Genomic DNA, 64,025 nt, shown 5'->3' with positions numbered 1-64,025 from the left:
TTTTCTTATACGTTAAATTACTACTTATTTTATTTTGTATTTAGCATGTCAAATGTCTAAATTACCCTTGCAACATCATTAATTATAAACAACAGTTAAGATTTTGGTGAACGGTTGAAACAAATTACAAATGTACGGTAGAAAAATAAACAAATTTAAATTTGGGTAAATGTCCATTTAGTCCCTGTATTTTAAGATTAGTGCCCGTTTAATCCCTCTATTTTTAAAAATACCTCAAAACACCCTCGACGTCACCTCTGTTACTGTTAATTCTAGATTCATGAGGGTAAAAATATATTTTTCTTGTTAAAATTAAAAATTAAAAAAACTATTATGATAACCTATATTCATAATAGTAAAATCATATTTTCACACTTATATTCTTCAAAACCCTAGCTTTAAGAACTTAAACGACTTGCATTTTCAAAGCTCTTAACAATTTTTCTCACTATAAAATTTTTTCTATTGGAAGTGTAGTCTTGCGGTAGATGTCAAAACTGTCAGCGAAGGAAATTGGTTTACTCTAGCACGTGTTATATTGGTCTTGTTTATTTATTTATTTATTAATCTTCCATGTGTATTTTAGTGAAAATAAATCATTATTTGTTTTCACTTGAATGGGAATTTCTTCACAAAACTAAAATTCCATATGCCAAAAGTTTACCGGTTTTTTTATTAATTTTTTTTTTTACCTTTTTCAACCCTTTCATGGCTGTTTCGTGGCTTAAAATTAGTAGTGGAATGGATTTGTAATTGAAAAGAAATTATTTTAACTTCACTTGATTGAGTAGTTTTTGGAAGAAAAAAAATCATAATCATACAAAGTTCTATAATGTCGATTTTGTATTTTATGAATTCATATGTAATAGTTTTAAGTTTCTAATATTTTTTTCTTCATCTTTGTGTTGCCAGATTCAAAATGAGTCAAATCAGCATTTCAGTTCGATTTTTAGGCAAAGATGTGGAGGATGCTTATGATCCTAATTGCTTGAGTCTTGTATCCCTTATCAACAATGTCTTGAATAATGTCTTTGGAAGGCACAAGCATTATGATAAGAGCTTTAAGCTTGCTGGCATTGACCCATGATCCAATGAAGGGATTGAGTTGAACAATGATAAAGACTTCCAGAATTTGAGGCATTCTTAATTTTTTTTAATTTTAAATTTTAACAAGAAAAATATATTTTTACCCTCATGAATCTAGAATTAACAGTAATGGAGGTGACGTCGAGAATGAAATGAGGCATTTTTAAAAATAGAGGGACTAAACGGATATTAATATTAAAATATAGAAACTAAATGAGCTTTTACCCGTAAATTTTTTTAGTTATTTTGATAACATGATAAAGTTAAGTTGGAAGGCTAATAATTTTTCTTTTATTTTTTGTTAAGGATGTTAAATATCTAAATTATCCTTGTGACATCATCACTTTCTAATAAAAGCTAATGATTTGGTGGATAAATGATACAAATTGTAAATTTAGAGTGGATGAATGATACAAGTTCAAAATATTATAGTATTTTTTATAACATGACAAATAATTTAAGAATATATGACTGATAATTTCTCTCATTTATATCAACAGGTCATGAAGAACTGTTATCGTTTTCAAAATGGATTGATTGTCAAACTTTAGATGCTAAGGAATAAGGTGGAAGATTATCCCCTTTAATGGTTTTTAACATGCTTCTCTCTTACATAGATAAACATACACAAGGGTAGAGTCTGTAGGCTATCCCTTGTATTTCTAGACAATGTTTAGTGCTTTTTTGGTTGGGAATTTTTTTTTTCTTTTTTTTTTCCCAAAGCATTCTATACTTCGAGGAATATGCTACAGAACAAAGAAACAGAGTTGCCAGGTCTCTGTAATGCAGACTCAGCATTGAGCATAGATGTCAGGAGATTAGTCAGTGACTCAGTGGAAATCGTGACTCGTTGAGAGGAAATACCAAATGATGGTGCTCGAGAAAACTAATAGTTGTAGCTAGATCAAATACTGAATCTGAATATGAACCTTTAGCTCAAAGAGCTTCTGAGTTGACATGCTCATCCATTGTGCCATGAAAGCAAACCATATTGTAATTGATGTGCAATTTATAATTGAGTGAGAAAGTAGCAAATAGAAAGACTGACACTGGACAATTTCCAAGCCAAGAGAAGTGGGTATGTTGGCAATACTTCTACTAAACTATTGACAGGAGGGAGGCCCAAACATCTTGAAAGCAGGCTCAATGTTGCCAACAGACAAATATTGCTTGATGTGTAATTTTAGATAAAAGACAGAATACGACATGAAGTGATGCTGGTAAGTGGTAACAATCAATAATGGATGATAAAATTGGTGAAAACGTTTAATAATATCCAACCAAACATATAAAATGAGAACCATGAATATTAAAATACACATAAAAAATTAATTAAGTAAAAAATAATTTATTTTATTGTAAGAAAAGTAGAAAGATACAGCTAGACTGAGAACATTAAAACCAGCCGCTGCCTCGAGTTCCTGCGTCTGTCTCTGCCTCTCCGAATGCTTGTAAAAAATAATTTATTTTACATCATTGTAAAATGCCAAGCATTTTACAATGCTTGGCATTGTAAATAAATAATCCAGAAAATGATATGATCTTTAAACCCTCATATTTTGATTTCGAAAATACCCTTTGTGTGCACCCCATCTATTTCTTTCTATTCAGTAGCAACCAATCTCTTTTTAAATCATTCGCTCACCATCATCAATCATTATTTTACTCTTTCTATTTGTCGTTCCAAATTTGAACAAAAATTTCTATATTTTTCTCTTCTCGCTTAGTTACTCTTTATAACAAAAAAAGAAAAAGAAAAATGCATTGGAATCTAGCATTGTTAGTGGCGAAGCTAACATTATTTTTTGGGGTGGGTTGGATTTTTTTTTTTAAATTCAATTACTTCTCAAAAAAATTTATTCTATACAAATGAAATTATTAAAATACATTAGACCAGCAAAAATAATCCAAGATAATTATTTTTTTTTTAAGAAACTAACGCAGGCTACAATTCGAGTTAGCCCCCTCATAGCTTCATCCCTGAGCATTATGATAATAAATTGATGGATATTGTTACAACTTATTGACTATTGAGCACTAGTGTTTTGTTTTTTGGTTAAAAAAAATAATTGGCTAACTCTTTTGAAGTTAAATTATTTTTAAGCCCTAAAAAGAATCAGATATGACCAAAGATCAAACATGACTAAATAAACTTACATTTAATGAGAAGAAAAATGAAAGAAAAAGGCTATAAATATCAAATTATACGTGTGATATAATTGATGATATTTAGAGATATAAGTATTGTAAAATTATGTTGAGAGAGGAATTATGACCAATAATTGTTAAAATAATAGTGAATTGATAGCCATCTTAAAAAAAAAATCATCTAATATACTTGTGATTCGATTAGCGAAGAAGTGATATTTATTTCAAAATATATCAATTATTCTTTTACGTAATTTTAAATAGGAATAAATTATAACCCTAGGAGAGGGGCTTCATAAAGATTTTTTGAGAGGTGCCAATAGCATCACTCGTCATTATCTTGAATTAGTTAAATAACTGCAGTCACAGCACGTCAGCACGGGGCTGATGCCCGTTTTCATTGGGCCTTGCCGGCTGGGTCTAATCTCGGCTCTGACTAATCCCACATGGGCCGAACAATCCGTTAATTAGTCTCGGGTTATTACCTCTTCCGATCATAATTATTTGACGCGTTTATTGTTGTCTGCACAGGTCTCGTCGTCGTCGTAATTGAAATTGGCAGATGGGGTCAAAAGCCCTTGATAATTCTTATGACAAAACTACCTCAAGCCAAGAATCCCAAACTCAGTCTTTATTTTTCATTTTGTATTCCTCGCTCGCAATCGCTTTACTTATCTTGCTTGTTCCTCATCAATACGTCGATGGAAAATTTGTGCCGGGTTTCATATTTGCAGGGCGCCCATTTTTGTTTCACGCCTTCCTGTTCTCGGTCCTGCTCTCCTTCGCCGGCGCATCTAGCTCTTTGTTGATTGGAAACAATTGCCCGCGTGCGACAATTGGTAGATGTTATTACAGAATTTCAATGGTTTCCATGGCATCAGCTTTATTGATACTGGCTTTAGCCTTGTTTCTTGAAATTTTGAAGCTTCTGGGTTCTCCAGATCTTGAGTGGTGGGGGCTTCTATTTCAGGTATTTGGAAGGATCAGTCCTTCTTCTGAAGAAGAAAACACAGAGTTATAGAGTCCGCTGTTGGGTTTTGATTTCTACTCATATAATAAATTAAAAAAAAAAATTGGCAGTCTTATTTTCTTTTTCAATTAAGAAATTTAATGTAGATTTCAAGTGTTGTATGAAGATTATTTGTATTCATTAGCTGTTTGCTGATGAGTTGAGGTTTCAGATTCATGTATGAAATTTCATTGAAGAAAATAAATTAGATACGAAGATTCAAGTGTTGAATTACATAAGCACTAATCATTGGATACTTGTTTTAATCAAACTCAAATCCTTTTTGGCTGGTTGCAAGACCTTGGTGGCAAGGCCACTCTGAAGGGTTTTGGTTTTTGGAGGTGAGAACTTTTGATCAATTTAGCAGCTGCCCAATACCTACTTCACAGGTTCACGAAGGAGGAAATGACACAAATTTCCTACGAACATAAGAGGGAGATCACAAGTTTTCACGAAATATGGTGAGCAAATGTTTAATATAAAATAACTCTCAATCTCGCTTCCCAAACAAAAGCTTAAATACGACAAACTGCAATTGCTCGGAAGAGTATTATAAACTAGAGAACTCCTTGAACCCCGATGTTTTTTTTTTTATACTTCTTCTTCAATACTTCAAACCATGCAAATGCATGGCTATTTATAGCCATACTACCTTAGTGGTTTTCTTTGTTATTAATCAAGTTCACAAATTGCTCAACAAATTGCTCTACAATTTGCTTCGCATGTTTCCCACCAAATCCATTTAGTGAATAAATAGAGCCATATGTCTCTAACAATCTCCATCTTGGCTCCAATTTTTCCATCTCCAAGACAAGATGAGAAATGATGTTTCCAAATGCACCTAATGGTGCCACGCACCCGAAGGTGTTCAAATTAATCAAACTCTTCAAGGGTTCTCAAAACCTTGTTGTAATATGATTTATCTTTTTAGTTAGTATAGATTAGATGATGCTTCTTGTACATATAAGAAATTATATTGATAATATGTATGTAATTTAGATTTATCTTTTTAGCAATGGTTAGAGCCTTACACCTATCGTCTTTGGATCAGTGGCAGAGCATGGCTGTGCTTGGTTTGCTCTTTGAGCATTTATTAACAGAGCAAATGACACAACTGTAATTTTATTCACGACACAATCATAATCTTACATAAAAGTTTTCATAGCTAAAGGCAAAACATAAATGGGATTGCTGGCCTTGCAGCATCAGCAATTGCAGTAAGCAGATTATAACTTTCACATTTCCAGTTCAAGTGACCTTGCCGTTATGTAGTCCTGTGAACCATGATCTTGATTGTAGTCTATTGTTTTTGCAGGCTTTGATTTGCTCGGTTGCAGTCTTGATTTCACTTCTTGCTGTGTTCTTGTAGCAGACTATGCTGTTATCAATTTTTTGGGCACAGAAAGAGTCAGAGGCGCATAGCAGATTGTGTTGTTATGCACGATGCTTTCTGAAATTGTAAATTATTGAAGTGTCATCCTTTTTGTGACTCGCATTCTGCTTTTCCTTTGCGTGTTTGTGTGTACCACAGATATGCAAAGAATAACATACCAATTGTAAGCATATGCATTAACATAACATATTATTACAGATGCAATAGCATAAACTCAACAAATGATCCGTTAATTTCTAGTGTACATACAAACAACTCCAAATCCCTATATTTGCAGACCGATACAGAAGTTCAGTTATGCCGATGATATAATCAGCTTATTGTAGTAGATTAATCAAACTGCACAGGGTTCTCAAAACATTGTTGCAATATGATTTATCTTTTAGTTAGAATAGATTAGATGATGCTTCTTGTACATATAGGAAATTGTACTGATGATATGTATGTAATTTAGGTATACAAGTATTAAGCGATAGTTAGAGCATTACACCAATTGTCTCTGGATAAGTAGCAGAGCATGGCCGTGCTTGTTTGCTCTTTGAGCATTTTTGAACAAAACAAATGACACAACTGTAATTTTTATTCATGACACAATCATAACCTCACATAAAAGTTTAAGGTAAAACAGAAATGGGATTATGGAAGCATGCAAATAGCACAAGTAACGGAAAGACATCCACTCAAACAGATCGCTTAAATGAAAAAGGTATGGCGGAAATAGGCAACACACAAAGAGCACCAATAAGCCATAGCATGAGCTTTTCCGGAAATAGCGTCCCCGAGATGGACAAGAATCCACAAACGGTGGCAGCACATCCCATTGCAGTCATCAGTCGAGAAGCTCTGCGGCTACGCTGCACAATACAAGCACCAAAGCACAAAAGAAATCCAACAAAACCTAAAAGCTTGGCCGCAAACAAGAGAGTTCTGGCATCTTCCGATAAAGACGTGCCAGTGTTATACCGAATTAGTGGCGCGGCTACACAGACTTCAGCACCGAGAAAGAGGCATATCTTGGCCAAACTAGGGAAACAGAGCTGTCCTTCAGGCCGAGAGGATGCCACCCCATACGGTGGTGATCTATTTGGCGGTGGCTGTTTGTCCCCGTCTCCATCTTCAGATGATGCATTGCTGTGAGACGGTGGGGCCAGCCGGACTGAATTAGGAGAAATAACAGAGTAGTCATGGCTCAGATCATCGACTTGGAGTATATGCTTCTCACCACCATTGTCTCCCCAGTGCGGCTGACTTCTAAAAGCAGTTGTTCCAAACATGTTATATGGCTTCAGATCAGGCCAACCATTAACATGTACCAAGAGTTTATCCACTTGAGGCAGCGTATCAGGCCACTTTCTTGAATTCTTGCGTTCGACGGCCAGAAGTTTACCCAACTCTAACTCCAGACGTTCAGTACAGAGATTTACCCGAGGTTCAGTTGGAAGGTTCATTTCAGATAAAGACGGCCTCTTCCAATCGTACCAAACTCGTGAAACATGGGTTTGTCCTAATGACAAAGAAGGTATTTCCACTTGCAGAAACAACAACTCCAAGCGCGGATCAGCTGGGTCTTGGAATTGGAACTCGGGAATGGGATTAATATATGCCATTCTGATTTTTTCATCTTGAGCATGACAGGAATCAGAGACCGTCTCCCTGTCCATAGTCGACAACACAGGCAAATTTTCAAATGAAGATTCCTTACAATTAGCTTTGTGTGAAGACCCGTTTCTTGAATTCTTCAAATTGACGAGATCCGTATGCAATTTCTCTGCCCTAGTTCGACTATCAATCAACTTCGACCATGACAGAAATCCTATACGAACAACTTTGCGTTTGAGGTCGGAAATAGATCCCTTCCTGATTTCATCTTTTTCGGTACAATTGGGATTTCCATCATCTTCAGCGTAATCGGTCGTCGCTCCGATTATTCTTGTCGTCGCCAGCGAAGAATAACGAAAAAGCCAAGATCCTACTTCCTCTCTCGAGATATCTTCAAGCGCCGTTGCCAATTGATCGGAAAGAGCCATTTCAAACTCCGAAAGAGCCATATGGTGTGTTTGGCAAAATCTTTCAGGGCACACGAAGAGGATGAAGGAAAAGCTGTTTGAAAGAAAATATTTGTCTAATTCAACCGTGATTGTGATTTTATTATTTTTGAATTTTTTATTCTTATGCCAAGGGAGAATTTATAGAGATTTTATTATTTATTTAAAGGATTATATTAATATTTATAAAATTTTAAAAAATATTTTAATTAAAATTTTTTAAATAAAAATTAATTCTCTCATTAAATTTGAAAAGTTATTTTTTTTTAATTTATATTTTATTATTTTTTATTAAAAAAAAAGAAAAGTATTTTAATTATTATTAATTTTTTTTAAAAATAATTATTTAATTAAAATAATATTAATTTATTTTTATTTAAAAAATATCATATTTTTTTATTATTTTATTTATCACATAAATAAATAAATAAATATTTAAATAATAAAATTTATGGGGGCTTTTGAAAATGGTCTAAGGTAACCAAAACAACAATGAATGACGTAGGACGTGACGCATGCTCCTTTCAAAAGTTATAGCAAAGGTTATTTTTACATACCTCCCCTGAGGTTTTAAGTAATAACAATTTAATAAAAAATATGACAATATTTTTATATTTCTCCCCGCCATTAGTATTTCTGTCGGTTGACCGTTTGTGGATCGAAAAAATGACAAAAATACATTTTCAAGTTTCAAGGCTGAAAAAGTAATTCCAATTAGAAAAGGGAAAAAAAAAAAAGAGTTGTTCATGTTGGTCATGTGAAGGGAAGAGATTCCCATTCTCTTCTAAATCTCTCGCTCATTGTCTATTGCACATGAGAATGGGAGTGCAGAAGCCATGGAGTAAACGTGTCAGCTGTACCTTGCCTCTTGGACTTTTTTGTTTGGGGAAAATACGAATTACTGTTTGAAAGTGTATTACTTTTACTTTTCATCGATTCTTGTGGGAAATATATTTCTTCCCTTTTTGTCCGGTGATTCCAGTGAAATAAAATTAAATTAATTAATATAAAAATTAATTTTTCTACAAATTCGACATACATCGAAACCCATAATCTTTTACAACAAACATCCACAACATGGCATCACCAATTTTTCCAATCTTTCGGGCATGACTACAAGTGAATTTCAAGTACAAACACCCACACCCTATTTTCTTTGACTTTTGCCCAGCCCTTTATATGGAGAGAAAAAAAAAAGGGAAAAGAGAGAAGCTCAAGGGCAGAGAGAGGAAAAGAGAACCGGATCCAACCTGACCCGCGACCGTGACCCGATCGGATCTCCTGTTTCCGGCCACCGTTTCAGTCGAGCTTGGTACCGATCGGAAGCCCTTGAGCCGCTGGTCATCTCCATGCCATCCTTACCGCCGGAAAGCCACCGATCGAAACCGTGAAAAGCCGCGGAAACGCCGCCTCGATTGGCCACGGTTTCAGCGGTTTAACTAACCTCTTCGCAGCTCCAATGCCAGTAGTGGAACCACGTCGCCGTCTATACTCGCTCGTCGGTAATCTTCTATCACCATCCAAACTTGTCTTGTTCATGGGTAAGCTCCAAATGGTGATGAATCTTGATCCTCAAGCTTGATAATACTTGCTTATTTTCACATTTATGCTACTAAGGGTTGAATTTTGTGTGAGCAAAAAGATTTACACTTTTGTGAAGGGATTTTTTTTTTTCGGATAATGAATTGGAAAACCACTGATTAGAGATAATGAATTTTGTGTGAGCAAAAACCTAAAAACCACTAATTTGGGCATAAGATTTACACTTTTGCAGCAGGTATTTTGCGCATACCAATGCTAGTACAGTTAACTTTTTAAGTTTTTTTTTTTAATTTTAAATGAGCTTTTACGATTTTAGCCTTGTATACTGATACTATACATTATTTTATACTAACAGCAGGGGAGGGATGTAAAAATATTGTCATACTTTTTATTAAACTGTTATTACATAAAACCTCATGAGAGGTATGTAAAAATAACCCTTATAGCAAACCGCATACAAGAAATTCAACCTTATCCCATCACCTAATTATTGATAAATACACACCAATGGGTTCATTGGCACAATCGATGCGCTCAAGGTCTTCGTGTCATAACCATTGATATGATTCAATTTCTCTCTCAATAAAATTAAATAAAAATAAAATTATTTCCCTCTAATTTAAGATAAAATAAATATTTTTCATGTATTATGCTATGGTAAAAGATTCTTCTTATAATTTAGAAAAAACAGAAAATCTTACTTAAACGGAGGCTCTTGGGGATTTTTCCCATTTAGAGAGTAGGATAATAATTTTATACTCTATTTCTTTATTTTAAAAGGGGATGGTGATGAGTATTTATCTAATTTTTTATTCAGGAAAGGACGGGAATGAGACAGAATCATCATCTCCTCTCCATTTTCCCCTTTTAATTTTTAATTTTTTTAGAATCATTAGTGAATAAATAATATTTTAAATTATAAAATATTAAATATTGGTGTAAATAATAAATATTTAAATATTTATACAAATAATATAAATACTAGTTAATATAAAAAGTTTAATGTAGTTTAGACTTAACTATAGCGTAAAGCCCACAATACCACAAGTCCACAATTTATAAATCAAACTCTAAGTCATTTTCTCACTGTTTTTACTCATTCTTTCAAAATTATTCGCGCCATAGCCAACTCCCAACTCGTCCTCAACTCATCATAGCCTAGTAGCACGTCGCGTTGTCGGTGGCCGAACAACTTAGCTCATCGAAATGTCAGCTAGTAGTCCCACACACTACTTTGTTGCACCATCGTTGGTTGGCAAGAGATATCATTGTTATGAACAACATTCACGTCAATATTGTATAAAAATCACATTATGTAAATTTTATTTTGAAAATTATTATTTGAATATTATATATACCAAAAGTTTGATGAAGTAAAATGAAATAAGACCTATTTATGATTATTCTCATTCGATTTATATATTTTAGGTTAATATGACTAAATTAAATTCGAAAACAAAAAAAAAATCAGTATACAGAATATTGGGGATGAGTATGGGGATGTCGGTCCTCTCCTCTCCCCTCCCAATTGCCATCCCTACTATAATTCAAGATAGAATAAGAATCTCTCCGATATTATAGATAGGTAAAAATTCTAAATGAGTCATAATAAAATTATTAAAGATAATCTTTATATATTTTTTATTATAAATACTAATAGAATTAATATATCTGTGTATTATTAATAAATACACAAAACCAAGTGCGGTCACTTGTCAAGCCATTGTTAACTTTCCGCGTGGGGCAGCCATTGAAGACTTTTGAGAAAAGAATACTCGAGAGGAAGAATTAGCATCACTTCAAATTGATCCTCACAAGAAGACGACGACGAAGAAGATGGCGTTCAAAACCCATGAAGATAGCAAAAGAATCATATACTCTCTCATTGATTTTTATTTTGTATTCCTCCCTCTCAATTGCTTGAATTATCTTACTTGTTCCAAATCAGTACCTGGTGGCTTTCATCATTTTTGCAGCACACCCATTTATGTTTCATGCCCTCATGTTCCTCGTCATGCTCTCCTTCGCCGCAACGTCTAGCGCCTTGTTGATCCGAAACAATTCCCCGGATGCACCCATGTGATGTGGAGATGCCATAACTTAATTTCAAGTGTTTCCCTCGCATCAGCTTTATCATCAATACTTGCCTGTGCCTTCTTTCTAGAAATTTTCAGCCTACTTCTGCCATCCCCAGGTTTCAAGTTGTGGCAGCTGAATGAGGGGAAGCTGGCTTCCGCTTCCGATTAACAATAGTAAAAAATTCATCTTCAAAAACAATCATGATTGAAAGTGCATGAAAAAATGGTGGTGATGGAGGCGGGCATAATTATTTATTACAGATGGTGATTAAAGAAATCCATTCCGTTTGCCTCTTTAATTTTATTTTGGAAAAAGTTTAGAATCCATACGAGGTATCGGGCGTATTTCTGAATGCGTTCCGCGAACTGTCATATGAGTGTCTTCGCGTTTTCAATTGACTTCACTATCGGGAAGACTTTAACACTTCTTTTCAAATCACGCAATCAATAAGAATACACTCCACATCTTTGTCGAAGAGTACTTGAGTTCTTCCGACTAATGCCACATTCAATTCATCTTGAGAAGGTCCATTAAGAGTGCCGCCAATCATGTGATAAGTAAATAATATATATAAATGATTATATTAAATTTAATTACACATTTCATATATACATTAATTAATTATATATATATTTTAAAATTCTACTTGTAATTTGCATGCTAACTGATGGGGGAGTTAAAAGAAATATGTCAGATTAAGAAATCAGTTTTAACAAAAACAAATAAATAAATGAATTCCCCATTTTTACTTGTGGCTCTTCTCTCGATGAAACTTAGAAAGAATTTTTTTTTTTTAATTTGTAGCTCCTCTTAACGAAAATTACCCCCAAAAAAAACACCAATATATCTTAATTGAATTTAACAACCATCTAAAAGAAATTAATTAAATTATAAATGTATGGGCCAAAATAAACATGGGTCAGATAACGTAGAGAACAAGCCCAATATAACTAGCCCAAAATCCAGATAATTAGCATGTACAAAATCCATGTGTCATGTAAATGTAGACTATGCAGTGACACCAAAAGTGTAACGTGTCAAACTAAGATCAAATCTCAAAAACTATATGAAGGATACACTCTGGGCGAAGGCAAACTTAAGCAAGCAGTCAGCTTCCGGCAACTTCAAAGCCAGCAGATCTCCAAGTAGCAGTTAAGCAGGTTTTCAGGAAGTCAACTGCAACACAACTTTTGTCCATTATATTGGGTGCTTTCATCGAGAATCAGAAACTTTAGCTCAAGAGAAACCACCTCCTGACGGAAAAATCAAGTCTGCTATGCTGAAAGCCACATCAAACATCTTCTCATCCATCAATTCAATTATAGCCGTGGATGCTTTAATATCAGCTTCTTAAAAATTCAGTTTCAAGGCTGAGAAGATGTAAAACATGCCAATCAGATTCTCTTATCAAGGAAAAAGCCTAGAAGATATCTAAATAATTGTTTCGGAATCAAAGGATTACAAGAAGACCAACATTTTGCTGGAACATACAATTTTTGAAGAAATAAAGACTTGACGGAAGAAAAATCTTAGAAGCCAGAAGCAAAATTGAATTCGCTCAAGGAGCAATGATACATGAAGATATCAGACACTCCAAGGGGAATAGCAGCTTACCATGAAGCTATCGCTATTCAGTTTATTCAAGACAAATTGCCTTCAACAAACTAGCTTCAACAACTTCAACGGATAATGATGATCCAGCTTTTATTGAGATACCAAGAGCATAAAGTGGATCTGTCAAGTTGCTGTGACGCCAAGATCATAAAAGCTTTGTCCTCCATCAACTCTATTATAAGTTTAGAACAGAGGATTCAAGCAAGGAGTTACACCATCAGCATCTACCATCTGAGGTGCATAAGCAACCAAGACAACTTTTAAGAAGAAATAAAGCTCGACACTTTGAAAGCAAAGAAGATAAAGTGTTAAAGGATTGTCATTATCAAAACAGACCAAGATTCCGAATGAAAAAGTACTTCAAGACTAGTTGTTGTTGAAAACCATTGTGCACGTAAATCAAGCAAAGGTAGAAGCAACCACAGTAACCACAAGAGAGAAAGGAAAAATAATATGAGAATAACGAAGAGGAACACAGAAAGCTAGCTGAAGATACATCTTATACAGAGAAAAGAATAACAGCAAGCACAAGATCTTCTTCAAATCCTAAAGCAATCAAGTTAAATTAAACAACCGGCTCATTTAGTGTTCCAACAAACCCAAAGTTATGAGGCTACAACTTTTTATAACCAGAGGCAATAAGCTTTCAACTTCAGAAATATGTTTACACTAAAGAAACAACTCGAGGAAAATCAAAGTACTCCAATAAAATTCTCATCTGAGGAGACAATAAAGATAAAATCTTGAAAAATTGATATTCATGGGAAAGGACAGAGAAGGTGCAAAAACAGTCGAAGAGTTTACAAGTGATCTTCGGAAAAAGAGTATAAATACAAGCTAAAAAGTCGCTCTAAGATTTGAGATGATTGAAGTTTATCTGCATACAAGTTTGAAGAATTGTTTTAAAAAAATAAATAAATAAATAAAGAGACAGATCAGCATTTATTTAGCCAGATGGTGACTCTTAAAACTACTACAAACAAGAAGATCAAGCTCTCAGTCAAGGTCCTACTAGAAGGAAATAATCCATTCAACACAGAAAAAGGGGCAAGGACACTATACAGTCAATATTGCAGGTTGTCAAACGGCTTTCGGTAATATGCTCTTGTTCCGCATAATCAATCTTCATTCGGAGGAAGCAAAGACATTGCATCACCAAATCATTATGCAACTCTGAATTTAAAATGCAATGGGAAAAAATCAAAGACCAACATATGCTATATAAAAATAATATTCCATCAATAGTTTATTCAAACAAGCTGAGTATAATTGAAGACTAGGCCAGAATTCAATTCTTACTGTGACTTGAATAGCAGCATAGGCAGTGGGTTCTTATAAAAAAGACAAGATATCAACTACAAAGCTTCATCAGCAAAAGTAACTTCCATCTTTGACAAATAACAGAACTTTGATGAGCGAATTTCAACCTGAAGCAAATTGGCCACAGAGAATTTTCAAATTCAAAAATAGTGTTATGCATAACATGAATTGGCATCATTTCAAAGCAATTACAGACCAAAATCCTTTCAAATTTTAGCTTCAATGGAAACAGGAGGATAGGAAAAAAAAAAAAAACAATTATCAGCAATAAAACTGAGTAAAAACACATCAAGTCGACATGAGCATAGCTGAAGATACAGTGGAAGCAGAACTATTTTGCCCTTTTAACAAACTAGCATGAAAATAATCCATCCAGGCTAAAAGTTGTTGAGTATGAGAAGAATAACGAGAGGAACAACATCCAGGGAATATCAATTCGGACATACATATCTAATGAGAGACTACCGCCTAATGCTTTTCCCCTCAATTCAGAATTTTTACAAACGATTTTTTCAGGCATGGAACGGCAAATACTATTCAACAGTTAACACACTATTGACAGGTTATCACTTCTTACACAAGCAAGAAGGGGCCTTGCTAAATAATTTCAGCTTCCAGTATGCAAGTTACAGCTTGGAATTAAGTTCCAATTAACCATATCCTCACTGGAAATCATGATATCAAACTCATAGGATTGAAAATACAAACTAAGCAGTTTCAGAAATGAGGATAATTTTTAGCACAATAGTCAGTTCATCCAAAAAAGCAACATGACTACAAGTGTGGGCGAATCAAGTTTGCAGGACAAGTGTTTAAGAAAACAAAGAGAAGAAAAAAGCTTCGTATAATGCTTTAAAGAAAATTTGGAGAATAACATCAGCTGCTACAAAGTTTTGCAGATGTCTCTAAAGTGTGAATCCACTGCTATGAAGTCACAGCTAGCATGGGACAAAGAATCAACACTTGCCATTCTATTTGTGCACAAAAAGAAATCAGGTAAGTAAATCTATCATATGAAGATTGTTAATACATTTATTCCCAGACCAAAATATTTCATTTTGCCATACATTTACGCATCACAAAAGAATTGCAGCTTATCTTGAAAGAACATAACTATTCAGTCATTCAATGAAAAATCTTCTGTGCCCGATATCCTATACTAGGAGACACATGAAAAAAATGATATCAATTTGATTCAACAATTGTAGTTTGAATCAACTTATAAAGCTCCAGCTCAACTCAAATAAACAACATTGATCTATGATCAACTTGTGGCGTAGGCCCCGAAATGCTAACAATCTGGTTTCAAATCATATTTTGAATCAAATTTCATGGCTCCGATCTCAAATAAAATTAAAGATTGATCTGCGACGAAATCCTAAAAATTGTGCCTATTATTATTGGGCAAAAGGCTATTATAACCTGTTATTGTTAGACAAAAAATATTTGCTTCCTGAAATAGGAAAGAAAGCTCTATACGAGCAAATCAAATGAATTCGCTCTCTAAAAGTTTCAAATAAAAATGATGAATGAAATAAAAGTTGGGAAAGCTTCTTGAGCTACTAAAATTCATCGATCAATGCTCAAATTTTGGAACAAAGATTGATCAATGAATCAAAATACAAAATCAAATTAGTTATCCTCGTTAGAGGATAGACTTTGATAATCTGAGTCTGCTTTATATTACATTCTAATGTTCTATATCTTATCAGGCTCAGCTAAACTATTGCATCAAAGATCCAATAACGGTAGCATGGTCGCTCATCATACCTTAGTCCAAAAGCCAGGAAAAAGAATAACGGAGAACAAGGCATTGTTCGTATTCAATAACAGCAGAGTAAGTTGCAAACAGCAACTTTGGTCTTGCAACTGTTGCAACCTGCAACGTAGCTGAATCCTTCCTTTTATATTCGGAAACAAAATGAAAAAAATAATGGGGGTAATTGTATGGGCCAAAATAAACATAGGTCAGGTTACAAAAGGCGGTGCTATTGGCACCTCCCTTGAACTCATTTAAGACCCCATTTTCATGTTTATATCTTCAATCGGGGTTAAAATTACATAAAAGGACGAAATAAATTTATTAAAATCAAATTTTAATTTCTTTTTGTTAGTAATTCTTCAAACCTAATCAAATACTTTATCGGAATTTTTTTTATTTTACCTTTAATTTCTTATTATATTTTTTTTTTGTAAATAAAATAATTGCCCACTTGGTGTAGAAAGTTTAGTAGATTTGATAAATTTATTGTTTTTGTTTATTATTGTTTTTATAAAGATTTGATAAACTACTTGCACATTTTCTCCTAATTACTTCAAAATCATTTTGGAATTGTAAAAATAAAAATAAAAATGAATCCACTATATATTAAATACTGAAAATAAAGAGTTTACGATGTGTGGGTGTGAATTATATGAAAAAGAAAATATATGGATTTGGGTTTAATTAATTTTGTATTTGTAGTTTTATGTAATTTCATCTTATAAAAATGCTGTTAATGTGAAAAATGGGGTTGTATAAGGATCTTAAGGGGGTGCTAATAGTATTACTCGAATATAAAAATGTAGAGAACAAGCCCAAAATCCAAATAATTAACATGTGAAAAAGTGACACGTGGTGTCAAACTAAGATCAAAGCTCAAAAACTATATAAACGGGTTAATAGGGGTGGGCAAAAAAACCGTAGTCTTAAAAAAACCGAACCGAACCGACGGTTTTTTCTAATTCGGTACGGTTTTTTTTTTTTACAAAAAACCGAACGGTACAATTTATAAAAAAACCGAAATGTCGGTTCGGTATTCGGTTCATTTAACTGAACCGAAAAATCGAACCGAAAAACCGAATTATTTTTAAATTTTATTAAATTAAATATGTGTTAATTTTTAACTGATTGTGTAAGATAGCTAACATAAACTTGCATACACACAATCAGAGTATATATATATGTTAGTGTTACAATTTCGTAAATTTTTATTTCCCAAAATAAACCCTAAAATCAAATATAAAAAAATTTCGTAAATTTCGTAAATTTCAATTTCTTGAAGAATTTTTTAGGCTAATGCAATCTTAAAAACAACAGCAAGTAGCTGAGGAGTAAATGATAGTTGATTGATGTTGCTTACCAGTAAGTTTTCTTTATTTTTTTTTAAACTAGCATCTTATTATATAGATTTTTTATTTAATTATTTATTAATAGTTAGTAAGATATTATTGATAAAATGTGTTTTGAATACTTTGTATTTATTGTTAATATTTGTAATGAAATTAGGATGAACTTGTTGAAAAAAATTATTACATTTATGAAGCCCAATGGGCTAAAAATTTGAAAATTCAAAATAGGCCAAGAACCGAAAAAACCGAACCGAACCGAACCGAACCGAAAAGAACCGTTTGAATTCGGTTCTTTTTTAGTTCGGTTCTTATTCGGTTCTTTTTATAAAATAACCGATTTAAATCGGTTCTACTTAATTTCGAACCGAACCGAACCGAACCGAACCGTGCCCACCCCTAAACGGGTACATTCTTCTTAAAGAGGAGAGGCGAAGGCGAACTGAAGTAAACAATGAGCTTCCAGCAGCTAAAGCCAGCAGATCTTCGAGTAACAGTTACGCAAGTCTTCAGCAAGTCAACTCAACCAAGTTATACTTAAGTAGCCAGCACAATGATTGTCCATTACAATAAAGGCCAAAGTTATGTTGCAACAGTAGTACGGTACCACTGTTACTTTTAGTCATTGAATTTATAATTGTACAGTTGTATTAACAAGATTCAATGGCTGAAAGCAACAGTGGTACCGTACCACTGTTGAAACATAGCTGGACCCTACAATAAATATATTTTTTGTAATTAAATTATAATCATAATCTGTTTTTGCCATTGTTTTAAAAAATTTCAAGTTATATAGGCACATGACTAATCCAATTTGAAGTATCTCAGCCTGAAATACGATAAAATCTCCATAGGTTAAAATCTTATTTAATAATAATTTTTTTTTAAATCCCCACTTGAGTTGAGGTCAATAATGTTAAATTATAATTCGATTAATTATCATTGTCTTTGTTAATAAGCATTTCTTGAACCGAATACTATTAATTTATCGAGATTTTACTTTTAACATAGAACAAAAGTCTTATCCCTATTAATTTCTTCAATACTTTAAACCACGAAAACTCTATAAAACATCATGAAATTACTTTAAGTCATGAAAACTATTTATTTATTATTTTGTTAACTCTCACTTTTTTTTTTTTATAATCACAACCCAATTTTTTCTCACCTACATGCGTGGAATTCAAACCTCAAATATCGTGTTTTCAACCTAAAAAATTTTCCCAAATCAACTAGTAATTTACTAAATTCATTTTATAAGGTAGGTTGTTGTATCAACCTGTTTCTTTTTTTTTTTACCTTTTAAGAAATTAAAAAATTTTGAAAAATCCAGGCCGCCCAAGTTGGTCCTGGGCTTCTCATATAGGCCGGAGCTCCAGCTGGGCCGAGTGGATCCTGACCCATTTACCTGTCCTGTGTCACTAAGGTTCAATCACCTACACTGTTGTTTTTATTGAATGTTACATTCAAATGATCGCTAACCGTTTGACAAAGACAAATAGCAGCAATTCGCAGGTGAGGTCTTCATAAATAAACCAATCATTGCTGATTGCTGCCTGCTGGCATCCTGCAACGAGCTCATAGTTCACCAGGAGGAGGTAGATGAAAATTATCCATGGTTGAACATGCCTTAAATTTCAACAGTCAATCCACCGAAAAACTTTACCATTAATTAATTAACTGATGAAATAAACAAAAAAATTAAGAGTTCGAAAATTTTTTCTCCCTTGCGACTGGAATTTGATTCTTTTTCGTCATTGTAATTTTTCCTGTTTTGTTCCTGCAATTTTTCTTTTGACCTGTTGTCCTTCTCCTCGCCTCTACATGTTTTGCTTCTTAAATCTGATCTTCAAAGCTCAGATGTTGCATCTCTTACTCAACTTGGGCGGATGGGATATGTGCTTCGTGTATATCACATGCATCAAACTCGTCCGAACGATATTTCTCATATTGACCGGTTCTATTTCGCAGAAGCAATAATTAAGTGCACTACATATTCTAAATTAAATCCATCAGGCAAAGAAATTTAATCAAAGACCATTTTGGTCTTGGGCATGTGAGCTACCACAATCCTCCTTAAATTGCTGCATTTTTCTGTTCTCCACAAACACTCATGCTATTGGTTCGTTTCCTAAGAGTATGGTCTATAGCTCTAATTTGCTAACCCACAATTCGTAAAACGTCTTGTCCATTTTTTCTTCCTAATTTTCCATAATAATTAACATGAAAGCATGCATGGTAAAACTACAGTACTCAAGAGTCAAGATATCACAAAGGTATAGTATAGACAACTAAGCATACCGTATAAGCAAGCAGGACAATTTTGTGCTGCAACAATTAGTGCTTCAGCGAGAGAAGAACCTGGATAAATTTGATAAAGAGGATTTTTGAAGCATAAATGCAATAGGGAAAAAAATAAAAGGTTAAATTAATTTCCATCTTCTGCAATGATGGTTCCAAGATGACATGAATTAGAGAAGTTGGATGTTCGATCAGCTATCCACCCTGTTAGAGCAGGCAATACTTCTTGAAAGTGTGAATTCATGGTTGTAGAATACTTATGGTAAATCATTAGCTAGTGTCACCAACAGTTTCATCTTTCATCTACCTTAACAAAATCTAATGCTTATATAGATAACGAGATTAAAATATCTAACTATATATTCAACTGAGAAGATAGGATTGAAAAAACAAAAATGTGATTGGGAAAGGATATTTAGGGATCACATTTAGCAATTTCTGTCATTTGTCAACTTCAACCACCAAGGAGGAACAAATGGTTCCAAGACATTCAATGCTGCTCAGGAGGGCTTGGCACATTAAAAATGAACAGAGTAAAGGAACACCTTTTCAATTCTATACTTTCGGAGGTAGAGCGATGGTGATATAACATGATATATCAAAATCAGGTTATATATAGTTTCTATCACATCAATAAATTATACTTTCTATCACAGTAGATTATACTTCCATGTCACCAAATTCAAAAGGCGGTCAAGCAAATAATATGAGACCAAAGGATAAAAATGATTCACATACTGTTTTCCTAATGTTTGTGCAAATGTGCCGGGTTGGTTGATAAGAAACTAGAGACTATTGGATGTATATTAGTTGAGAAGGGGCAACTTAATTAAAACACACCTTCTGGTTCCTATATGGCTCTCCTCCCATGTTAGATGATCGAGTTTTCACTTGTCAACAGTCAATGCACCTTGCAAGCAAGCAGTAAGCACTAAAGCAGCACCCTAGATCTTGAGACCAGCATCTCAAGAAGCAAGCTTCCTGACACTAATTAGGCCGTGACAGAAAAATTGTTTTTGAATATGTTATAAGATATTACACAAATAGTAAATGAGAAAAGCTCCAAAATCTCAACTTTGGTAACCTGATCAGCAAACAGTCATTATATTATATAACAGCGTAAGCCTACATAATTCAACAAACCTTGCAAGCAACCAGTAAGCAGCACTCCAGAGATTGACCACAGCATCTCAAGAAGTCCTGACACTATATTTATCTTCCAAGAGCGACAACTAACAACAATCCAAAAATGTCAGCAACAACTCCAAATGCTGTCAGCAGTTTAGCAGCTATGTTGGCTTGTCCTATCATATAAGCAAGCAAGCAAAAAATAAATCCCACCAAACCAAATAGCTTGGTGCCAAACAAGAGCGTTTTGTCATTGTCCGATAAAGAGTTGCCTCCGCTCTGAACGATTTGTGGCGGAGCAATGACTAATGTTGCGCTGATAGCGAGGAATATCTTGGCCAAATCAGTGACATTGAAATTGAACCATCCAGTGAAATTGAAAGTGAACCATCCAGCAAAATTGAAATTGAACCACCCTCTTGGCGGTGGGGGTGGGGGTGGTGCTGGTGCTGGTGTTGATGTTGGTGATGGTGATGGAGGTTGAACTTGAGGTGTTGACGTTGGTGGTTGATATTGAGGTGCTGGTGTTGGTGGTTGAACTTGAGGTGTTGCTCTCAGTGTTGATGATGGAGGTGTTTGTGGTGGTGGTGGTGTTGGCGGTGGCTGTGTTTGTGGTGTTGTTTTTCGTGGTGGTGAAGTCATCTGAACGGAACTATTAACAGTAGTGTCAGGGCTCCCCCAACAATCTTGGATTGTCCACTCCTCACCACTGCCGTCTCCGCCCTGCGCCCAGATGCTAAAATCAGTTGATCCAACATTATGACCGTATTTACCCTGATGTGTTGTTCTTGACTTCTTATATGCCTTCAGTTCAGTCCCTCCGTTACCAATATGCGCCTGCGCCCAACGTTTAGCGAAAAATTTAACGATTTCTAACTTTTGAGGCAAATTGCTTATTGAATTCCCAGGCCTGCTTCTTGAATAATTATTCCTTTCGACGGAACCCTTAAACAAAACGCGGGGTGCTAATGATGACAAATAATATTTTACCCCCTTCTCTGCGAAAACACATCCAGATCCACCATCAGTCCAGATCAAACCTTTCTTTCTGAGACAGAAGCGCAAACTTGGTAGCGCTTCTTCACGCAGTAGACATCCACCATCAGTCCAGATCAAACCTTTCTTTCTGAGACAGAAGCGCAAACTTGGTAGCGCTTCTTCACGCAGTAGACACGGCTCAACCCATTGATACCGCTTTTGTCTCCCTAGACCTGCGAAGTCTATTATTCTTCCTGAAAAGTGGATGAGGAAGGCATTCAAGATCTGGAAAATACAGAAAAGGGACACAAGAACTAGAGCTTCATATAGTATATTTGAAGAAGTTATCTCTTTGATTATCAAAAGCGTGGGGATCGGGAGGGGGACCCCCGTGGCCCGTGAGGTGGTTGCCATTCACCGATCGTAAAGAGCCAAGGCCTGTTGTGGACAGATTAATGAATCTTACTCGGAGAAGAAGCTGAGGGAAAAATATTGAGAGAAAATATTTGTGAAATTAAAAGTCATAGAGACACTTGTTTTTTACTCTGTGTAAAATGATGAACAAGACAACAACAACGGATGACGTAGGGCATGACCGATGCCCTTTGAAATTTGAGCGCTGATGTTTTGCCCCGGGTCAAACCCTGGGTCAAACTCCGAACTTGAGAAAACGACGCCGTTTTAAGGATTAATTTTTGCTAAGATAGACAAGCTACTTTCTCTGAATCGGAAAATTGAAGATAAGCCTTTCTGGATTTAATGTTATTGGAGATTCCATCTTCTCTCAGATTGGAATTTTGGAGTTTAACGTTAAAAAGGTTCAGATTTTTTTGTCTGTTTGGGTCAGCCCAGCGTTTTGAGGAAGATGAAGGTTTAAAAGAAACGGATTCTTGCTCTTGAGGCCTAGGATTAGAGAGAATAGAAATGGACTTTAAAAAATTTTTGATAACTAACCTTGTTAGGCCCACTTTGTATTCTCTTAGGTTGATTGCAATAATATGGGTTTTGGACTCAACACCCAACTCAAACCCATGCCCTTTATTTTTTTCAATCACCTATGAGCATTTTAAAATTTGAAAATTCTGACATAGATCAGAACCAGTGGATTTTCCAGCTTCATCCACTTTATCAGAGGATAATTGTACAAAAGGAGCTTCATACTCATCTCTAATTTCACCCACACTATATGCACTCTGCTGTTTCTTGCTGCCACGTGTAGGAATCGACCTTTTCTTGCCTTCTTCAACCTTGCAATCACTAGAGGACAGATATGAATTGTTTTTTCTTTTTCTGATTACTCTTAGCTTGACTTTCCACTTGGACCCATTTTCTTCAACATAAAAAAATGCTGGAATAAAACCATGCTCACCCTTCTTAACTTTGATCCTTAGCCTCTCTAAGATAAGCAAGTCTTTTTGTTTCTCTATCAACCATAACCAGCCCTCCACATTGCTGACCAATTTTCTCAAACACTTCATGTTTCCATAAATGAAAAGGAAGTCCTTCAATGCCCAACCATCCTCCCCAGAATAACAATCTATCTTCTCTTGGATTAATAGACGTGCTCCATTTTTCCAGCTTTATTCTGATGTGCCCCTCCAGCGTTAGCCTACCAATTCTCCCCAAGTCTTCTGCTTCCTTCACAGACTGACAAAAGAAGATGGCTTTATCAGACTGATAAGGTTTAAGAACAATCTTTAAATTCACCATCATGCTCAAACTCTTTTGGATCTTCCACCACGGGTCCCAACCCTGCTCCCTAAAGCACACGACAGCATGACTCCATAGTCCATACTCCATGTACAAGCTGTTCTGAATATTTGTTGCCTTCACCAAAAGCAAAAGCCTTCCTTTCTTCTGGTTTGATAAGCCTATTTGACCATGCTTCTGGATTATCTCTTCTATGCCCTGCACTTTTGTTAACAGATCTGCCAGAATCACCCCCACTCAGCTTATCTACTGCCTCTGCCAAAATCTTCCAGCCTTCTACTTTTCTTCCTTGAGGAACTAAAATGGACCTTACAAACCCAGACTCATTATGAGAAATCCGTAGGAAACTTCCAAAGGAATTGCTAAATTTCTCGACCCAAACTTGATAGAAGCTCCCTCTGAACATTCTGAAAAACTTGTTAACATGGCTATCATAATGAGCCTCATATAAACACCTACTCAGCCACAATGCACAGCCAATCTCAAACTTCAGCACAAACTTCCTTTGTCTATTGCACTCCGTAATCTTCAGGACATCTAAATTTGGATTATCTAAGGTTTCCAGCAAGAAGTATTTATGATCAATCCTGACCTCTAAAGAGAAATGAGACCAGGATGACAGACATTTGAAAGACTCTCTCACATTCTCTCTCATGACTTGGCACATTTCTAACACAAAATATCATCTGAACTACTGAGCGTCGAAGTTATTTGTGCTCGGAATTCATAGCAAATAAACTAAGAGATTGAGGTGGTGGAAAGAGAGAGATGTAAGTGTACAGTGAATACTTGTTAACAGGAATATAGAAATATTATATGTTCTTTCTGCAACTCGGCTACAGTTTGATTGCTTGCCAGGTCTTATCACAAGGCTGCAAGGCTGTGCTCAGTGGGTTATAAAAGTGAGGCATTCAACATCAGCCCATCCACGCACGAAAACAATGTTGCTCATCAGAATTCTGTCTCAAAGGTGCACCTGGCAATCCCTTTTCTAAAATTAATTACAGAATGTAAAATTAACAACCCTCCCAGGCTCCCACAGCCCTTAAAAAAAAAAAAAAGAATGGATAAAGAAGAAGAAAATATGTGAGGTGAAATATACTCGTAACATGAAAACTGCAGAAATTTGCATTTCTAGATCAAGAAATATTTTTTCCCCCCAAGTTAATAGCAACAGGAAGAGAATCTAACCTGATTGTTGGATAAATTCTGAACAGCAACCACTCAAATCTGACGAGGGGCGAGACAACCCCAGAAAGTGGCAAGGCAATGCATATGTTGTGGAGTGTACTGCAGCATGCAGTACCACACATTACAGTCTTCTTATGGCATAAACAGGCATAGTTTGGAAAAGCCTCCATCCCATAGAAACAATAGTGGCATCTCTAGTCTTGAGAATGTCATGCCATCTGTGTCACTTTAACCTAAACTGGAAGAAGCAATGAAATTGAAACATCTTATGACCTAGAGATATTGTTAAACTAGATAATAACGTTAACTATCAAAATTACAATGAAACAGTGAATCTGGTTATTCTACCCAAGTTAAACCAACATATTTAGCTGTGAACTTGTAAGCCATCATTTTTAATATGATAAAAGGATAAAATCTTATTAACAAGAGAAGAACCATGAAAAGTTCTGTAGTGCAGCAGCAGTCCACTCATTACATCATACTGAAATCGAAAGCAAAACTATAAGACCATAAAAATGAAACTATAACAACTTCAAATCTCTAAGAATGAAGAACAAAGATATATACTGAAATTGTTTAGTGAAAGAAACCCAAAAAGATGCCAAAAAAAAACTTTGTCCCATCATCTGGATATGGTTTCAGGCATCAAGGAAACTAAACTAAACAACAGAAAAAAGCATTATTTAATAATTCAAGAGGCAGTTTTCTTTTCCAAGATGACTGAGTCTGATGTTTGACTTCAGCAGTTAGTAATTACCAATACCTAAATATATTTAATCCAAAAAAATCCATATAGTTTTGAGTGGTAACTTAGAAAAGACAAAATGAAATGACAACCCAAGTGAAGGGAAAGTGGGGGAAAAAGAAAAAAAAATTCACCACTGCACATCAAAATGTTATTTGAGTATTCTTACCTGTATGTATCCAAATTTTCCTCACCAAGACTAATTCCTCCAGCCAAAACATAATGGCAGGGGTAAAAATGTTCGACCATCTCAAAAGGAAGATCATGTATCCCCAATCTTAGATACATCCCCATTCAAAAGCTCTCATATCTCTAATTGAGTGACCTCATCAAAATCATTGAGCTCACCTATATTCATTTTTTTGCCAGCCCTCTGTAATGCAGACTCAGCATCAGGCATAGATGTCAGGAGATTAGTCAGAGGAAATCTTGACTTGTTGAGAGGAAATACCAAATGATGGTGCTCGAGCAAACAGAGAGTTGTAGCTACATCAAATACTGAATCTGAGTATGAAGCTTTAGCTCAGGGAGCTTCTGAGTTGAAATGCTCAACCAATGTGCCATGAAAGCAAACCATATTGTAATTGATGTGCAATTTATAAATTCAGTGAGAAAGTAGCAAATAAAGAGACTGATGTTGGGTTTTTTCCAAGCCAAAAGAAATGGGTCTGTTGTTGATACTTCCATTAAACCATTGAGAGGAGGGAGGTCCAACCATCTTGAAAGCAGGCTCAATGTTGGCAACAGACAATATTGCTTGATGTGAAATTTTAGACAAAAGACAGAATACAACATGAACGAAGCTGGTAACACCCTATATTTGCAGACCGATACAGAAGTTCAGTTATGCCGATGATATAATCAGCTTATTGTAGTAGATTAATCAAACTGCACAGGGTTCTCAAAACATTGTTGCAATATGATTTATCTTTTAGTTAGAATAGATTAGATGATGCTTCTTGTACATATAGGAAATTGTACTGATGATATGTATGTAATTTAGGTATACAAGTATTAAGCGATAGTTAGAGCATTACACCAATTGTCTCTGGATAAGTAGCAGAGCATGGCCGTGCTTGTTTGCTCTTTGAGCATTTTTGAACAAAACAAATGACACAACTGTAATTTTTATTCATGACACAATCATAACCTCACATAAAAGTTTAAGGTAAAACAGAAATGGGATTATGGAAGCATGCAAATAGCACAAGTAACGGAAAGACATCCACTCAAACAGATCGCTTAAATGAAAAAGGTATGGCGGAAATAGGCAACACACAAAGAGCACCAATAAGCCATAGCATGAGCTTTTCCGGAAATAGCGTCCCCGAGATGGACAAGAATCCACAAACGGTGGCAGCACATCCCATTGCAGTCATCAGTCGAGAAGCTCTGCGGCTACGCTGCACAATACAAGCACCAAAGCACAAAAGAAATCCAACAAAACCTAAAAGCTTGGCCGCAAACAAGAGAGTTCTGGCATCTTCCGATAAAGACGTGCCAGTGTTATACCGAATTAGTGGCGCGGCTACACAGACTTCAGCACCGAGAAAGAGGCATATCTTGGCCAAACTAGGGAAACAGAGCTGTCCTTCAGGCCGAGAGGATGCCACCCCATACGGTGGTGATCTATTTGGCGGTGGCTGTTTGTCCCCGTCTCCATCTTCAGATGATGCATTGCTGTGAGACGGTGGGGCCAGCCGGACTGAATTAGGAGAAATAACAGAGTAGTCATGGCTCAGATCATCGACTTGGAGTATATGCTTCTCACCACCATTGTCTCCCCAGTGCGGCTGACTTCTAAAAGCAGTTGTTCCAAACATGTTATATGGCTTCAGATCAGGCCAACCATTAACATGTACCAAGAGTTTATCCACTTGAGGCAGCGTATCAGGCCACTTTCTTGAATTCTTGCGTTCGACGGCCAGAAGTTTACCCAACTCTAACTCCAGACGTTCAGTACAGAGATTTACCCGAGGTTCAGTTGGAAGGTTCATTTCAGATAAAGACGGCCTCTTCCAATCGTACCAAACTCGTGAAACATGGGTTTGTCCTAATGACAAAGAAGGTATTTCCACTTGCAGAAACAACAACTCCAAGCGCGGATCAGCTGGGTCTTGGAATTGGAACTCGGGAATGGGATTAATATATGCCATTCTGATTTTTTCATCTTGAGCATGACAGGAATCAGAGACCGTCTCCCTGTCCATAGTCGACAACACAGGCAAATTTTCAAATGAAGATTCCTTACAATTAGCTTTGTGTGAAGACCCGTTTCTTGAATTCTTCAAATTGACGAGATCCGTATGCAATTTCTCTGCCCTAGTTCGACTATCAATCAACTTCGACCATGACAGAAATCCTATACGAACAACTTTGCGTTTGAGGTCGGAAATAGATCCCTTCCTGATTTCATCTTTTTCGGTACAATTGGGATTTCCATCATCTTCAGCGTAATCGGTCGTCGCTCCGATTATTCTTGTCGTCGCCAGCGAAGAATAACGAAAAAGCCAAGATCCTACTTCCTCTCTCGAGATATCTTCAAGCGCCGTTGCCAATTGATCGGAAAGAGCCATTTCAAACTCCGAAAGAGCCATATGGTGTGTTTGGCAAAATCTTTCAGGGCACACGAAGAGGATGAAGGAAAAGCTGTTTGAAAGAAAATATTTGTCTAATTCAACCGTGATTGTGATTTTATTATTTTTGAATTTTTTATTCTTATGCCAAGGGAGAATTTATAGAGATTTTATTATTTATTTAAAGGATTATATTAATATTTATAAAATTTTAAAAAATATTTTAATTAAAATTTTTTAAATAAAAATTAATTCTCTCATTAAATTTGAAAAGTTATTTTTTTTTTAATTTATATTTTATTATTTTTTATTAAAAAAAAAGAAAAGTATTTTAATTATTATTAATTTTTTTTAAAAATAATTATTTAATTAAAATAATATTAATTTATTTTTATTTAAAAAATATCATATTTTTTTATTATTTTATTTATCACATAAATAAATAAATAAATATTTAAATAATAAAATTTATGGGGGCTTTTGAAAATGGTCTAAGGTAACCAAAACAACAATGAATGACGTAGGACGTGACGCATGCTCCTTTCAAAAGTTATAGCAAAGGTTATTTTTACATACCTCCCCTGAGGTTTTAAGTAATAACAATTTAATAAAAAATATGACAATATTTTTATATTTCTCCCCGCCATTAGTATTTCCGTCGGTTGACCGTTTGTGGACCGAAAAAATGACAAAAATACCTTTTCAAGTTTCAAGGCTGAAAAAGTAATTCCAATTAGAAAAGGGAAAAAAAAAAAGAGTTGTTCATGTTGGTCATGTGAAGGGAAGAGATTCCCATTCTCTTCTAAATCTCTCGCTCATTGTCTATTGCACATGAGAATGGGAGTGCAGAAGCCATGGAGTAAACGTGTCAGCTGTACCTTGCCTCTTGGACTTTTTTGTTTGGGGAAAATACGAATTACTGTTTGAAAGTGTATTACTTTTACTTTTCATCGATTCTTGTGGGAAATATATTTCTTCCTTTTTTGTCCGGTGATTCCAGTGAAATAAAATTAAATTAATTAATATAAAAATTAATTTTTCTACAAATTCGACATACATCGAAACCCATAATCTTTTACAACAAACATCCACAACATGGCATCACCAATTTTTCCAATCTTTCGGGCATGACTACAAGTGAATTTCAAGTACAAACACCCACACCCTATTTTCTTTGACTTTTGCCCAGCCCTTTACTGGGAAATCACTTATTCCAAACTAGGGGTGGGCAATTTATCCGATCCGACCCGATCTTATCCAAAAAATCGGGTTAGGATCGGATCGGATAGGGATAATATCCAATTAGTTGAGTTATTGCCAACCCGATCAGGTTGGCCAAAAAAAAAAAAAAAGCACGCATGACACTCACTGATAAGTGCATATTTTTCCTATATTTTACTAACTAATTTCTCCATCTTTTTCTTGTTTTGGTATTAAATATTCTAGTTATTTCAGTTAATTTTTAATTTAGTTATTTTGTTAAAATTATATTTTATTGTGTTAATTTTTATCTTAGTTTTTTTATTTTGTTATTTTAGGTGTATTTTGGAAATAAAGTGGAATTAAATCAGAATATTCAAGTGAGAAGAGCTTAAAGAAGAAATTAATTAGAAATTGAAGGAAAGTAATGAAGTTAAAATGGAAGAAAATCAAAGCAGCCAAGGCCTAATTGAAGTTCACGTGAAGATGATAAGAATTAGCATTGGAAAGAACTTAATTAATAAGGCAATTGACGTGAAGAATAAAGGGGAGAAGAAAAGGTCAATTGGCTTTCTATTTTGAGTTATTAACGTGAAGAGCACTTTGACAATTTAAATGACATTCTTGTCATGGGCTTTGGCCAAATCGTTATTGAATTATTAATTGAACAAGTCACGTGCATGCATGAAAGTGGTGGTTGGCTTTGGATTTGATTCTTTCCATGCAACGATTTAAAAGCCACAATTGAAGCATTATAAAAGGACCAAGCGGAAGCAACACAAGGGGAATTTTCGGCAGCCAAGAGGAAAAATTTGCAGCCGCAAAGAAGAAGAAAAAAAAAATCAGCAGCAAAAAGAAATTGAAGAAAAGACAACCACTTGAATTAATTTTCATGATTGATTTTATCAATTCTCTTATTTTCAATTTAATTATGCTAGGTTAAATTTTCTATTTGGTTGAGAGTAAATTCAAAACCCCAAATATGTCATATGATTAATTTTTAATTTATATCATTCAATTTATTTAATTGAGATTGTTTATGTTCTTCTATAATTAATGTTCATGGTTTATTCTTATTTTATTTAAGTGACCAATTAGATAGGATTTGAATAAATTCTATTGCTAGATTAAATTCTTGATCTGTAATTGTCTTGATATTTTAATCATTAGTAGCAGGTTGAAATAAGTGATTTCAATTGGATAACATAACCTAGGTTAAATAATCTGATCTTGTATGTTTATTGCCTAGATCAACCTAATATTTTTCTATGCTTAATGCTTCCATTATCTTAAATTTAAAGAGTTTGTTTTAAATTTGTTTTAAATTATTTAATGGTTAGAGATTAGGTGAAGAGCTTATTTTGCCTAATGACACATTAAGGAAAGATTGAGACTAACAAAGTTTATTGTTGTCTACGCTTGATAGTTTCAATATAAATTGATGATAGAATTGATATATTATGTGCATGTTTGGTGGTGGCGAATGATCCCTTAACCAAAGTTTTCATTATTATTATTTCTTTTTCCTTTAATTCGATTTTTTATTAAATTATTGTTTTCATAGTTTTAATTTCTTTATTTCTTGCTATTTAGTTAAAAAATTCAAAAACCCCCTTTTTTCTATTTTTAGTTGGCATTTTTTTTAATTAGATTAATTTATATTATTATTACTACTATTATTTTATTTTAAGTCCTGCTTTAGAGTTGATAATAAATACAATTAGCATAGTCTCTGTGGGATCGATCCTTACTCACTCTGTACTAATTATTTATACTAGTAGTAAGGTTTTAAATTTGGTGCACCCTAACGACACTACCACTCACACACCACACAACATACGTGTATACACACACTACACACTACACCACTTTCAGCCCACTTAAACTCAAACCTACAACAATGAGCAACCTGCAACCAAGACTCTCGTCTCTCTCAACTCTCAACTCAACTTCACTAGTTTAGTTCTCATCTCACTCTCATCTCTCTCTCAAGTCTCAACTCTCAAGATTCAAGAAGATAAGAAACAGAATAGTGACACGGACACGGTTGGACTCATGCACATGCATTGGAGAAGAAACTCAAGAAAATAGCTGTGATGCCACCAGACGCAGCAAACCCATTCTACTCGCAGTCACCACCACCGATGCCAACCGGATATGCTGCTACCGCCTACAGATCTACTGCTCCATGCCTCCATATCGCCAAGTTCCTCCAAGCTTCATTTGAACCCGGCAACCGGCAATTTGAACCCGAATTTTCCTTTTAAAATTTGAAGCTTCCAATTCCATGGTATATATATAGTTGATTAGTTGTAATGTGTTTTACTGTATGGGTAATATATTATATATTATATGTTAAATTGGTAATTACTTAATTAGTTTAATAAAATGTAATATGTATTGCTAAATTGGTAATTTCCCAATCCAAACCTTATGTTATCCAAACCGAACTCAACTCGAGATTTGACCTGATTCGATCCGATCATAATTTAGTTCGGATCGGGTTAAGGGTTCGGGTTAAATTCGGATGAAATTTTCAGCAACTCGATTGACCCGAAATCTGATTGGGTTGACCCGAATCCAATCCGAACTCGAAAATGCCCAACCTTATTCCAAACCTAAACCAAATGGATTTGGTTGGGTAAATAATGAAAACGGGTTGGATTTGGGTTTTATGTGAGAAACTATTTCGTTATGGTTTGGGTATGGCAAAATTCAAAGTCACGTGTTAGTTGAAAATAAAATAAACAAAATAAATGAAAATAAACTAATTCCAGCTTCTATGCCACTTTTGCTTTAATTCTCCTTTAGCTAGTTTTCAAAAGCATTAACTCTTTGAAACTTAGGCTTGTCATGAAGGAAAATATACATCTTATATGCCAGTTCTGCTTCTGAAAATTCTTGATTGATAAAGCTATTTCATACTCTGAGCCTTTTAATTGCCCAAAAAAAAGAGGAAAAAATTAGTTTATCTAACTATTTGATTTGAATTTGATATTGTTTGTGTTTGAATTATATGAAAAAATTTTATGAAACCATGATTTCAGGTAACTGTTTGTCATAACAAGGACAAAAAATTATATTTTTGTTTATCGCTAGTCTTTTTTTATTAATTTATTTTTATTTAATCTAGAGTTTGGATTAAGTGTAACAACGAAGATGATAACTTGAATTGATGTTATTCTTACGATTTTGGTATGAATCTTTTTGTCTTCCAAATTTACTCATCTTTATAACTATTCAATATTATAATTTTTTTTTATTTATTTGTTAGGGAAGGAGCAAGTTGATGTGGAAGCTCTTGATCTAGGTACTACGGATGGGAATGATTATGATGGATTGCTTTGATAATTGACTTGGGTTGTCTTATCTTGTTTTGATTTGTATAGACATTACTAGAGTTTGTATTGTAATTGGGTTAATACTACTAGTTTTTTGTTTTCTTTCTTTCAATTTACCTGTTGATGTCATGTTTGTGGAAGTTTATTATTAGAGTTTATGTTCTCATTTATTGAGAAATAATGATTTTCGTGATTAAACTTTATTTTAATTTTTTAGTATTCTTTTATTTAAGGATGAAGTTATCGTAAAATTTATTATTTTTAATTTTTTTATCCACTATATTTTTTCATATTTTAATATTAATTTAATAATTAATAAAAATTAATAATTATTACAATTTTAATATAATTAAATTTATCAAAATAAAATATATTTTGATAATAAAATTCGAACCAAACTCAAATGAGTTGGTTTAGGTTGGGTTAAAAATATTTGGGTTGGTTTCGGTTGGGTCTAAACTTTTATGACCTGATTTGAGTTGACTTAAAACCAAATCCAAACCTACCCATGCCCACCCTTAGGAATAACTATTTTCATCATTATCTAATCATAAATAGGGGTGGCCATTGGTTTGGTTCGTTTTGGTTTCAAGATAAACTTTTGATTTCGGTTCGGTTCAGTTTGGGTCCTAAATTCAAAAAATTTGTTCAAATTTTAAGTAAAATAAAAACCGAACTGGAATTGACAGTTTGGTTCGGCATCGATTTTTCGGTTCAGTTTCAGTTTTCGGCAACGGTTCACTTAACGGTTTGAATTAACAAATCGATTTTTCGGTTCACCTTAATTTGCACACAAGGCCTACTATAATCAATATATAATATATAAAAATAAAATAATTTACATATTTGTATTTGCAAAATAATAATAATAATAATAATAATAATAATAATAATAATTATTATTATTATTATTGCAAGATTTTTGGACTAAAATGAAGAATTTTCATAATCATCATCATTGTTTTTAATATCAAAACTTTTGGTCCAAAATCATAAATAAAATAAAATAAGTTTCCGCACTATAATATATTTTATTGAAACATAGGGATCAAAATGATATCTTGTCCTGTTGACTTTCGGTCAAGGACTCTTTTGAAAAGTTTGCACAAAATATTAGGCCATAACAGAATTTTTATATGCAAACATTCCCTAAACATTGGGCCATACTGTAATTTTATAAAGGATAGGGATCCAAATAATATTATCAATTCAAATTTTGTGATATTTGATTCGAAAACCGAACCAAACTGAATGGTTCAATTTGATATTTCTATATTTGATTTTTTAGCTTTAAAAAAACCGAACCGAAACCCAAAAAAAGAACCAAATTAGATTTTTTTGGGTTTCGGTTCGATTTTTCCTACCCGTAATCATAAGTATAAGTATTATTAATTCATCTCAATTCATGAATGTAAGCCACATTAAGTACATGTATATGGCACATGTTTTTAGATTAATGCACGTATTAATTTAATTATAATCCTTAGAACATATTCATGAACCATATTAAAAATACGCATGTAGCATTTAAGAATATGCATGTAACATTCTCCCACCTAGCTCACATAACTAAGAATATGCATGCAACATTCTCCCAATTGGCTCACGTAAATTTATCCTTATGAGATAAATTAAACCTTATTATTATGGCCATAAAAAAAAAGTAACCACTCAAACTACATGATAACGGTACTTTATTTACTTTATTCTAACAAACATTTCCTTCCTTGTATCACAAATACATGATTTTTCTTAAAACTTCATATAAGTCATTCAAGCCCCAAACAAAAAAATTCTCAATAAATATAACAAATTTTATGTACACAAACTTAATATTATTAAAAAGTCGCGTATACATAATTAGAAATGAATGTAGCAAACAAACATTAATTAATTTAAGAAGCCCTATATGTTCAACATGACTATTATACAATGTGGCTGGCAATCCTTTAGAATAAATATATTCAGTATTTATATACTCAATAGTTATTCATGCTTCTTATATGATCTTTGACAACTAAGAACTTTATATCAATATATTTGTTATGACTCCCCTTTTTATTATTCTTTGAAAAGAATACTACAGCAGAATTATCACAATAGATTTCCATTAAACTTTTTATAAAATCAACAATTTTTAGGTTTGTGATAAAATTTCTCAACCATAATGCTTGTGTTGTAGCTTCATAGCATCTAATAAATTCTACTTTCATGGTAGATGAAGCAATTATAGTTTGCTTACCACTCTTCCAAGATATAGCCCCTCTAGTAGGAGCGAAAATATATCCTGAAGTGGACTTTCTAGTATCCGCACATCTAGCAAAATCTGAATCTGAATATCTAATTACCTCAAGATTATTAGAATGCTTATATGTGAGTTTATAGTCTTTAGTTCCTTGTCGATACTGCATCACCTTTTTAGTAGCTTGATAACTCTATGAAATGAGAGTTATCATGGCACTTTTAGACTTAAATCAATAATGCTTAGAGAGTAAATGATAGGTTTCTATTGCATTTTTGTTACATTTTTCATAAATATTCATTTTAAGTTAGTCTTAATAAGTTTTCTTTAATTTTAAGTAACTGTGTGCATAATTGTAGGTTTCCAGAAGTTTATAATTTATGGAAGGAATGCTGATGCAATAGACTTGCAAAAGATGGAAAAGAACTTGGCTACAAAAGAATTGAAACAAATCTGGAACAGTGCAGTTGCTGTAGCCGTTGCTATAGCAATATTGCTGTAGCCGTTGCTGTAGCAATATTGTTGTAGCCATTGCTGTAGCAATCCTGGAACACGACAGAGAAAATTCTGCGCGGGATACCTGCAGAATTGCGATCTGCAGTTTCCTAATCTGACTAATGCGCAGCCTAGGCTTCTGTTTACCCTAATTTTCAACTATAAAAGGAGCACACATCATAAGGAATAAGGAGAGCCGTCACCCAAGGGGAAAAACATAAAGAAACAAAAGAAAAACAAGATTAAAGAGAGAGATTGAAAGCTACACAAGAGGAAAAATTACAGATAGGGGTGGGCGCGGTTCGGTTCGGTTCGGTTCGGTTTTTTACTAAATTTTTCATAATCGTTCGATTACGATTATTTTAAAATCATAATCGCGATTAATCAAATTACTGAAAAAATCAAATACTCGATTAATTGAAATAATTCGATTCGATTCGGTTCGATTATTTTGATTATAGGCCTATTGGGCCTATTTTGGGATTTTTTAAATTTAAAACCTTCAATTAATAAATCTACCACAAATATAAAAAATTAACAAACAAAAAATTAAAATATGTCACAAACACATGCAATAACATAGACATAAATATCTAAGCAGCCAAATGACAGTCGTGAATGACTCACGAGTTCAGAAGATATTTATATTTTTATACTATATCACGAGGTAAGTGGCCACCTAGAAAAGCCGAGAACAAATTATAAATATTGAATATCTAATAAAAAGATTATAATTATTGAATAACCACGCACATTTTACAAAATTAAAGAGACTTTAAGTGGCATGTATTGAGAGCATAACAACTAGAATGGTTGGTAAACACCAACTTTTACCTAGCAGCTAACTCTTTGCTTCTACCTAACTCTGGAAGTACATTAGTAAATCACTTTCATTTCATATTTGTTCATTTTGTTTAACATAGAGGCCAGAGAGGAATGAGTCAATTTAACTTAGCATTTTACCACGCCTCATGAGACTTAATCAATTTATCCAGGAGAAGAGGAGAAGGTTATTATGATTATCCAAATCAAAGAGTAATTAAAGCTTGGTTGTAAAGGCAGCTTCTCTGAGAGAGTTTTAACCTTATTCGAGCTTTATTGGGAAAAGGTTTTCAAACATGCATTAAGATAACGAGAATTAATATAATCACATGCACTTGTTACACATGGCACACATGCCTGATTTTAATAGCTTGAAACCGAAGGGTTAACGTGCGTATCAAATTAAATCAAGCAACAAGCACTTTTGATGGCCAGCTTTGATCAAATCGATACGAATAAACAAATTTGATAGGAATGGTGATTATGACTTGTGATGCCGTTAAGATACAAGAAAAATAGTTTTTATATGTGTTACTCACTTACTCTTGCAATGGTAGCCAGGAAGTGTTATGTAATTATAATTACTTAATTTAATTTACGTTGTATTTTAATCAATTAGTTATGTCCTTCCTCGAATTTAATTTACAGAATAAATTAAGTACGCGCAAAATTTAAAGACAATCACAAAAAATTCATACACAGAACTTGCCTTCAAGCAACGTGCACCATGTTGATATCTGTTTTTTTCTTTTTCTTTTCCCTTTCTTTTCTTTTAACCCAATTTTTACTTCAATCTTCGTTTTTCTTCTTCCCCCAAAATTAAACAGCGATTACATTCCTCAACAGCTATAGAGAATAAAAGCCACGACACTTTCAGGATACCGAAACATACCCACATTTACTAAACAAAGGAGATTTAATTTAAAAAAAATTGCAGAGTGGATTAAGCACTGACCAAGTGAAAAGCTGACCAATCGAAGTAAGAGCAACATAATGAACTCCACCAAGAGCAATACAACGAACAGGATCGTCCAAATAAGGATTCAAAGTAGGCACAAACGCAGCATCCTCATGCCCAAATCCAAGCCGCCCGCCATCTCCTTTGCCCCAAATCCACAACTTCCCGTTCACCACCAACCCAGAATGAAACAACCCACATGATGAAGAATTTGAAAAGCGCTCTTACCCGGATTGCTGCGACTCGGTTGGTGGCTGGAGTCACTCTGAGCGCTTAGCTTATACGTCAGCGAGTTTCCTAACCTTTTGTGAGTCGCTGCTGAGAAAGGAACTCGCCGAGCTGGAATGATAAAATCGAGGGAGGCACTGAGGTGCGAGGCGGAGAAAAGGAGAATGGAATCAGAGGCTGAGATGACTCGGATGATGATGCAGACTCAATTGCAGATCGCGTCGTTTGTTGAGGGGATGAATGCAGGCTTTTAGGTTTTAGCTTTCAAAACAATCGGTTTATTTGAGATTTCGGTTCGGTTTTGCAGTTTTTTTTTTTTTAAACCGAAAACCGAACCGATTGATTTTACTATTTTTTTATATTACTATTTCGATTTTTTGAAGGTAAAAAAACCTTACAAAAATCGAACCGAACCGTCGGTTCGGTTCTGTTTTTAATTAATCAGCTTTTTTTGCCCACCCCTAATTGCAGAGATCAATTGGGAGCTCAATCCTTCTTATCCTTCTCTTGTTTTCATGTTTTTTTATTTATTTATGGAGATGTGTTTCATGGCCGAAACCTTGTTCTTTATTTTTCTTTTGCAAATCATGAACTAAATTTATTTGTGATTGAGTGATAAACAATATTGATGGTTTATTGACTGAATATATGTGTTGCTGCATGTTTGCTGTAGCATTTTGTTTTGATAGTATTTATTTTATTCGTTATTTCGGTTGATCACCCATTTAATTATACTAGCTAATGAAGAGCCGCAAAAGGGTCTATTTTAGTGGAACATATTAAAACAATACTTGATTTTAAATTGAGTTTCCCATGTTGAGTTTTACTTGAATCCCAAAAGGGCCATGCTTGATTTAAGATTAGTGATGAACTAGACATAAGGATTCACCTTGTACGGTAAATAGAACCTAAGCGTGTAATGCTATATCTTATGTTGGCATAGCAACTGATCACTGTTAGGTTGCATATAATTATAAGATATTGAACATGTGACGGCTGAGGATACATAAGGATTCTGCCCAGTGCTGTAGCAAATGCTGTAGCAACCGAGCCAAACATTAGAAAAATAGTCAAGACCATTAAGAGAGTTTATTCACTCAACTACTCTATATTCTCATTGTTTTTATCCTTGAGTTTGACGTGATAATCTACTTTGTTACATTTTATTTATTCTGTTTTTATTTTAATTAGTAAATTAGTTTCATCAATTGTTTATCTTAATTTAGACACAAAATCTGCACTGTTATGATTGCTGTAGCAAGTCTATTAACATCAATCCCTGTGGAGACGATCTTGAATACTCATCACTTTATTACTTGTTGTGTACACTTGCACATTGACACCAATAGCATTAGTATTTATACACCAACATAGCTCCTTGTTGATATTGCATCACCTTTGTAGTAGCTTTTCAGTGTTCCAATCCGAGATTGCTTTGATATTTATAGAGCATGCTTACTACCTAGGCAAGATCAGGCTTAGTACACACTTATGCATACATTCGGCTATCTAAGACAGAAGCATAATGAGTATTCTTCATTTGTTCTTTTTCAAATTACTTTTGGACATTATTTCTGATTGAATTTGTCCTCTTTAAAAATAGGCGCAACAGTAAGAGCACAGTCTTTCATTTTAATTTTTTCCAAAACTTTTTTAATATATGCCTTTTGAGACAATCTTAATCTCCTTTTAATCCTAATTCTGTGAATTTCTATACCTAGAATATATGAGGCTTCGCTTATATCGTTCCTGTCAAAGTTTTGGTTAAGAAAATATATAGTATCATACAACAAACCCAAGTCGTTTCAAGCAAGCAAAATATCATCTATATATAAGACTAAAAAGATAAATTTGTTCCTACTAACCTTAAGGTAACTAAATTGATCAACAATATTTTCTATGAAACCATACAAAGTAACAACATTGTGAAACTTTAAGACCATTGGCAAAAAGCTTATTTTAGTCTATATATTTATTTAATTTGCAAGCTAAATGATTGTCTTTGTTAGCACAAAAACCTTCAGGCTGCTTCATGTATACTTCTTCTTCAAGATTCCCATTTAAGAAAGCGATTTTCACATCTATTTGATGTAGCTCTAAATTAAAATAAGCTACCAAAGCCATGATAATTCTAAAGAATTCTTTTTTGAAACTGGAGAAAATGTTCCTTGATAATTTATGCATTCTTTTTGAGTGAATTCCTTAACCACGGGTTTAGCTTTATTTCGTTCTATATTATCAAAAGCATTCTTTTTGATTTTGTAAATCCATTTACAACCTACAATTAAATTGCCAAAAGATAATTGAACATATCCCAGACTTAATTTTTAGCCATAGATTCTATTTTTTCCATCATTGCACCATGTCATAGTTTAGAATTCTCTCCATTTATGGCTTGTAAATGGAAGTTGGATCTTAATTGAGTTCATACTTAAACTCAGACTCTTGAAAGAATACTTTATAATCACTAAAAATTATAGATTTCTTATTCTTAAAGACTTTCTTAATCCTATTATTTCACTTTTATTTTGTGAATTTTGAGTGATAGAATCTCCTTTGAACAATCTGCCACTGGGTGTATGTAATGCTTAACCATGTGTCCATTAACTTTAAATTCTTGACCTGTTTGTTCATCTAAAAGATCAACAGCCCCATGAGGATAAAATTTCAACAACTTAAAATGTCCAAACCATCGTGATTTTAGCTTTCCCGGAAATAATCTTAGTCTTGTATTATGGAGCAGCACTAATTGACCAGGGCTGAATTACCTGTTTTGAATATACTTGTCGTGCCAGTGTTTTGTCCTCTCTTTATAGATTCTTGCATTTTCATATGAGAATAGCCGTAATTCATCAAGCTCACAAAGTTGAAGATTCCTTTGCTCTGCTGCAGCATGAATATCCCAATTTAATTGCTTCAGTGCCCAGTGTGCTTTATACTCTAGCTCTAGTAGCAAGTGACAAGCCTTCCTATAAACAATTTGGTAAGGAGACATGCCAAGTGGAGTTTTGTATGTTATTCTGGAGGCCCATAGGGAGTCATGTAACTGCAAATACCAATCCTTCATTGTTGAGTTCACCACTTTTTCTAAGATCTTTTTAATTTCTCTGTTGGACACTTCAACCTGACCATTGGATTGTGGGTGATATGTTGTTGCTACCTTGTGTCTGACTCCATAGTTTACTATAGCTGCAGCAAAGACTTTGTTGCAAAAATGAGTACCCTCATCACTAATAATTACTCTAGGAGTGCCAAACCTGGAAAAAATATTTTTTTGAAGAAAAGCCACTACTGTTTTAACATCATTGGTAGGTAATACTTCAGCTTCTACCCACTTGAAGACATAATCCACAACAACAATGATATATATGTTCCCAAAGAATGGTGGAAAATGTCACATGAAATCTATTCCCCATACATAAAAAACTTCCACTTTCAGAATGTTGGTCAATGGCATTTCATGTCTTTTAGTGATGTTCCCTGTCCTTTAACACTTGTCACAATATTTAACAAATTTATAAGCATCTTTAAAAGTAGAAGGCCAGTAATAACCTGATTGTAGAACTTTAGCAGCTATTCTGTGACCACCAAAATGTCCTCCATATGCTGCAACATGGCATGACTCCATTATGTGGGGAATTTCTCCTTCTGAAGCACATCTTCGTATTACTTGATCTGAGCATAACTTATATAACTGTGGGTCATCCCACTGATAACTTCTAACATCATGAAGAAATTTATTTTTCTCTTGAAATTTTAGCTCAGGTGGTAGCAACCCACTTACTAAGTAGTTAGCAAAATCTGCATACCATGGAGATCCTGACTGCTGCAGCATCTGTGCTTGCTGTACTACCAATCGCTGTTCATCAGGAAAAGTTTCAGTGATGTCCCTCCTTGCAATGTACTTGTGTCTGCTTCCAGCCGTGACATGTGGTCTACTACTTGATTCTCAGTCCCCTTTCTATCTTTAATTTCCTGATCAAATTCTTGAAGCAATAAGATCCATCTGATTAATCTTGGTTTGACATCCTTATTTGAAATTAAGTATTTGATGGCTGCATGGCCTGTGTATACAGTCACTTTAATACCTACCAAGTAAGTTCTGAATTTATCAAAAGCAAATACTAATGCTAGCAACTCTTTATCTGTAGTGGTGTAATTGATTTGAGTTTGAGTAAGAGTTTTGCTTGCATAGTATATGGAGTGAAAAACCTTATCATTTCTTTGCCCTAATACTACTCCCACATAATGGTCACTAGCATCACACATCAGTTCAAATGGTAGAGTCCAGTCTGGAGATATAACCATTGGTGCAGTGATCAGAGCTTTTTTTAATTCTCCAAATGCTTGCAGACAATCTTTGTTAAAGTGAAAAGACTTGTCATGTTCCAACAATGAGCATAATGGTTTAGCTACCTTGAAAAAATCCTTAATGAATCTTCTGTAAAATCCAACATGACCCAGAAAACTCTTAATACCCTTTATTGAAGTGGGAGATGGCAGTTTATCTATTACCTCTATCTTGGCTTTGTCTACCTCAATGTCATTCTTGGACACCTTATGACCCAACACTATTCCTTTTTGCACCATGAAATGAGACTTTTCCCAATTGAGTACTAAGTTAGTTATCTCACATCTTTTAAGAACTTCTTCCAAGTTGTGTAAACAATCATTGTATGTCTCTCCAAAAAATGAGAAGTCATCCATGAAAACTTCTAAAGTCTGCTATACCATATCAGAAAAAATAGACATCATGCATCTCTGAAAAGTTGCTAGAGCATTGCACAAACCAAAGGGCATTCTTCTGAAGGCAAATGTTCCATAAGGATAGGTAAATATAATATTCTCCTGATCTTCTGGAGCTATAACATTCTGGTTGTAGCCTGAATACCCATCTAGGAAGCAATAGTATTGTTTTCCAGTAAGTCTGTCCAATATTTGATCTATGAATGAGAGTGAGAAGTGATCTTTCCTTGTGGCTTTGTTGAGATTCCTATAATCCATACATACTCTCCATCCAGTCACTGTTCTTGTAGGAATAAGTTCATCCCTCTCATTAGCTATCATTGTTATCCCTCCATTCTTTGGAACACATTGAACTAGGCTCACTCACAAACTGTCTGATATTGGATAGGGTTCAATATTCTCTGATGCTCCACCAAATTGTTGTAGCAATCTTCTAACAGGATTTTATGCATGCATATTGATGGGCTTATCCCCTTGATGTCTGCCATGGTCCATCCAATTGCTCTTCTATATCTTCCAAGCAAATCTACTAGACTCTGTTCTTGACCTGCATTTAAGGTAGAGGAAATGATTACAGAGAGTGTGTTGTTTTGACCAAGATAAACATATTTCAAGTGTGAAGGTAACAATTTTAATTCAAGACTTGGAGGTGATTCAATAGATGGTAAAATTATTTTTACTTCCCTGTCTGAAAGATTCAGATGCTCAATAAACCTGTTACGCCTATCAGATTGCTTTTCTTCTATCCAATCTATCTGGTTTGCTGCAACATCTTCCTCTTCTAAATCTTCAAAGGTGGTGACTCTGTTGATCTCATTACAGCAGCATCTGTCCACTATGTCTGCTACAACAAAATCCACAACACTTAGAAAATTACAATATTCTACTTCATCAGGGTTCTTCCATAGCCTATAGTACATTAAATGTGACTTGCTGTTCATTCACTCTCATGGTGAGCTCTCCTTTTTGTACATTTATCAGAGTCTTTCCAGTTGCTAGGAAAGGTCTTCCAAGTATAATGAGTACCTCTTTATCAGCTTCAAAGTCTAGTACAATGAAGTCTACTGGAAAGATGAATTTGTCCACCTTCACCAGTACATCCTCAATTTTTCCTTCAGGATATGCATGAGATATGTCAGCTAATTGCAGAGTAACTGTTGCTGGTCTGCATTCCCCTACTCCCAGCTGTTTAAATACAGACAATGGTATCAGATTAATACTGGCTCCTAAGTCACAAAGTACTCTGCCAGTGTACCTAATTCCTATAGAGCAGGGTATTGTAAAACTTCTTGGATCCTTCACTTTTGTAGGAATCTTACTTTGGAGCATATGACTGCTCTCCTGTGTTAAAGCAACAATTTTAAATTCTCCCAGCCTTCTCTTTCGTGCCAAGATGTCTTTTAAAAATTTCACATAATTAGGCATTTGTTCCAAAGCTTCCACAAAACGTATGTTGATGTGTAATTGCTTCAGCACTTCTAGGAATTTGCTGAACTGCTTGTCTTGTTTTTGCTTCTAGAATCTCCGTGGGAAAGGTGGTGGATGTCTAAACTGCTGGGTAGCTTCTGGAGGTACCAAACTTTGCTTGTTTGGTTTGGTGTAGGTCCTGGCTACTGGTGTTGCAACTTTTTTTTCAGCCAGTTCTGGTTGAGTTCCCTCTGAAGTTGCTGTAGCTTGGCCCCTGTAACCAGTGTCTTGATGGTTGGGTTGTTGTAACATGCTTCCATCTTGAGGTGGTTTTTGTGAGGAATTAAATTTCATCCCCTTTTTAATCACATCAACTGGGACATCAATATTCTTTCCAGATCTCAAATTAATTACTTTGTAGTGTTCTTTGCCCTCTCTCCCAGGGTCTTCTGTGTTGCTAGGTAAGCTTCATTGAGTCCTGCTACTCATTGCTGTGGCAAGTTGTCCTATTTGGTTTTCCAGGTTCCTCAAGGATACAGCTTGACTCTGTACAATTGCTTTATTCTTTGCAATGTATTCCTTAATCAGTGCTTCCAGTGAAGTGATTGGATCCCGACTGATATGTTTTTGCCCTTGACTCTGTTGATGAAAACCAGGTGGTTGAGTGTTCCTATTTTGTCCATTTAATGCTGAAACATTTCGATTCTGACTGCTCCATGAAAAATTTAGGTGTTGTTTCCAGCCAGGGTTGTAAGTATTTGAATATAGGTTGTTCTGAAGCTGTCAATTGAAATTACCCACATAGTTTACTGAAGCTGGATTTCCAGGACAATTATCAAAGTCATGTTCTTCACTATAGTATACACAAGAAAGTTCAGCAACTTGCTTCACTACTGCTGGAGCAGATGTCATGGCCTTTACCATGTTAGTCAATGAGGTTACTTGTGCTGATAAGGCTGTAATTGCATCTATGTTATGTACCCTTGCTGTTCCTTTTGCTACTAGTTGCCTGGCTGATGGCCACTGATAATTATTATTGGCAATTCTCTCCAGAATTTTATAAGCTTCAGTGTACGATTTGAATAACATGGCTCCATTTGCTGAAGCATCCACCATTAATCTTGTACTAGGATTCAACCCATTGTAGAAAGTTTCCAAGTGAATGCAACAAGGAATGCCATGATGAGGACACCTTCTGAGCAGTTATTTGAATATTTCCCAAGCCTCATACAAACTCTCATCTTCAAGTTGATAGAAAAAAGTAATCTCATTCTGCAATTTTGTATTTTTTGTCGGTGGGAAATATTTCATTAGGAATTTATCAGCCAACTCATTCCATGTAGTGATAGAATCAGATGGTAAAAAATTTAACCATGCTCTTGCTCAATCTCTTAAGGAATAAGGAAAAAGCCTCAGTCTTAAGGCATCTTATGTTGCTCCAGCAATCTTGAAAGTATCACTCACTTCCAAGAACAACTTAAGATGGAGATGAGGATCTTCATTTGGCAATCCATTGAATTGACCAATTGTTTGCAACATTTGAAACATCACTGGCTTCAACTCAAAGTTTACAGCTTCTACTTCAGGTCTGATTATCCCAAGGTGTACAACTTGAGGAGTTAACACAACATAATCTCTAATAGCTCTATCTCTGTCATCAACCATGTAAATAATATTGTTATTGCCTGGCTGTCTCTCGTTAGGATGTTTATTATGCTCTTCTTGAATGTTGACTGGTTGTAAGGGCCCGTGAGGGTCTAAATTTCCCATATCCTGCAAATTATTCATGCCTGAAACAATTTTTGAATTCCTTTGTTCTCTTCGCAGTCTCCTAACAGTCCTTTCAATCTCATAATCGAATTGGAATACCACATATCCGTCTTTGCGCATGCAAGTACTAATCTGCCAATAAATAAAATGAATCAAATCAAATTGGCACTATCAAGATTTACTTCACACTTTAAAAATAGACAATCAATCCCCGGCAATGGCGTCAAAAACTTGTTGGTTAATTTTATAATCAAATGCTACTAATGCCAATGTGCAAGTATACACAACAAGTAATAAAGTAATAAATATTCAAGATCGTCTCCACATGTATTGATGTTACTTGAAATGTTATAGTAATCACAATAGTGCAAACTACTTAAGTCCGAAGTTAACAAACATAAAGTGGTTTCTATCGTAATTGATGATTGTAAGAGAATAAAGTAAAACAATACCGTGATGAAATAAACTAAATTAAATGTGTCTAAGATTTAATTGAGACTATGGTAGTTGAATGATCAAACTCTCCTTATGGGCTGACTGTTTTTCATCAAGTTAACACCAGTTGTTACGGTAAGTGCTGCAGCACTGGGTAGAATTAGTCTGCATCCTTAGCTGTCGCATATTGGAACTCTCATACCCTTAAATCTATTAATAATGACTAGTTGTTAATCTAATTATGATATGACATTATGACACTTTAGTCTCTCCACCCTACAAGGTGAGCACCTATGTCTAGTGTGTCACAAATCTTAACTTTAAATATAGCCCTTATGGGATTCAAGATAACTTAATCCAGGAAACTTAAATTAAGATCAAGTAATACTCTAATAATATCTACTAAGACATGCCATTTTGCGGCTCTATCTTAACTTGAACTATTAAATGGGTGGTCAATCGAAATAACAATTATATTAATAATAACTACTAGAGTAAAATACTACAGGAACGACATAACAACACATAAGAACAGTCAAGAACCCATTGAATTGTTTGTCACTCAACTACAAGCAAATCTAGTTCATATTCTGAATGAGAAAAACAAACATAAATATATTGTTCACGGGATACATCAGAACAATCAAATAAAGAAGAGAAGTATAAGTTGAGAACGGTAAAAAGCAAATCCAAATAACTCTGCACGATTCCTCAATGCTGCCGAAACCGCATTCTTCAATTCTGATCTTCTTCTCCTTTCTTCTCTAATGATTTCACGATAATTCACTTGCCGCCTTTCTTTGTGGTGCGCGCCCCCCTTTTATACTGCAAACTAGGGTAAATAAAAGTCTGTGGGCATGCATGAGTTAAATTAGGAAACATGCATATCGCGATTCTGCAGCTAGCCCGCGCTTAAGTTTTTTCCCTCATTGCTCCCAGATTGCTACAACACCAGTTGCTCTAACAACAGTTACAACACTGCACTGTTCCTGATTGTGCTTTACTTCTTTTGCGGCCATCTTCTTTCCTCCTCTTACTAGTTTAATGTCTCAGCATCCCTTCATGAATTAAGAACTTCTGAAAACCTACAATTATGCACATGTTTTGAGCAAAAAATTAATTTGATTCAAGCAAAACTTATTAAGACTTAACTAAAATGAATGTTTATGCAAAATATAACCAAAATGTAATAAAAACACCTTATTTGTTTTCTAAGTGATCTTGATTTAAGTCTAGAATTGATGTAATAACTCTCATTTCATAGAGTTATCAGCTACCAAAGCCATAATAATTCTAAAGAATTCTTTTTTGAAACTGGAGAAAATGTTCCTTGATAATTTATGCCTTCTTTTTGAGTGAATTCCTTAACCACGGGTCTAGCTTTATATCGTTCTATATTACCAGAAGCATTCCTTTTGATTTTTTAAATCCATTTACAACCTACAATTGAATGGCCAAAAGATAATTGAACAAATCCCAGACTTTATTTTGAGCCATGGATTCTATTTTTTCCATCATTGAACCATGTCATAGTTTAGAATTCTCTCCATTTATGGCTTGTAAATCGAAGTTGGATCTTGATTGAGTTCATACTTAAACTCAGACTCTTGAAAAGAATACTTTATAATCACTAAAAATTATAGATTTCTTACTTTCTTAATCCTATTATTTCACTTTTATTTTGTGAATTTTGAGTGATAGAATCTTCATGAAGTGGTTGAAATTCAATTGGTTGTTTCTTAATTATTTCCATAGGAAATACACCAACATATTCTTTAATTTCTTGAAATTCAATAATACTCAGAAATTTATTTCCACTAAGTTCAAGATCTTCAAGAAATTTTGTATATTTAGCTTCAACAATCTTTATAGTGTGTGAAGGACAATGAAACCTATAGCCCTTAAAGTTTGCTGGATAGCCTGAAAAATAACCACTAACTGTACCTGAGTCCAATTTCTTTAATTGAAGATTATAAATCCTTACCTCAACAGGACAACCCCAAATGTATACATGTCTGAAAATAGGTTTCCATCTGTTCTAAATTTCAAAAAGTGTTGTAGGAACAGCCTTGGATGGAACTTTGTTTAAAATATACACAACGGTTTTTAAAGCTTCACTCCAGAATTTCAAGGGAAGACCTAAATCGCTAATCATACTTCTTATCATGTCTATAAGTGTTCTATATTTCCTTTTAGTAACATCATTCTGCTATGGTGTGCTAGGTATTATATATATTATGCAATAATGCCTTATCTTTCGAGAAATTTTACAAATGGACTAGGCATTTTTTTTTGTATATCTCCATAATATTCTCCACCCTTATAAGATCTTACAATTTTAATTTTTCTTTCTTTTTGTCTCTCTACTTCTACTTTATAAATCTTAAAAGCATCAAATGCTCTTTCTTTATGATTTAGAAAATAGTGATACATGTATCTTGAATGGTCATTTATAAATGAGATAAAATATCTCTGATCATTTAGACAAAGAGTGGAAAAGGTTGCACAACTATCAGTATATATAATCTCAAGAATTTCTATGCTCCTCTTAGTACCTTCAATAGTCTTGTTATTTTATTTTCTCTTAATGCAATTTATACAAGAATTAAAATCAATAAAATCAAGACTATGTAAAACTCCATCATTTGCTATTCTTTTAATTATCTCTATAGAGATATGTCATAATCTCACATGCCAAAGTTTGAAGGCATTCTCATTAGTAATACAACAGTTAATGCCAATATTTGCATCATGCAAAGTAAAAAGATTAAAATCAAATGTGGGATCTAAATTTAACTTATATAAACCATTAAGTCAAACACAACCGCAAATAAAATTATTATTATTATTATATATATTAATTACAACCAGTTAGTTCAAAACAAATTTAAATCCTAATGAAACAAGATGAATAACAAAAATTAAATTTCTAGAAAATGTGGGTACATAAAATATGTTTTCAAGGTCTAAATAAAAACCAAATTTTAAAACCAATTTAAAAGTTCTCACAACCTCAACACTTGATTGCATTCTGATTCCCTTGCTCATTTGCTCTCGGAATCAACCCATAATGTATTATTAGGGACATCAATAAAACGAGATTCATGACATACATAAGAGATAGATTTACCTTTCTTTTCTAGCCATTTTATATTTTTGGCAATTCTTGTTTATGTGTCCTTTTTTCTTACAAAAGAAGTACTGATCATTCTTATTAAATTTCTTTATTGGCACTTGCTTCTCCTTATCCTTGGGAACACTTTTACTCTTTTGGTTATTTCTTTTCACATGAGTAGTTAAATGGGCACTTTTTAACTTCTCATGCTTCAATTTCTCTTCTTCTTGAACACACATGGTCAAAAGTTTATTAAGAGACCATTTTTCTTTATGTGTGTTATATGATATTTTGAATGGAACATATTTGTTAGGAAGAGAATTAAGAATGAAATAAACCAAAAATGACTCAAACATCTTTATCCCAAGTGACTTAAGTTGAACAACAATATCATTCATTTCCATTATATGCTGACCTTTAGTATTATCAAGCTTCATGCTTGAAAGTTCTTGCATTAGAGTGCTTGCTAATGCCTTATCAGGACTTACAAATTGTTCCTCAACAATTTTTATAAAATCCTTAACTTTAGCGCATTGTGGGATGAAATCTCTAATGCTTTTGTTGACATGAGATTGCATGACTATCAAACTTAAGCAATTAGATCGCTCCCACTTTTCATATGCATCTTTCTCACTTTGCGTACTTGATTCCATGGGAATAGGCGGTTAATCCTCACAAAGCGGCAAGTCAATATCCATGTACCCTGAAGAGAACTCTCTCTTTCCAGATAGAAAAGTTATCGCCATACAACATTGGAACACGAGTAGAATCACTGAAATAATTAGGAACCACTGTATTGGAGAACAAAAAAAATACATTAATGCTATGAAAATTTTAATCTCAATACGGAATTTACCAATGTAAAAATTTAGTTGTAAATTCAAACCTTCCTATGGGCAGAGGTTACATAATGTATTGAATTTACATTAATCTTTAATAACAAGAATAGCAAATTAAATTCTAATTTTGATGCTCAAATTATCATCTTATTCCAATTATATCTGTATAATAATTTTTTCCCTTTGGGGCCAAATAATTATAAATTAATTGCAACATGTTCAACGCCTTTCATGTCTAAAATAACATATGAACATGTGCTATACAAATATCATTATATATTTCGAATGTTGTGGCTTCTTTGAAAAATGTGATGATGTTTCAATAAAGGCATTAGTAGAACATGATATAAAAATTCAATAAATTTATGTAGATTGTATAATTATTCTTTCGTAGATCTATCATATTTTAAGTAGAAGGCTAAATAACACAAAATGTATTGCAATCATGATTACGATGATTTCCACAATAATATATATTCATTATTAACACTTAGTCATATATTAGTGAATTCAAGCATTAAAATCTTCATCATGTGACATGGTTTAATACATGTATTCATCGTAGCATATAAAGTCACAACCATATAAGATCAAAACCATAAACCGAATGCAAACAATATTATATAACTAAACAACAAGATCTAAAGGGAGGCTTTGATACTAGGTGTAGTCTTAATAATAATATATATAGAATATATTATTGATATAAATTTAAATAATTTACATACTTTCACCTCCAGTCATTATTGTTCAAGTTAATTTTGAAGAATACTTAGAATCTTCTGGTCTATTCATCTAGTCTTTATTTGGTGGGTAATTCACAAGCAAAGTTGTTATTGGCTAGGTTAGGAACTCTTATTATATATAATGGACTTCATTCACTTTCCTCCATTAAGAAAGTGAGTAATTATCCTTATCTTAATTTTAGAAATATAGAATAATTATTCTCATCATTATTTAACGATAAATATGATTAGTTTTAGTTTATCTTAAAGTTATGAATGTGAGCCACATTAGGGTGCTTGCATGTAACACATATTTTGAGATTAATGCAAGTATTAATTTAATTATAATGCTTGTAATATATTCACGAACAATATTCAGAATATGCATCTAACACAAGGGACAAGATTTGAAGTCAACTTGGCTAACGGCTTCTTGTGAGCAAGTTAAGGTTGATTTTTCATCAAGCTTGACCACAGGGAGTACGGGGGGTGGTTCAGGACATGCATTACTTTATTAGGAAGACTCTAAAGATTAATTAATTATTTATTCTTAGTGTCGGTTTTTTTTTTTTGGGGTTTAATCATCTGGAAGAATATTAAATTGTAGAAACATTATAGAAAGTTTATTGGATTGTTAATTTTACTCTTATTTATTTTTTTCAAAGTGGTATCTTGCATAGTTTTCTTCTTTTTCCTTAACTCACATTAATTAACTAGAAAATAGAACCGCGCTTCACGTGGTTCTTTAAAAAAAAAATTAGTATTATCATTTTTTCTTACTTTACACTTGATGAAACTAATAAAAAATATGAATAGATTTTTTTTGTAAGATGAGGCAGCCTTATAAAAAACAAAAGAACTATTACCCAGCAATACAAATAAAGAAGCAACGCAAGATAAAGAATAAAATGAGAGAATATATTATAAAGTGATTTTATTCATTCCAATTGTGTGTGTACAAAACAAAAAGATGAGCTCTCATTTTATAGTTACATAATCACTCTATGAAATTAATGAAAATTATATTATAATTCCTTGTGAGATAGTGGGAGTTATAGGGAAGCTAAAGGTTGCTAATGAGAGTAGGGGTGGGCAAAATATCCGATCCGACCCGACCCGATCCGATCCGATCCGATCCAAAAAATATCGGGTTCGGATCGGATCGGATTGTTGATATAACCCGATCGGATGTATTCTTGCTAACTCGATCGGATCATGATCGGATCGGATGAAACCCGATCCGATCCGAAAAACCGATCGGGTTGCCAAAGAAAAAAAAGAAATTAAAGGTAAAAAAAGGAAACCTAAACTAAAGAGCACATGCACGTGAAGAACACCCAACACTCTTTAATAGCTAAAGACAAAATCACATTTTAGCCAAGCCAATAACATTCTTCAGTTGCATCAAAACGGAAAAAAAAAAGAAAAAAAACAGAGAACACTCTTCCTCCCTTCCTCAACTTCTCAATCTCATCTCAAGAATACTATTCACGATTTCATGCACACAACCACGCACACATATGGGAAAAGCAAGGGGCAGCCGGATCGATTTTTCCCGCAGTCACCGCCGACGCTAACTGCTCCGCAAGGACCGCAAATGGATCTGCTGCTACCGGATCTGCTGCTACCGGATCTGCTGCTCCACGCCGCCAGTCCTCCACCATCACCTGATCTGATCCAAGATCCATTCAACCCGGTAATTGCAAGGCTGCAACCCGAGTTTCCTTTTCCTCTTTTGAAGCTCTGTTGGTATAATAGTACTATACCAGATTGTTCGCCATTTAGCAGTAATATATCATATATTATTATATTACATGTGAAATTGTTAATTTGTAATTATGTATTGTTAAATGTTAATAAAAAAAATAAGAAAATTGTAAATCCGAACCCAATCCGAACCGAATTTAACCCGATTTATTGACCCGATCTGATCCGATCCGAATATATATCGGATCGGATCGGATCGGGTTATAAGTTCGGGTTGTGTTCGGATGAATTTGTGTTCAACCCGATCAATCCGAAATCCGATCGGGTTGATCCGAATCCGACCCGAACCCGTATTTGCCCACCCCTAAATGAGAGATAGTGGGGAGACTAAGAGATACATATTATGAACATCTACATTTATTTTAATAAATTCATAACACTCCCCCTTGGATGTTCATTACAAAGAATATGCCTCATTAAAATCTTTACATAATTGTTATTGTGTAATAACAATCAAATTAATTATGAGAAGATAAAAAGCCAAATCTAAAAGAAAATTTCTCTATTTATTAGATAATATAGAATAAACAAAGATGAGAAATGGTGATGCCACATCACCTCCTCAAGTTCCAGCTTTATATATATATATAGATATATAGATTTGTTTCCATGAGTACCCTAATTATAAGCCACATGCACGTTACAACAACTTATGTTAAAAAAAAATATCAAGTTTTTGGGTGAAAACTTCATGCATAATATTATTTTTATTATTTTTTTTTATCAAAATTACAATTTAAAAATTATATTCCAAAACATTATAACACAATTTTGTTTTTCGCTTTACTATCAATCAGTGCCTAACCCCTCGAAACCAAATTCAATTTAAGTATTACACCAAAAAAGAGGAAGATTGCTATTTAAAGTCGGAGAAATTCTAGAATACCTCTGATGTTTTACAACCAATTGATGCATGCATAACATGTGTGGTTGAATTTAATATAACCACCACTTACATTATGATTTTTCAAAGCCGAAAAGGAAGATGGCTAGCTAAAGTTGAGGTCAAACTTTTTACACAATAACAGAGTTCATAAGCACCATTCATCAAAGTCGTCAAAGTCAAGGGAGCTATGTAATAATCTCTAATTTAAGTAATTTTTTTCACTTTTAATTTTATTAAAAATCTATTTAAAATTTAATAAAAGCCCAAACCGCCTAAAATGCCCTACAATTTGCCAAATTTGCCGAATTTGCCAACCCTAAATCTAATTCAACCACTGTTGACTTTCCGCATGGGGCATGCATCCATTGAAGACTTTTGAGAAAGAATACGTGAGAGGAAGGAATAGCATCACTTCAGATTGGATCCTGAGAAGAAAAAGAAGACGATGAAGATGGCGTCCAAAACCTATGAAAATAACCAAGAATCACATATTCAATATTCACTCATTAATTTTTCATTTTGTATTCAACATATTAGTTTATTCCAAATCACGTGAGCAGTCATTGTGAAGGTCCCTTTTATTAATTTGAATTGAATTAGGAGAAAAATATATCTTCTACCATATTCCAGTATGTTTCTTAGAAAGAATGTAATCAAATTCCTTTGATTGTTTCTTACTGGAAAAATCTTCTTTTTATATTCTATTAATAGTGCTAATAGATAATTAATTTTTAATTATACCGAAAGAAAATAGATATCAAATTTTTAAAAATAAAATTCTAAATAAATGAACAAATAGAGTTTTTTTTTTTTTCAATTCAAAACGTCCCGTGATCGTCAATCAATTTGGTGCTTGAATATATTAACTAGGGGTAAGGGCAATAACTTATTTCCAATACTCAGTAGCTTGATTGAACCAAGTCTCCATAATTTTAGAATCTCTTTGTTTAATGACTCGATTCCTGTGGTCGAAATAGGAGAGTTTTTTTTTTTTTTGTCTCATATAGCTTAGCAGTCAATTCTTTTGGTATCTGGGGTTTTTGAATTTAGTATATCAAATTGAATGAGATTTCTCGTAGCTTAGCAAAACGTTTGGCTGCATTCCTTTTCTTCTTCCCTATTAATTTTATATTTTTATCGAAAGCATTTTTTTTTTAGAAAAGATAGAGGGGCATGTAAAGCATAAAATTACTATTTTAACTCCTCTACTTAAGATTTGAATTCAAATAACCAATTGATTAAAATTGTTTTGACATCAATCTTTTTTGTCTTAGTTGATTTGGCTTTGCTGCACCCTAAATCGATGCAAAAGCTTATTCGTCAATTCCTTTTGCTCAATTGTAATTATAGAGATAAATTTTTTTAGTGAATTTAAGAAAAAGAAATTAAAAAGAAAAGAGTTTTGAAAGAGTGCACAATGACTCACTGATTGAGCGCTCTAGCACGGAAGATGAACGGGACTAAGTGATCTGCCGAAGCTGTGGGATATAAAGATGCTAAATCACTAAACAAATACTAGCTAACGGACCGAACCCACCACCAGTAACTAAAGATTGCTCGGGGGTGGATCCAGTCGGTGGGGCCTAGGGACAAGTTACTTAAACGGAACATGTGCCTTGTCCTAATTCATGCATGTTCGGATCTTTCTATACTGCTTTACTAGATTCCAACAAAGGGCCAAAAAAAAAGGTGTCACTCCAATTTTTTTTCTTCCTTCGTAAAGCTCTCTCTCTTCTAGAGAGGCTTGAATGGAAGTGTTGAGGGGTCGTAAGGACTCAGGTGGTCACTCCCTATGAGTGGGATATAACCCTAAAAAGTCAGCTATTGGGGTTGGTGAGCTGGATGAGAAAGCTGTGAGAGCAAAGTTAGTGTAGGGCGTTAAGGCACGAATTTAAGTTAGTGAGCCTAAATACCTTATTCTCTATCCAAGCATTAACTACCATGGATACTGAAGAGCTAATTCGCAAATGTAAAGCAATAACTATCAGAGAGGAAGATAAAGGCAGAATAACGTTGGAAGTGAATCTAAAAAACAAGAAAGAACAAATGATGGCAGGATGCTTAGTGGGCAAAGTACTTTTCACGAAGGGAGTAAACAAAGAAGGGCTTAAGGCTGTGTTACAGCAAGTGTGGAGGACTTTCAAAGAAGTCAAGATCGAAAGCGTGGGGAATAATATTTTCATGTTCAAATATGTTGAAGAAGCAGACAAAAAAAGAGTGCTAAAAGGGGAACCGTGGCACTTCGATACGGTTTTGATTGTTCTCGCTGAGCCAAGGGGGATTGGGGAAGTCGCAAAACAATCTTTTACCCATACATCTTTTTGGGTACAGATTCGTAATGTCCTACTAGCTTGTATGGATAAAGAATTTCTCCAAGACTTGGGCAGGAAGATTGGGTCAGTAGAGGAGGTCCAAATAGATGATAATGGAGATTGCATTGGGGAATTTGCCAGAATAAGAGTCTCAATTAATATAACACAGTCGCTAGAGAAGATTTTATTCCTAAAACAGGAAGGTGAAACTGATATCCTAATGCCGGTGGTCTATGAACGCTTGCCGAATTTTTGTTATTGTTGCGGAGTTATTGGACATCAATACAAGGAGTGTGGCAAGTATTAAGGCCAACAAAGAGAAGATCTACTGTATGGGAGTTGGATGAAGGCGATTACAGTAGGGGGTTTCACAAAAAGGAATTGAAACAAGGATAAGTGGAACTATGGGGCTGGTAAATCGGAAGAAAAATCGACAAGCTCAGAAAACCAAAGCTCCTAGCAACAGCAAAGGCAAAACCAAGATAACCCGATAGGGCAAACGGGTCGGAACCCATTGAGAAAGAAACGAGGCAAACCAAGGAGCATGCCAAGATGGATGAGATGGAAGGAGTAGTTGAGCAACAATTAATGCGAGGAGTGATAGAATCAGAGACAAAAAAGCAAATTGACGGCAACAAGCAAGATGGGAAAACTGGCAATGTAACAGTCCCTAGGAAAATAGGAATACAAGCGGGAAATGGAATTACAAAAGAGAGGGAAAATATGCAGATAAGCCACGAAGGAATAGAGGAATCTGAAATAAACGATAGGCCGGAAGTCTCTCAACTACGGTCCAACAAGAGGAAATAGAAGAAATTAGCTAGAGATCTGAGTGAAGGGGGAGAAAAAATTGAGTTAGGAGCTCGAAAAAGTCCAAGGGGGAAAACATTCGGGCAAAGCCCAAGGAAAAAAACAAAGCTCTCTGGCCCCAATAAATTCAAGCTTAAAAATCTGGTGCAAGTCTCTCCAACAGCAAGACTCAAGCTGAGCTGGGAACCGTTGGTGCTGGAAGAAGTGGTAGTCATGGATTCAAACAATGCAGAGATATCGGCGGAGGCTGGTGGTTGTTGGTTGATTTATATAATCAATTATTACCAATGCCAAAGTGCAAGTATACACAACAAGTAATAAAGTAATGAGTATTCAAGATCGTCCCCACAGGGATTGATGTTACTCAAGATGCTAAAGCAATCACAATAATGCAACCAACTAAAGATCAAAACAAACACTTGTCAAATTGTTCTTCCGTAACCAATAATTATGAGGGATAGAAATAAACTAATACTTCTACGAAATAAAATAAATTAATTGTGTTTAAGATTCAATTTAAAATGTAGTAGTTGAATGATCAAACTCTCCTAATGGGGTGACTGTTGATTACCGAATTAGCACCAGTTGTTGTGGTAAGTGCTGCAGCACTGGGTAGAACAAATATGCTTCCGCAGCTATCGCATGTTGGAAATCTCATACTTTTAAATCTACTAACAATGACTAGTTACTCATAAATTTAATGGATGGCTTTACGACCTTTAATCTCTCTACCCTACAAGGTGAACACCTATATCTAGGATTTCACGAATCTTAATTCAAGTACTGCCCTTATGGGATTTAGGATGACCTAATCCAGGAAACTCAACTTAAGAACAAGTAATACTCCAATAATGTCCGCTAAGATATGCCCTTTTGCTGCTCTATCTTAACTGAAATCATTAAATGGGTGGTCAACCAAAATAACAATTATGATCATAAAAACTATTAGAATATAATGCTACAACATTAGCACAATAACATATAAGAATAGTCAAGAACCCATTGGATTATTTGTCACTCAACTACACTTAAATTTAGTTCATATTATGAATGAGAAAAGTAAACATAAGTATACTGATCATAGAATACATCCAATCAATCAAATGAAGAAAGATAATGTGAATTGAGCACGATGAAAGTCTGAGGATCCTTCTCGGTTCTTCAATGATGTCGAACAACACTCCTCAATCTTCTTCTTCTCGCCTTTTTAATTGTTTTTTGATGATAATAATTCTCCGCCGCTTGCTATGTGGTGCATGCTTCCTTTTTATATTGCAAATTAGGTTAAAAACCGAAACCTATGAGCGTGCATGTGTTTAACTTAGGAAACATGCAGATCATGATTTGATTGCTGACCGCGCCTATATTTTCTCCCGCGTTACTCCTAGATTGCTATAGCACGGGTTGCTCTAACATCCGCAACAGCACTTGTATTACTTCCGATTGTGCTTTCTTTCTTTTGTGACCATCTTCTTTCCTCCCCTTTCCATCTACTATCTCTGCATCCTTTCATGAATTTAAAACCTACAATTTAAAACCTGTTTTTAGCACAAATTACTATGGTTCAAGCAAAACTTGTTAAAACTCAACTAAAATGAATATTTATGCAAAAGGTCACCAAAATGTAATAAAAACACATGATTTGCTCTCCAAATAACCTTTATTCAAGTCTAGAACAGATGTAATAACTCTCATTTCCTAGAGTTATCACACGCCCAAACTTAAACTATTGCTTGTCCTCAAGTAATGAAAAATACTAATATTTCCCGCAAACAAACATGCACACAACTTCAGCTCTTTTATCAAACTTGCAAAGATTCTTCCACCTTCAGATCATATTCCCAATCATACAAAAATGCCCATAGTAAATCAGTTCTAGACTTAAGCTTCTTTCTGTCCATAGTGTGTGTGTGCTGCCTTTGTGATTGAATTTCTGATATGCTGTAACATTACCAAAGGATTGCCGAAATTTCTGCAATCATATACTTTATTCTTACAAGGGGTAGCATAAATTCTACATATTCAAACTGTAGTAGCTTTAACATTGATAACCTGGGGGATAGTCAACCGCCTCACTGTAACATTTATTTTTCATGTGAATGTCGATCACTTGTAATGATGACACCCAATTACTCAAACCATGCCCAAATCAGAGTTGCTGCAGCAATATCTGTGGTATAATCTTATCTCAAGATATCTTTGACTCAAGGCTGAACATGGGGCTTATGAACAGACCTGGCTACTCAATGCCTTAGACATAGGACATATATATATAATTTTTATTTTATTTTTTTTAACATATGTGCTACAACACTGCTTATAACTCTTGCTGCCTTTTTACACATTTCTGCATATGTGGTGCATACTCAGATCTGGTTACTCAGCAACTTAAGTTATTGGAGCAGAGTTTTATTTCATAACTATCCCAGTCAATCAACATGCTTCTCCCTTCAAAACTTAAGACTTTTGTTTCTATTCTTTTTGGTTTTGCTCTAGCAGTTTCATACAACTCAATCACGGGCTAAGTGTTGGGACAAAATTTCACTTCTATCTATAACTATCTCTACTTGACATTCTCATAAATACTGAATAACACTCAATTTATCTTCATTAGGTTTTCAAATCCATACACAAATAACAGATAATAGAGCTTCACACAACACAAACATAAACACATGCATTCAGAAACAATCCCCCCCAAACTTGAGAGGTGTTGTGTCCTCACAAGCAAACAAAAATAAAAACACACAAATGGGCAAACAAATCTTTTTTTTTTAAGAAACAAAAAGGCAATTAGTGAGATAAAAGTACTCCCCTGTGGTGGGGACTGCAGCCCATGATGTGATGCTCTCATCGCTTCTTGGAGGCACTGCGCAGCTTATCCTTTGGTGAAGCCTTTGGGGAGGTGGCTGGCAATGTCTTTGTCATTTTCGCTGCAGGGCTGGTGAGAGGAGTTGTGGCTGGGGTTGCTGTAGCAGGACCCGCCGATGTACTGTCTTTTCGTTTGCTAGGTTGCCTTGGACTGGTGCGGATAGGCTTGCTGGGAGGTTGTTGTAGAGGTTGTGGGGTCAATGCATCAGCTGCCTAGCCCTTGGCTGTGATGACAACAATGACCTCAAGTAGTTGCTTGGCTTGTTCAGATGTAGGCATGGCTCTGGTTGCTGCAGCAGCCAGTTCAGCATCGATTTGCTCCATGTCATCGTCAGAGGCTGGAGGTGTTGCCATTTTTTTTTTCTTTACCTTTGGCCTTTCCTTTGCTGACAAGGACTGGAATATGTGGCTCCATGGCAAGGTCTTCCTCCTCCTCTTCTTGAATAATGTGCCGCTTCCTAGGTTTGGACTAGGATGGGATGGGTGGTTCCTCACGTTCTTGCTCTGAATTCTCTTCTGCCTCTGAGGGTGAGCTATCGGTCTCAGATTTGTCACCTTCATCCTCAGGTGGGTCAGATGGTTCAGCATCTTCTGAGTCAACCTCTACTAGTGGTTCAATTGTAGCTGGCTCTGCTGGTTCATCTGAAGCTGTGGCCTCTTCACTGGTCTCTGCTGGAGCGCCTGTGGTGCTAGTGTCAAAATTGTATTGCTGGAGCAGGGAAGCAGGGAAGTTCCGATGATTGCATTTCATGTATTCAGCAAATTGGTGTAGTTGTCCATCCAGGTGCTGTAGATAGCTCTAAAACCTACCATTTTCCCTCTGCTGAGCTTCTACACACTAATGAATACTAGTGTTGAGTGCCTGGATGGCTTGTTCTAAGCCGAGAGTTCGTCGTGCTCCTGTTATAGCAACTTGTTCCAGCACTCTCGCCAGCAACTCTTTCAATTGTTCGTGCCGTAAAGGCACCATCATTTTTGACATGCTCATCGTTGGCTTCAAGCTGAACACCTGAAACTACACAAATACTGGTGACAAGTGAAGGAAATAACAAAGCAGCAGTTCGATGAGTTTTGGTTGCACACTCTCGGATTTCTTTTTCAATGATTCTACCCACATCTATGGGCAGCCCTCTAACAAGGACATATATCAAAACCAATCTTTCTTGCGAAACCGTTGTAGTGTGAGTGGTGGGAATAAGCCTAGATTTCAAAAATTTCACCCACACCTTAGCAATAGGTTTCAAATATATTCTGTTAACCACACGTCCTTCCTCGTTAACCCATGATGCCCCTTCGATGGTAAGAGTTGTAAAAATGGTATTCCACTTTTTCGGGTTTAACTTATCACGCAATTTAGCATACTCACAAGTAATCTCAGCAGGTAAGTTATAAAAAGCATTGATAACACAGGAGTCCAATGGAACAAGAGTATTTCTTACCCAAATGTTATGCTGATCAGGGCTTACCAAATTGGCATAAAATTCTTTTACCACCGGCAATACAAGATTGCAAGGATGTTTACAAAACTCTAGCCATCCTCTCTTTGCTGCAACATTGTGGATTGTTTTCACAATTCCAGTAAGTTGGTCTGGAAATTGAAACCCTTTTTCTTCCAGAATCCGACGCGGCTCTATGAATTCTTCATATTTTTCCTCAGCGTGGTAACTCTGGAATCGTGATGGATCTTTGAGGCGATTGGCTGTTTTCTTGTATCTCGGCATTGCTGCAGCAAGAACAGATTAATGCTACTAGTTCTGAGAATAAAAAGAGAAGAAAGATGGTTAAGAATTATAAGAGTTGGACTTGCGAAAGAGATGGGGAATAGTGGCGTGGACACTAAGCACAGTGACTCCTATTTATAGTGGACTGTGATGTGAGGATAACTACGGTAACTTAGAGATAATTGAGGGAATAAAATATTTGAATTAAATGTGCATATCCCAAAATTATCGGTCATTGAAATTAAAGCTGTGATTTCGGAGATTTGTTTCCGTAATTTCTATCCATATCCGAGCGTCCATCTGTCATGATTTCATCTCCAACGGAAAGTGAAGGCTCTAGCTTTTAATTTACTGTAACGGAAAAAATTAAGTTCGAAGCCCAGAAGAAGGCCTCGGCTGCCAAGAAGAAGCAGAAACAGGTCGTGACACGTGGTTGTTGTCCCTTGAGTTCTGTCACCAGAGATTTGCACTTGTCAATATGAAATGCAATTGCCACCTTTATTTCAAATTAAAATTAAGTTTAAAATTATGAAAATAACTAGATTAAATGACATTGAAAATAATGAATGCAATAATGTAAAATGATTAAAATAACAAAACACGATTAGCGAAAATAGTAAAGAGGAATGGTTGTTCATAGTGGCTAGTTCCTCAATGGGCTGTCTCCCATGAAGCGCTTGATTTAAGGTCCTTCAGCCTGACCTTCTGTCTTTGCTCAATAGCTGGGTTCTTGAAGGAGTAACACCTCCTTTGAACCTTCTGCTGCTGGATGTATGTAATGTTTAACCCTGTGCCCATTAACCTTGAACTGGTGGCCTGTTTGTTCATCCAAAAGATCAACAGCTCCATGAGGGTAAGATTTTAACAGCTTAAACAAGCCAGACCATCGTGACTTGAGCTTTCCCGGAAACAATCTTAATCTTGTATTGCGGAGCAACACTAATTGACCAGGGGTGAACTGCCTGTGTTGAATATGCTTGTCATGCCAGTGTTTTGTTCTTTCTTTATAAATTCTGGCATTTTCATATGAAAATAACCTTAATTCGTCAAGCTCACACAGTTGAAGCTTCATTTGTTCTGCTGCAGCATGCATGTCCCAATTTAGTTTCTTCAGTGCCCAGTGTGCTTTATGCTCTAGCTCTAGAGGCAAATGACAAGCCTTGCCATAAACAATTCGGTAAGGAGACATGCCGAGTGGGGTTTTGTATGCTGTTCTGTAGGCCCATAAAAAATCATGCAAATGTAAAGACCAATCATTCCTTATTGGGTTCACCACTTTTTCTAAGATCTTCTTAATTTCTCTGTTGGACACTTCAGCCTGACCATTTGATTGTGGGTGATATGTTGTTGCTACCTTGTGTCTGACTCCATATTTCATCATTGCAGCAACATAGATTTTATTGTAAAAATGTGCACCTTCATCACTAATAATTGCTCTAGGAGTGCCAAACCTGGAGAAAACATTTTTTTGAAGAAAAGTTACCACGGTTTTAGCATCATTGGTAGGTAATGCTGTAGCTTCCACCCACTTGGAGACATAATCTACAGCAACCAGGATATATAAGTTCCCAAAGGATGGGGGAAAAGGTCCCATGAAATCTATTCCCCAAACATCAAAGACTTCTACTTCCAGTATGTTGGTCAATGACATCTCATGTCTGCTAGTTATGTTCCCTGTTCGTTGACATCTGTCACACCATTTAACAAAGTCACATGCATCTTTAAAAATAGTGGGCCAAAAATATCCTGATTGCATGATTTTGGCAGCTGTTCTATGACCCCGAAAATGTTCTCCATATGTTGCAGCATGACATGATTCCAGTATATGAGGTATTTCTTCTGCTGCAACACACCTTCTAATTACTTGATCTGAGCATAGCTTATATAGATGAGGGTCATCCCACTGGTAGCTTTTAATATCATGAAGGGATTTCTTTTTCTCTTGAAATTTCAGCTCAGGGGGTAGCAACCCACTGACTAGATAATTAGCAAAGTCTGCATACCAAGGAGATTCTGACTGCTGCAGCATCTGTGCTGGCTGTACTACTATCAGCTGTTCATCAGGAAAAGTTTCAGTGATGCTCTTCCTTGTCAATGTACTAGTGTCTGCTTCCAACCGTGACAAATGATCTGCCACTTGATTCTCAGTCCCCTTTCTATCTTCAATTTCCATATCAAATTCTTGAAGCAATAAGATCCATCTGATTAGTCTTGGTTTGACATCCTTCTTCGAAATTAAATATTTGATGGCTGCATGGTCTGTGTAAACAATTACTTTAGTACCTCTTGTTGAGTGTTAGAAAATGCATATTTATAAAGGAGAAAACCGTCATTTTACATTTCAAGTCTTACTAACAACCCTTACTTTTATGTATTTAATTTTCTTGTGATTTAATTACATGTGTTTTATTTTAATTAAGTATTTTATGTATTTTAGGGGCATTATAGTCATTTCACAATAAAGGAGAGATCAGACGGCAAAGCGGACATCACTTTTGAACTCAGGACGGTCGAAAACCTTAGGAGGAGCATAAAAGGAAAAATGACACTATTCATATGTACGGTACTATTCACGTGTACGGTACTAACTACGTTACTGTTCACAATACTGTTCACATAGACGGATCGATGACGTGGCATTGACCGATGATGTGGCATTGACTGATGAGGTGTCACGATCCTGTTGGGCTAAAATTCTTATGTACTGTTGATGGTGACGTGGCAGCATATCAGTGGATGAAAAATCTCGCGTACGGTACATGCATTACACAGGATTATTTTCAACCAAACCGCGTTACTGTTCATCCGAGTCAAACCGCGTTACTGTTCATCCGAGTCAAACCGCGTTACTGTTCATCCGAGTCAAACCGTGTTACTGTTCATCCGCGTGGTCAAACCGTGGACTGTTGACTGATGACGTGGCGCAATCCTGAGCGTCCAAACTGTTTTTAATCCGATGGCCATGATTTACTCCATGTATCTATAAAAAGGGGGCCTCCCCCCCCAATTTGATAGCTCTGAATCCATTTTTGGGATCCATTTTCTGTAATTCCTTCTCCATCTTGTATTTTCTTTGTATTTTAATAAATTTCCATTTTGCCGCTAGTTCAATTATGAATAGCTAATTTCCTTTCAAGCTTGGGTTGAAGGTGAAGTCTCAACATGTGTCATGGGCTTTATTTGGTAAATTTATTTTCTTTTCCCCTCTAGTTTTTGTGGATGATTTGACTTATCGTCGACAAATAATACTGATCTTGTCTAGATACCGCCTTGGTTACACCGGCTCTCTAGTATAAGGTTATTATTATTTGGCACGATAAGCCCTTAGCACCATATTGATTAGAGCGTGGTTCATGAGG

At 34.9% G+C, this 64,025-nt stretch overlaps 3 protein-coding genes, 1 long non-coding RNA gene and 2 other non-coding genes across 8 annotated transcripts; 3 read left to right on the top strand and 3 right to left on the bottom strand.

The window, feature by feature from the left end:
- Positions 1-12,231: 12,231 nt before the first annotated feature.
- On the bottom strand, positions 12,232-16,092 carry LOC112100126. Of its 3 annotated transcripts, none has more exons than XR_002906452.1 (5): positions 16,007-16,092; positions 14,216-14,343; positions 12,917-14,089; positions 12,553-12,672; positions 12,232-12,478 (listed from the first exon to the last, which is right to left on the bottom strand). It is a non-coding gene; the product is annotated as an uncharacterized LOC112100126 (long non-coding RNA). The 3 variants fall into 3 exon arrangements; XR_002906451.1 differs by having other exon boundaries at positions 12,232-12,672; positions 12,917-13,147; positions 13,979-14,089; XR_002906450.1 differs by having other exon boundaries at positions 12,232-12,672.
- A 4,563-nt stretch (positions 16,093-20,655) lies between these two features.
- Positions 20,656-22,534, bottom strand: LOC18048018. Its single transcript, XM_024188418.1, has 2 exons — positions 21,874-22,534; positions 20,656-21,795 (listed from the first exon to the last, which is right to left on the bottom strand). Exons 1-2 carry the CDS (start codon positions 22,163-22,165, stop codon positions 20,858-20,860), a joined length of 1,230 nt encoding a protein of 409 aa, XP_024044186.1. The 5' UTR covers positions 22,166-22,534; the 3' UTR covers positions 20,656-20,857.
- A 184-nt stretch (positions 22,535-22,718) lies between these two features.
- LOC112100125 lies at positions 22,719-24,923 on the bottom strand. Its single transcript, XM_024188419.1, has 2 exons — positions 24,653-24,923; positions 22,719-24,437 (listed from the first exon to the last, which is right to left on the bottom strand). Exon 2 carries the CDS (start codon positions 24,126-24,128, stop codon positions 23,511-23,513), a length of 618 nt encoding a protein of 205 aa, XP_024044187.1. The 5' UTR covers positions 24,129-24,437; positions 24,653-24,923; the 3' UTR covers positions 22,719-23,510.
- A 7,094-nt stretch (positions 24,924-32,017) lies between these two features.
- Positions 32,018-32,113, top strand: LOC112100575. Its single transcript, XR_002906943.1, has one exon. It is a non-coding gene; the product is annotated as a small nucleolar RNA Z223 (small nucleolar RNA).
- Positions 32,114-44,589: 12,476 nt separating this feature from the next.
- Positions 44,590-44,696, top strand: LOC112100425. The gene has a single exon (XR_002906797.1). It is a non-coding gene; the product is annotated as a small nucleolar RNA R71 (small nucleolar RNA).
- A 10,197-nt stretch (positions 44,697-54,893) lies between these two features.
- LOC112099948 lies at positions 54,894-55,571 on the top strand. The gene has a single exon (XM_024187482.1). It carries the CDS (start codon positions 54,894-54,896, stop codon positions 55,569-55,571), a length of 678 nt encoding a protein of 225 aa, XP_024043250.1.
- The last annotated feature ends 8,454 nt before the right edge of the window (positions 55,572-64,025 follow it).

The sequence above is a fragment of the Citrus clementina genome, unplaced genomic scaffold (genome assembly GCF_000493195.1).
Source record: "Citrus clementina cultivar Clemenules unplaced genomic scaffold, Citrus_clementina_v1.0 scaffold_3, whole genome shotgun sequence".
NCBI lineage: Eukaryota > Viridiplantae > Streptophyta > Magnoliopsida > Sapindales > Rutaceae > Citrus > Citrus x clementina.
Note: the sequence above shows the minus strand (reverse complement) of the source record. Positions and strands in the feature narration are given on the sequence as shown.

Excerpts from the sequence above, each read along its gene's own strand:
- LOC112100125 (XM_024188419.1), bottom strand. The coding sequence starts at position 24,128 with ATGTGCCAAGTCATGAGAGAGAATGTGAGAGAGTCTTTCAAATGTCTG.
- LOC18048018 (XM_024188418.1), bottom strand. The coding sequence starts at position 22,165 with ATGGCAACCACCTCACGGGCCACGGGGGTCCCCCTCCCGATCCCCACG. Across the intron at positions 21,796-21,873 it reads AGGTTTGATCTGGACTGATG|GTGGATCTGGATGTGTTTTC; the intron begins GTGGATGTCTAC and ends TCTGGACTGATG.
- LOC112099948 (XM_024187482.1), top strand. The coding sequence starts at position 54,894 with ATGGATACTGAAGAGCTAATTCGCAAATGTAAAGCAATAACTATCAGA.